The following is a 69,308-nucleotide window of genomic DNA, read 5'->3' on the forward strand; positions in this document are numbered from 1 at the left end:
TATGCCCAGATCGCGCCAAATGGAAGTCCGTGGTCTGGCAACCCAGAGGCCGACAGAGAATATTATATTCGTAGATTCATAAATATTCCCATAGTGAGAGCTGCTTCTACAGCTGACGCAGACGAAAGCATAAGCATGCCCGTGGCCTCGCCACCATGCGTAGGTGGAACAGAGAGAATTCTACATCACTACCTTGGCGCAGAGTGTGCATAAAGCATTCCCCTCTGAAAAAAAAGGTTCACAAATATTCAAAAGTTATTTGAAACCTTTTACATCAATTAAAAGAGCTATCCTCTTCTAATATATCAGGTATCTATACATCTGAATCGGATGGATTATGGATCGCAGTTGTTTTCTGAATCCACATCATAGTTATCCAATTTATGTATAAATAATTAAAAACGCATTACGCTTATAACTTAGACTTTGAAATCGAATAGAAATAAATACATGCAAATCATACTTTGATCGATCGTACGACTTACGCCTCGAAGGGCGCTTGTCCTTGCAAATTACGTGTTCAATACGTACGACCTTAATATCTTTGCAAATTTAGATCTTTGCTAAGCATTTCTACAGATGTTCGAATTGATGTCAAAAATATATCGAAAATTTTCATATTACTTATGCTTAATAATTCTATGTACTGTTACTGCAACATTCTGAGTTATAAAGTGATCTTCCTCAGTAAAGCGCCTATAGCCTAATTATTAAGGGTACGGATTTCAGATCTCATGGACGAAACTTTGAATCCCGTCATTCGACTACTGTCGTAAAACCATTCTAGCACAAGCCAAATTGTTAGTTGGAATGGTACAAGTATTTTTACTAAATTAAAAAAAATCTTCTGCTATATTAAAAAAATATAAAAGTGGGGGTATAGGATAGTTTATGGTCATGTAAATTAACAACGCGTGAAATAGATATGTCATACAATATTACCCTATGTCTAACAATAGATATATGAAACGAAATATAAACTCTATGGTTGAAGTAGTCCTATATTATATTTCCTTTGTATAAAGTTGTGTGTTAATCCAATAAGTCATTCTTATTCTTATTCTTATATTAAATATAACGTACATAAATAGCTATATTTATGTAGGTTTTTAAGATAAAATTATAGAAACATAAATCTTTTTTCTTTTTATTGAATTAATGAAAGTTGTATTTATATTTCTGTCACTAAACAAAACCTTATCGTATATTACTTAATTCATTTCTCTGTATGGAATTTTATTAGTCATTAAGCTAATTGTTCTGGACAATAAGAGTTGTATTAACATTGTATTACAATAAAGCTCTCGTATAATTCTGCAATTTATATTTCAAGATAAGTTTTCTTTACAGCGTTCCGAACACAATCAAACAATAATATTTTCGAGCCGGCTCCGAGCCGCCATCTTTTCCGCCAAATAAGGAGCATACGTCACAAAACAGTGTAATAAACGTCCAGAGATCGGCCGGTTGTAGCATGTAGGAGCACAGAATAGAATTGCATTCTTGAAATTATTACAATAACAACTTTACTACTACGGATTGGAATCGTGGAAACGATAGCGTAAGTTTTAATTTTATGCCTTTGATAGTTATTTTCTCACACACGGATATATTTTAATATGTTGTTAGGTTAGGTTAGAGAATTCAAGAACTAGGGTACAGCAATGCATTATTTGTTTACCCCGGAAAAAGGTATAAGCATAGGTGGGCACAGTTAATCAAAAAGTTAACTTCGTTAATCGTTAATTCGTTAAATAAAAATTTAACTTCGTTAATCGTTAAAGCGTTTAATTTAAGAAAATTTAACGCAAGTTAAAGTTAACAGTTAAAGTTAATTTTGGTTTATATTACGAATATAGGGCGCAAGCGGGAAATGGCCATACGAATAATCTCCGAATCATATGGAACTTAGGCTATTTTTTTACTGCGCTTACGAAATCTCGGGCGAGCGCTAATCCTATCTATAGTTTAGTTATATAATATATTCAAATAAAATTTTGACGATTGGGGTGATGTACTACTGCCTGTACGATATTAATGACATAGCATGCACTAGTTACACACACTTATATACTTCACTGACAATGATGGACAATTGACCTTTTCAGTCATTTTTTTATCGACCATCCAACTTCACGGAATTAGAGAACTAACTAAATTTAGACAACACAAGTTTTCTATTAAACAGTGAGACATACTCGTATTATGGTAATATTCAAAAGAATATCAATCTCAAATCTCAAACAAAATGCAGTAAGAAGGGACATAAAAGTAAGTATGTCTAATACATCTCAAATATAAAATGTCACCTATTTACTTCGGCCGACACCGACTGCGAAATAACAATAATTATACAATAAATGTTACAAGAAAGAAGAGAACTTTCTTTAGAGTTTTGAGGGTTTTCATGACATTATTTTGTTACTTTTCAGTGCATTTTGTTTGAGATTGTTTTTTATGTTATTGTAAAGGTCACTTGTGCCGACGACATTTCATATGTTAATTTTAGTATAACACAATTTAACATTATTTCACTAACATAATTATTTTATCTTTTTCCTCATTCTTTCTCGTTTTATCGTATACTTTTTTTTTGTAAACAAACAAATTATCTTCGCTATTGTCTTTGTGCAGCGCACGTGCATCCCCGACCATTAGAAGGGTTAGGGCCATAAATCCATCGAGTTCGTTATCGCATTCTGTGTGCGGGCTGTCCATTTGATCCTTTGTTCATATTTTTAAAATGCAAAATTATTTTTCGTTGACTATGAAGAAGCCCCAAAAAAACAAACGACGGTAATAAACACCTAAATCCCTTTTGTTTTTGAGGAATGTTTATTGCGTGCACATTTCGTCTTTCGTATTTTTAAATTTATTTTTCATTGTTTGTTTCTTATCTACGCAATGACAAAAAATCCTATTTGTACGCTTTTTCAAATGAACCATAAACGATTTTTTTTATATTTTTTGCTGTCTTTAAACTTCAATATTAAAATAAACATTTTCGTCGCCAACAAAGTTTAGTTGTAATTTAGTTACGACGTTGAAGAGTTATGCACACTTGATTATTTTGATTGCAATTCAACGCAGTGTTTATCTTTTTTACTAGATTTTTGCGTTTCACGTATAGGACAAAGTGTATAATTATTGTATTTAGAATAAAGTACTTTCGTACCTTATGTTGGTTTTATAACAAAATCATGTTCTAAAAAAAAGTGATGTTAAATAAATGAAAACCAGTTTTAATGTGAATAAAATGTAATATAGACTTTTCGAGATATTTGTGAAAATGTGAAATAATTAATAAACTTTGAAGGTGTCTAGCGCCTAAACTTCGCAATATTTGATAGAGGTAAGTTTGGTTAAATCGTCACTATTTTCTAACAAGGATTCTGCGGTACTCTTTTGATCACGTCTTTCCCGGCCGCTCGGTGTATTGTATAACCTGCATAACACTCGCACTCGCTCGTTCTCGTTCTCTCTCGTTCTCGGTCACCATTCGACTCGCCGACGGTCCCCAAACATAGCCGAACTTACGAATGTAGCCTGATGCATAATTTAAATAAAATGACAACACGTCAATAAGTGTCTATTGTAACAATTAACGGACTAAATTAACGGAAGTGAAATTTAACGGAAGTTAACAAGAGCGTTAACACTTTTTGAATTTAACTTAAAAGTTAATCCGTTAAGGAAAATGTTAACTTCGTTAATTAACGATTAACGGATTAACGAGTTAATGCCCAGCTCTGGGTATAAGTAACGGTTATTTCGCTTCTAAAAATGATATAAATATTTCTCGTGAACTTCCAAAGCGAAGTTGTGTTTCCTCATCAAAATACCATGCGTCCATTGTTAGAATATTGCTCACACGTAATTGGCTATTTCGCGCTACCGTTTAAGGCAATCTCAATTGAGTATTCATAGGCTAAAAACAGCTAATTGACAAGAGCATCGGCCGATGTGACATTGGCGCGGCGTTTAGCTTCCTTTAGGCGGGTTTCCTTGGTGAGAAGTTTGCAGATGAACGCGAACCGACACTCACGAATTGATACTGCTTTTCTTTTCTATGGCGGAGAATTAGGAGTCCTTTCGGTCTTGTCGCGAATCGTTATCAAGTAGTCGTTAAATCAATACGCGTTGCGTGGCTGCTCGTGGTTAACTGCGTTCCGCGTCCGTCCACAAAATCAGGCACCGTGAAATCCCGCCTTTAGGCGTTGTTCGCGCGGCAGCCCGGTATGGACGCACCGCCACATTGTCCAACATTAATGAAGCATGAATTGCTCGACGTACACGTCCTTTGTAAATTATAATGTCACCATCCTATAAGGTCATTCGCTAGAGATTCACTAAATAATTTATAGATTCTTTGTGACAGGATCAAGCTTATTAAGTCGTGCTATGTGTTCGTATCCATTCTAAACTTTTACATAACGATAACTTTAAAAAACGTGAACAAGATGTTAATTTATAGAACTGAATTATTAAAAAATTGAATAGTTCGTAAATTATGTTATTAAAAGTTAAAAAAGACTGAAAAATAATGTAAAGACAGCTTAATGGAGCAAAGTGATCTTTCATTACAATTTGCAATGGGTGAGGCGCGCGGCGTGCGGCGTGCACTGCGCGTTGCAAATTGATATGACTTTTAAAGTGCACTTAGCGCTGTTGACAACCTACTCAAACACAATGTAAAAATGTGGATTAAAGCTAATTAATGCTAGTTTCACACGAAGGTGCAGTGAGGCAGTGTAGTAAGATAGTGTAGTATTCCTATTGACCGAACCAAATTACTGTTCTGTCTAGTCGTGCATTCCAAGAATACCAGTACTCCACTGTCCTACTCAAGATAAGTTGTAACACCCCTATTGTGAAACTAGCATTACCCAGGAATACATTATAACAGAAAATGTAAGCTTAACACCTTTAACAGCACCTTCTTTACAACATTGTTTAATTTTGTTCATTTATATTATTAGGTACTTAGTGTAGTAAGGTAAGAAAAAACTGAATATCGAATTCGAATAAAAATATAATAGAGTCTGTGCGGAAAGAGAATAGACGTGGCGAAAAACGGAACTAACATTAAGATTTTAGTAGATTTTAGAAGTATACTACACTGTGCAAATAAAACCCAATTTGACGAAAAAAGTTCTACTTTAAAGTCGTCATGCCACAATCTGGAATTGACATCAGTAAGTTTGACAGATGTGTACAGATAAAGAAAACTTAAGCTACAATTTGTATGCCGGGGTAAGGAAACGTAATGAACGTTCGGAGGAACCTCTCATCTACAAAATGAATACTGGAACAGGGAACCCATGGAGATTTCATTATTATTATATAAAATACTAACTTCTACCCGCGACTTCGTCCGCGTGGAATAAAAAAATGCACACAGGATAAAAAAGTTTCTCTGTCCGTCTCCTAGTTCTAACCTAACCTATCCTCCCCATCAATTTTCAGGTAAATCAGTTCGACCGATCTTGAGTTATAAATAGTGTACCTAACTAACACGACTTTCTTTTATATATATAGATGAATTATCCTTTTACTGTGAAATAACGAATTTATTATTAGAATAGAACAGAATATGAGAGAAGTAGTTGTTTCTTTAATTAAATATAAATTGACTGATTTAAATCCATCGCCAAAGGTTACATATGACCCAATTATATTATATGCCAATTAGAAAAATTTCTGAACTACCAAACTAAACTTTCACTACCAAAACTACTTTTATTGAGTCTTTTAAGTGCCTCCGTCTTACGAAATTGTTTTCAATAATGTTATAATAAAGTTAATGAGGAACAATTGATATACAGCGGGTCTATACAGTTTATGTGCCGCGATGTCATCTTTGTGAAGGCTTTCCATTACCCACCTATCGGCACTTCGTTAACCCAACACATTCTATCTGCAACTCGTTTGAACATTAAGGACCATTATTCCATAATCCAAACTGAACTCCTCAGACATATCCATTCGAATGTTACTGCACCGTACAAAGGAATCTCAACTTAATAGTTGCTAGAATCCTTCAGTTGTTTAACATGTCCAAAAGCCATTATTATTTGATTTCGTATGAATCACTGCTTTAAGATCAGTGTAACACGTCCTTAATATATCGGTGTTAAGTGAGTCTGAACCTTATTGTTTAATAATAGATTTCTTCTGAAATTTTCTAGTAGCATCTTCAGTATTGTTTAAACGTGCCACCCGCAAGCGGATGGTGGTTGATAAAGAGAGACAATAATAGGTTGTTTAGTAAGAAACTATGCAAGTAAAATATTATTTTACTTGTATAGTTTCTTAATAACGAATATAACACGAAAGCCAAATTTTACTCTAGTACTCCGAGTTAATCAATAAGACCCTAAGTGCTGATTTAGTATTAAAAATCTACAATAATGGACTGCTTACATCTTACTAATATTATACGAGTAAATGCGAATGTTTAGATGGATGGATGTTTGTTTGGTATCTCCAGAACAGCTCAACGGATCTTAGAGAAATTTGGCAGGGTTGTAGAACATATTTTGGAAGAACACATAGGCTATTTAAAAAGTTATGTCTTAACACCGCGCGGACAGAGCCGCGAGCGACAGTAATTTTTATAGACTTGAAAATTAGCTTTTTAAATTCAACAGCACAGTTACATAAGTTATAGGCGACAAATCACATTATAACCCTTAGAAGACAAGCAAAAAGAAAAAATAAGCGTTAAGTATAAACACCGTGCAATTTGTTCGCAAACTGCAATAAACGTTCGTAATACATTTAAAATATGGTTATGAAATTGTTTGGATTTTATTACTTGCTTTCAGAGCGACAGCGGCTGTTAAATATCAATTTGTTATTTGTTGGGGCCAAGTTCTCTCAATGTTCACTTGCCGCTCATTTTATTGCAGAAACGGCTTTACCTTATCTGTACCGGTAACCATATGTATAATTTATTAACAAAAATATTCAGTAGGTTTATGTTAGGAAACCAAACCAGATATTACCAATATTACAAATGCGAATGTTTAGATAGATGGATGGATGGACATATGTTTGTTTGAAGGTATCTCCGGAACGGCTTAACGGATGTTGATGAAATTTGGCACAGATGTAAAACATAGTCTGGAAGAACACATAGGCTTTATTAAGATTTTTTTAATGTCGCGCGGAGGGAGTCGTCTATACATTTAATAGTATTGATATAGAAATAACACTGTTATTAAAACTTAATATCATTCTTTTATTTTGTCGATTTTTGTATACGTTTTACCATCAGTTTCTGAGACCAAAATATTTGTTTAAAACATATGGTCATCCCTCTCATTATTTTTGGTAAAACAGAGATAACTCTACGTTCGAAATGGGGATTTTGGTCTCAGAAACCCACTATTATGTCAATTTGAATGATTAGCATGCTCATTAATTCGCTATAAACACTATAAATAAAGCCTACATAGTAAAAAAATCTAACCTTTAAAAATTATATTACAAAATATGTTAGAGAGTGTTTCAAGTTGGGTCGATCAACCTACAGATTGATTCTGTACGTTCAGAAACACCCGTCTTAGACGGGTAGCAAACTATTACAGCACAGTTTGTGCTTATACTATGTGGGAAAAGCCTTTAGGTTATAAAATAATAACCGTAACATAAATAATAGTAGCATTTGAAAATAGTAAGCTGTTATTAGCGTGTTATCAACGCACGCCCTTTACCCCGAGTTCCAGAACAGGCTCGAGTCTAAGTAAGACATTAAATGAACCGAATAAGACATTAAAATGCAGTAAAATAAAAGTTTAATTTAATATTTAAACACATTTATTTTTATAAAATTACTTTAAGTGTTGATATGTTTGTATTAGTGCTGTCTGAAAAACCAAAAAATTAAAAAGAAGATGTAGTGAAATTACTCTTAAGGATGAAAATGGCTGTAGAAAATGACATAAACCGGAGAAAGTAGCCCATAAAATACATTAAAATCATTAAATCAAGGTACAAAATAACGTGAAAGCATCATCATTTCATCAACTGTAATTTTGTTTTTAAATGTCTAACAAAGGGCTTAATCATAAAAAAGAAAGACAATGTTTCAATTATACTTTAGCTTAAACATATGTCAACCCTTTTATCCCACGCTGATATGAGACATTACCACAAATCATGAATTTTGAAATATAATGCGTAGGTTTCAAAATCCGATATACTCGTAGATAAACAACATAGTAAGCAGTGTTAGCGGTATATATTTTAGGGTAAAAAAACTAAAACTTTTTTATATATACCTTGACCTCCATAATATCAATCATCAGCAGTCATAGGATTAAAACACGTGTTTAAAGTATCTAACCGTATTTTTTGGGGTAATACAGAAAATGTTTACCTCAAATCTAAAACAATAATCTGCGCAAGTAAAGGTCAAAGTTCTCCATTGTTATAACAATAAGGCAGTGTACCTAAGATAGAGATATCAGTACCGTCGCTACCGAAGCATTACAGTATAACGTAATCTAGAACATGGGGAGTGTCGACCAGTCTTCTAATGGTGTTTTTACAATTTACCCGACACTTTAAACTGTGTTTTATTACTCTCTTATTATACTAAGGTTATAAAGATAAAGTTAAATGTAATACTTAGACAAACCTTGTTTGCTTTGTTATGACTTGAATAGTAGTTACGGATAGTGTTTTTTACTATAAGATAGTGGTCGTAGAAGTATCTTTATTGATGCATATCTCTATGATTTGATATTCGGAACTGTTTTATTTGAAAATAAAGATAGGTGTAAATATTTCTTCATGTTAAGCAGTAAATTTACCTTATTTTGATCGACTTTTACTTTTTCTCGAAGTTTTTTTTTCATAAATAAATAAATCTGTACATACAAGACTATAGATATAATAACAGTATAGTATGTATATAGTAGAGTCACTAATATTATGTTAAACAAACAGATGTGCGATCGTCCGCAGCAGCGGGCAGATGCGATTGCATTTTCCATTGTCCACTACTAAGAGTATGTCGAAATATATGAAAACACTTTTTAAAGTTAATTTATTGAATTAAATTAAATACCTAACTGATAATATTTTCACTAATATTATTATTTCTTGAAGATTCGTGTAGATTCTTGTTAATTTAGCTTTTTGTTTTTGAAGAGTTTATATTAGTAGACAGAGTTCGTCTATACAATAATGTCTACCGTAGGTTGACTATCTACTTGTACAAAAGTTCTGTCAAATATCTAAAAATATCTTAATAATAAGTGGGCACTCCCAAAATACTTTCGAAAACCGATGGTAGCGACTGTATCGATATCGAGCCACGAGTCTTTAATCAGATAAAGTCTGTTTACATTTAGCCCCCGGGCAACTGTAATATAGCGACGTTGTCTGAAACCGCTCTGACCCGGATGATACCGGAGCGCCCTCTGGTAGAGCGATCCGAGCGATGCATCGAATTGAGAGATTCTTATATTATTCATACGAGCCACGCCAACTGACAGTTGCCAGCGGTGGCAGAGACTACTATATACCAATAAAGTTATCTGACCTGGTCGCCGTATGTCCAACTTAATATGACAGCTCTCTAGTGCCTCCCTGTCAATGTCAGAAAATTGTCACCCTGTTAGAAAATTGTCTCAAGAGACCTGTCGTAGTGTAGTTGCCTGGCCATAATAACTTGTTTTGTGTGTCATTTTCTATGCCTCAGTAGGTTTTATATATTTTATGACAGAACTAACCACGATAACATCACCACTCGAACCGGGCCAGATAAGTTTGTAGCACTACAACGTCATAGATTGCGATCATTAAAACCATAGAGAAGGCAAGGGGAAATCCTGTGGTTTTTTGTATTTTTACTAAAAAGTTATTTTTATGACATCAGAGTATATTCACAAAAAAACAGTTTATGTTTTTTTTATCATAATGTGGCAAACGTGCAAGCGGCCACCTAAATTTGCTGAAATAACGAAGCGAACGCAGCCCTAGACTAGAATAGATATCCGCAATTGGAGATGCCTTGCCGACCTTTAACCAACGGAGGAAGAGACACAGAAACATAATATTTCCCCTTCCTAAGCGTCTATTCCTGCGACAAATCCACTTTTTCTTATAGGAAAAGGGTGGAAAGGGGACTAAAATCAGGCTTCCGGCACGCGCACTTATTAGGCGAAGCGGGGAATCGCTTTCACTTCACGCCTATCTTCTGTGTGGTTAAGGTATTTAAACGGGCGAGAAAGCCAATTCGTGCAACAAATGTTGTAGTTACTGGCATCTACCACTGTTCAAATTTTAAATTATATACCTGGAAAATCATCTATCCGTCCTTTTTGTCTTTGAAACTTTGAATATCCTTAATTCATTAGTAGATACCACGTATTGGAACAAACAGTATGCCTACATTATACAGATAGGAGGGGATAAGACTAATTAATTGTATTTGCTTTGCCATTCTAAACGTTATTTATTGGCCATAAAGCCATAAACGTAACACAAAGCTTTGGCGCGGACCGATTACTAAGTAAACAAAGCTTTTATAACTTGTAGTATGACAATGCTTTTAAGTATTTTTCGAGGACATGTTATTGCATATTAGTTAAAAATTAGGCAAAATACAAACGTAAAATGTTTGCTGACATTTTATTTAAAATGAATAAAGATAGTGCTCAACATTTAAGCATAAAAATAGCTTATGAACCTTTAAGTCAAAGAACATATTTTTCAATCTTAAACTAGATGGCGTTAAATTCGACTTACATCGTGCTAGCGAAATGTAGGTTTGTAAATGTTAAATTATTTTCATGTAGTTATAGGATTTCTATGAAAAGAAAATATGAGCTAACCCTATTTAGATCTATGCAACTGTTTCCAATCGATAGAGAGAAGGAAGCACGAATACAGCTGGTCTAATGTTCTTTTATCACCACGAATATCTCGATTGGTCTACCGGAATACGCTCGCTGCATAATCATGAATAAATCTCAAATATTTATAATTTTAAATTTATATAACATATTTATTGTGACTGTAATTAATATAATAGCAACCATATAGTTGCGATACGGTCAGCCAGCTCTTAGAATTCGTTTTTTTTTACGAGATAGACAAACTTAATGTCCACGATATTGGTGATAGGAACCGATATTGATCATTGAAATGTTTAATAATCAATTATTCTTTAGTTAAAAGAAAAATAATCTAAGAAACTTAGTAGTCATCTGTTTAGTAATTTTGGTTGGCCATTGCAATTACTGATATAATTCAGTACCATCTCTGTGACTAGCAACCGTTGAAGATGATGTCACGATCGTGGTATGCAATCAGAAAGTTTTTACTATAGTTCTTTTAACCATTCCGATTGTCCGTTCGGATACTCGTAGCAACAATGGAACCCGTTATTGTAATCGCGACGAAATCTTTTTTTTATTCAATTAATGACACTGGCCATACGAATAGCTTATTCGGTATTCTCGGTGTACCTTATCAATAAAATTGATGACATATTAAAGGATGATAATTAACTTGATTTAGTTTTTTTATCAGGGACAAACGACCAGCATGAACACCGGGGTGAACACCGCAACACACGTGGACAACCACAACACTAAAGAAGCTGAAGATGCGTTGTCGGCCTTTGAGAAAAAGGTAAGCTCGCTTCTTCAAGGAAAAGAAAAAGTCATACTTGGTTTGAATATTATTTTACTATTACAAATATAAATACCCCATGACCGTATACAAAAAAAAAACTTAATGCTCCATTCGAACAACCTCCATGCTTGTAATGTTGTGAAATGTGAATGTTTCTATATTAATATTAGCTAAAATTCACTTAGCATTTGCCCGTGGAAAACTTTATTCTCTAGTCAATCAGAAAAATATTTTATACCCAAATATCCAAGTATCTTCAATATACACATTTACAGTTGTGGCCTTTACAGCGATTGGTGCAAACAATGTTGGGGGTCTATATCTATTAGTACACATTACACAGTACACTGTAATACACCGTACAATGGCGATGATAACCGTCTCACCCCATTACACTGCGGACCGCGTTGCACGTGACTGTACACGGGAAAGGTATTTAATATAACTTACGTAATTACATTCAAGATCCTTTTAGTTATTCTTGATAGATACATAGAAGCATTCGTTGAAATTAACTGTTGGTTTCCACTGTTGTTCTTTCTGTACATAAAAGATAACAACAAGATATTGTTTGAACGAAAAATAATATTATCTTATTGTAATATTTTATTTTCAGAAAGAATGTAAAAGATGACATTCTCGTAAGAATTTTTCAACAGTGGAAACCTGTGTTATCTTTAAAATCTCATGTTTATTTTCAAGTAGATGCAAAAATAATAAAAATTTCTTTATTTGAAGGAAAATAAAAGAAAAATAATGGCGACAGAAGTTTTCTACATTTCAAAATCTTTTAAATGATAATTACCATTATTTTTACACACTTCCACATTATTAAAAGGTTTGAATGATATGTTTAGGGCATCGTTATTACTCTACTTACAGAGTCGTAAACAAATCATATGTTTATTAAAATCGCATTAAGACGCGACCTCCGAACAGATACCAATAGTAGCAATCTTAAACTTACACACAACATACAGGATTAACACCTTAATGTCTTTCACATAAGAGCTATAATCGCTTACATGTCTATTTATTAATAGATCTTGCAATGTTAAGTTTTAACATAAGGTAACAAGTTTAATAGATATCCGAGCTATAAATCTACGTGCAACAGCAACAGTACGTCTGGTTGTCCATCCATCAAACCCTGAAAGACACCCACTGCGATTACGGGTCGTTTCGAATAATCTTAAGCTATGTATTGAATAAAATATAGCTTTGTACCGTATATTACTTTAATATTTAGTTACATCAATAACTTAGCTCCCTATGTGTGGTCCTTCCAATTTCGAAACACTGAATCATCTCGAACGTTATTTGCCTTATTTTATATTGCATGGTAAACGAGCAAGCGTCCACATGAATTCGCAATTGCAGATGCGTTGGCTACCCCCAATCGATGAAGGATTTAACGTTCCTATGCATCTCCTCCTCCATCAAATCCACCTTCCCTTCCCATCTATTCCTTATAAGAAATGAGTGGGAAAGGAAACAGGACTAAAATTAGGCCTCCGGCACCACACTCGTCACACGAAACGCGGAATTACTTCCACTTCACGCCTGTCTTCTGTGTGGTCGTGGTATTTCACTGAGCGAGCAATTCGTGCAACGGATGTTGTTGTTGCTGGCGTCTACCACTGTTAATTGGCATTTAATGATATTTCACAGACTACTGTGTAATTATATACAATACAATCACTTGACTTTTGTATAATTATAAGGGTGTTGAAAATTTCCTTAACCGCTCCGAGAAAATATTTCGGTCGAGGTCACTACGGCGGGTGCGGTAAAGAAAAGAGGAACGCGTTTTTATATTTTTGCGGTCCTTAAATAGCTTTTTGTTTCCTTCATATTACTCAAGTAAGATCGTTTTCTCTTTTACGATTGTACTCGTTAAACAGAAAATACCTATTACTTCATTGATTAAGATATTCTGAAATAACATAGACGGGTTATAATATATTTAAAATAATATGAATTAATTCCTATTTATTGAAAATATTCTGTCTGCATGCCAATAAATCAATATTATCCTATGAAATCTGACAACAATACCGTCGTGGTCCGCACCGACAAAATGCCACAATGCACTCGAATGGCTGGTCGTAATTGGCGCCGCAATATCTTTGCGATTTCCAGCAACCAGATAAGCCGATGATGTATTATTTCATCGGACAATTAGTGCGTGAGATGACGTGTGCAATTTGTACAAATGTCTATTTTGTAACACTCTTATTGCATGTATTATAAGTACCGACCTTCCTCTACTTTTTATACCGACTCCAAAAAGGGATCTAAATACGTTTGTGTTTTATTTTTACTATCCTTGTTTAACAGAATTGTTTGGAAACATAAACATTTGGTGGTCGTTACGACAAACATACCAATGTTGTCATTGCTCATTTGTAACACTAAGATAATAATCTTTTATTTACGAATCATGACACATCTATCTTATTAATATTATAAATACGAAATATAAGATGAATGGATGGATATTTGTTAGAAGGTATTTCCGGAACTGCTCAAGGGATCTCGATGAAATTTGGCATATATGTAGAACATAGTCTGGAAGAACACATAGGCTACTTATTAAGTTTTTTTTAATTCCCCGCGGACGGAATCGTGGGAGCCAGCTAGTAATATTATAAATAACTAGCTGTCGCCCGCGACTCCGTCCGCGCGCAGTTAAAAAAAACTTAATAGGAGTATGAAAAATAGATATTTGCCGATTCTCAGACCTACTGAATATGCTCACAAAATTTCATGAGAATCGGTCAAGCCGTTTCGGAGGAGTAAGGGAACAAACATTGTGACACGAGAATTTTATATATAAGATAATAGAGATAACCGTTTGTGTCAATGCAAAGGAATATGTTTTATACTATCAGAAGTATTTTATATATTTAGTTAAATTTATTATATTTAGTTAAAATTATTGAGCAGTACACTATCGGCTTATTAGTAAACTGGCTGTAAGTGGAAGATCAATTGCGTAGATTGTATACCCAGCCTACTACAGGGAGGGAAACAGTATGGTATTTGTCGACTAGTATTGTACTAGTGAAGAACTAAGCAGTTGTAGAACTGCCAATATTAAAATATATACAATCCATACGACATTAAATTGAATTAAAAACGAGGGGCATAATTTTTTTAGGTTTGTTACAAGTTATCTTTTCGGGAAAGGAGTTTTTTACCACAGACGAAAAATGTCCGATGTTTTAATTATGTTTTTATTTAATAACATTTCGATATTAAATTAATTCATAGTCAACATCAGTTTTCAAATTACAATTATTAATACACCTACACAAAAAGAAGATAAAACTTTTTTAATTGTACAAATAATCATATCAACATCTCTAAAACATTGTTACGTCTACAGCAAAATCCCTGTCGCCATAAAAGGTGTAGCGGCTGATTATTGTTGAAGCGTGAAATGTGAATACAATGCTTATCTAATCACAAGCCGGCGGGTAATTAAATAATCCAAGAGCTGCGCAGATGTCAACTGACTCACGCAACAAACGACCTCTGTACACGGACTGCTCTTCAAGTAGTGTAGAGCAGTCGAAATTTTACCAGCAGCAAACTACGGTCTGTCTACCGCGAACGTCAATTGCTTGAAGTCCGTGTATGTTAATCTTAAAGCTTGAAACAGGACCTCTGCATGATGTTATTTTGTTTTAAATTATAATGCACGTGAACGATATGAATTACAAGAGAACCATTATTGGTCGTATAACTTTTGCAAGATTGGTTAGGTAGTTGAAATAAAAAAGGGTTTAGCAACTGATGGAGACGGTTCCTTCAGGAGTTAATTAGGAGGCAGTGACCGTAGTCTAATTCTTTATTTAAAGTTTGGTTTACAAAAACTATATTATGTTTTTTTTCCAGTTGCAAGTCCCACAAGAATTAGTTAACGACCAATTAGTTTAAAATTAATTGGACTATAAAATTCAAAAACTTGCTACTTGTAAATACTAGCCATATTTTTTACTTACTTATAGTTATAGCACATGTTAAGATGAAATCTTTTGTATTGTTATATGTTTTGTCGGAATTAGCAAACTATGTGGGACTGACTGATGGATATTTGGTTGGCGCTGGACGTAAGTTTTTTGGAAAATCTAGAATCATTACAACTTAATTTTAGTACTTTAATTTTTTCTAAGTCTTCAGTTACTAGAAGGTTACAGTCTAACCGTGGGCTTCTAAGACCAAAATCTGTGTTTAAAACATATTCTTATATCTGTTTTGTCAGAGGTTTTGGTGTCAGAAGTCGACGGTAAGCCGTTAATTGACTCTTAGTTTGCTTTACCTTCATTTTTCATTCTTCGTATCTCTTTACAATTTTTTATATATCTTAGTCAATGTCCGTTTCGCTCAACTCCTGTACACCGACACCAAGTATCAAGTATTAAGAGAAGAGATGATTAAGATCAACACACGTAACCTGGTGTACCACTGCAGAGCGGACAAGAGTGACTGTGACATGGCGCTTGCTAAAATGCGGTACAAAGCCAGCAAACATTTCTATGCGCTTTCTAAAGCTGTGGTCGACTACGTGAAGAATAAACGACAAGCCCGCCCTACTGGATATGTTGGTAAGTGTGAACCAAGGTTACAGATTTATTCCTTACTAGCTTTTACCCGCGACTCCGTCCGCGCGGAATAAAAAATAGAAAACGGGGTAAAAATTATCCTGTCCGTTTCCTGGTTCTAAGCTACCTGCTCACAAATTTTCAGTCAAATCGATTCAGCCGTTCTTGAGTTATAAATAGTGTAACTAACACGACTTTCTTTTATATATATATATAGATTTATAACGAAAAGTACATAATACTGTAGACCTTAGTATTTAATTTTGATTGATTTCTTTATAAAGAAAAGAAACGGTGCTAAAACTCATTACCTGGTTAGTGATAATATTGGCATCCTTATTCCTTTTGGAAAAATAGAGATAACAATAATGAGCGATTGAAATTCACGGTTACCAGGCACCGCGACATTTTGCCAGGACAACATCTGCGTACCGGATACCGATCCGCCGATCGTGTACGGTGGCTGCTACACGCTGGTGTCATGCGGTGGCAACCAGACATGGCATTTGGATCCCGTCGTCTACAAAAAGAAGAAGAGCAGATTCTTTTAATATTACATTTGTATAACATGCCAAATCCTGAGTTTTTTATTCAACCTATCAAGAAATCTTTTTTCATGAAGTCATTAAATATAGATATAACTTCATTGTGAAGAAAAAATAACTAAAACAATCTTCTTAGTTTTTCTTGTTCATGACACACGAAGTAAAACAGTGAAAATTAAATAAAATATTTAAATTTTACTTAAGACACAATCAGGAAAACACTATGAGATCCAAATGCAGCAATCACAATCAAACTGGCAGTCGTGACGTGGCTCTACAACAAAAAGATCATCGGCCACCTGTTCCATTGTGCCTGTAACAATGCCCGCCGCGTATTGTTGCAATGAATCCAGATAACTACTGATAACTGAACGAGCTTTAAAAGATCAATCCTAAACACTTTTGTCTTATTTACCGCGTAGAAACATGCCAGCTAGTTCAGAACAATGAAAATATTAATCTATTTAGTCAGTTGCTTGCTAAACCAATATGTAAGTTCTGAAATACGAGGCAGTGTTATTGTGAACAAGTGAGTGATTTTTATTCGTACATTGTTTGAAGACAATATATGTATTCCTTTTTATTTTTTAATGGCAATAGTTGACAGTTTATATGCGTAATTAATAGGAAACTTGGGAAATCTTTCAGATGTCTTTAACACTGGAGTAAACCCATAAATATGCCAACCATTTCTAATACTTGACGCTATTCTTCTTTTAAAATGTCTGAACTGTAAATGCCTCTTCAAGGCAAACAGTGGCTCGTCAGTCACAAAATAAAATAATAATACTTGACGCTATTCTTCTTTTAAAATGTCTCATTTTTCACGCAGGATCCTAAGTCTGCATGATGACTATCAACATAAACCACGTGTTCAAACGTTTGCTCCAACATATAACAGAAAAACAAAAAAGGAAATAGTCAAGCTTACTGATGACAAGTAAATCTTATAAATACATTTGTTCCTAAGACAGCCGAAGAAGTAATTCTGTTCCTGTTCTTATCCTGTCGTTTCTTTCGTCACTCTCTTCCATCCATCACTTCCTAAGCCTCTACATTAATCAAAACAATTACATATTTAAACTTCTCCGTATTACATTTCATTCTTAGACAACTATAAAAACCTCAATTTTTTTTAGGCTCAAAAAAGTGAAGCCAGTTGGTAACGAGGTGAAGCAGAACTTCGTTCCCTTGACAGAAATACCCCCGCCCAGCGTCCACCGAGGCCATGGCCGTCGACACTTGGAGCAGGACTGTACTAAGAAACCGGAGTGGCAAGAAGTGCACGGCGGTCCTAAAATAGAAATCATTGGAGACTACTACGAAGAAGATCATGCGAAGACCGTTGCTACTGTGGTCATACCGGATCATATTGATTGTAAGTTACTTCAAAAGCTACTTTATCTGTTACATGATGGACAGAAGTCCATGTTCTTCTACCTATGATTTTATACAGAAAAGAGGTCTCTTATACATTTTTGGGTATCTTATTGCTAATGTTAAAGGATAACTTGCATTTTCACTAGAATTTTATAAAAATAACCAAACAAAATGAGTGTTTAACATATTCAGATCGATCGACAACGTAAAAGCATACAATGCTTTTTTGCTCACAAAATTTTCTTTAAATTGTTAATAGTTCTGACAACATTTTTCAGTATTTGCATATCCCACAAATTGCCATCGATCGCTTTTAAGATTCTGCATTACTTTCTGCTAACAGATAAACATTTCGAAATAACAACTCAAATACCGTACTTAACGGTTGGTTTGATTGAGGCGATCGGTTACCATCCTCGCGTGATAAAGAGTGAACATCCGAGCGAATGCGAGAAGATCTACCAGGACCATCTTGAAGAACAATATTCAGAGGAATCGGATGATTATTCTGAGGAATCCATGGAGGTTGCTCGCATGCCTCTCTTCCCCGGTGGAGCGATTCCAGATTCAGACGAAAGGAAACTGGAAAATATCTACAGCGATTTGGATTGATTTTTGTTTTAGAAGAGTGATTTTTTATTTTTTTTACTTAGTCAATACATTTAGTAAATGTTAATCGACTTTTTTTCTACTTCCTTATAAAGATAAATAAAGCCTTGAACTTTATATTATGAGGTAAAACTTACATCGCATTAAGTTTTTAACATCCGTCAGTTGAATAGCACACGCATCTCACAAACCAGGACTTCATCTAGACATCTTTTTGAAATAAATAGGTAGAAAGCAAAAAAAAACTCATACATATTTTGTTACCTCTTTTAATTATTCATATCTATTAATAATAAAGATTAAATAATGTGCAGTGTAACAAAATACCTCAAGAATTTCTAAATTAAACTGGACCAGCTTGGAGATTAAATTTGGAGGGTAGTTTGACATCTTTGTCTTTATCGTCGAAAGTTTCTTCTGTGTCGTCGTCATCGAAATCATCCATGTCCAATGGAGTTCTGAAATAAAATTATTAATATGTCAGGGTCAAGTCAAGGTAAAGAAAAGCTACATGTTGTAGGCAATAAATCTGAAATACTTACTTATTCCAGTCAATCTTATGTCGTCTCCTGAAATTAAATCATAATCATTATAGATTATTATAATAATTTGAAAGCAGAATTAAAAAAGAAACAATTAAATCTCAAATTAAAATAAAAAGCAAGGCGCTTTTACCCTTTAAGGTTCAAAAAAAATAACACCACCTGCCTTTATTTTTCAGCGCTAACCAAAAACTACAACTTAAAACTTTTTATACTTTCTACAATTTTGTCATGCTTTTATTTAAACCGTATCAATTCCTTTTTCATATACTCCACATTGATATTTCCTTTCATTTTTTTAAAGAATGCTAGTAAAGGAAGGTAAAATCGCCTTCTTTTCGGTATAAAAATTCCATCCCTCTCGTCTACTGAAAAAACTTCTAAATATTGTAATGGGTTACGAGGTCTAACCTGTTAGTAGCTATGTAGTCCTGATCCATATATTCTTCAGAAACTTCGACTGAGAGCGGTTGACCCCGATGATCTTGTAGGATGCCGAAGTATCGAGGAGCTCTGGTCACCGTAAACAGGGGACCTGATAAAGAAATAAACTATATTCATCCTTTACTTTCGCGTCCCTGCTATGTTTCTATATGTTTTATTTTACGTGCTTAAGATATTGGACGTTGTGTTGCGATTTTCCACGGCAAAAATATATATAAAAATTATATCATTTTTCTTTTTTCAAAGGGTTGGTTGGTGGTTATATGTTTTTGTAAAATTATTTTTCGTCTGTGAATTACTCTCAAGTTTACTAAAATAGACTCACTTTAGTCCATGATAGACAAAGATACACTTAAAAATGTTTATTCAAGACGTGGAAAAAAGGTTTTACGATATTAATATGAAAGTATTTATTTAAAACAAGACTTAATAAACATTGCCTACGTAAGTAAGCGTGGTACCAAATAAATCATTTCATATTTCACCTTTAAAATAGACGTTTGCGCATATTTTATAAAATATGGTGTGGCTACATAGCTTCTTAAGACAAATCACAAGTATAATTTATGTTCCGTACGCATGAACAAAATATTCGCGTGTTATCGATACACGCAGGCGCTTGCTCGCTCGGGGGTAAACACGTTGCCGCTTCTAAAATATGCGCGCTAACAAGAAGTGTTGCCATCACTTAGATAAGCTATAATAATATGTTGCCACACCTTAAATGTTCATAATTAAAACAATACGACTTTTTAAAAACTTAAAAATAACACGCAATTAAACCCAGTAATTTTCTTTTCAGTCTCAAATTTTTTGCAGAAATCCTTAACCATAGACAAATTTTACATTTGACGTTCCACTGTTTGCTTAAATTAGGTGTTTGATTGAAACGAAGTATACTTTAATTATTTCTCAACTTGGAATACTTACTGTCATCAACTGCTTGGTATCCTTTTAAAAATATACATAATATTATTATCACAATTTGAAGCTTCAGTTGTTTTTCACACATTTTAATATTATTTTCAAACACTACGATAAAAAAAAGTTCCGATTGGTAATAGATTGAATACCTTTTAGTAATCAAATTAGGTCATAATTACATAAGCTATTTCTATAAAAGTTCCTTCATAGGAATGACTTAAAACTTCCGTAGTTATTCAGCACTATAGTTACCTTTAACTTCCGTTACATTTAAAGTTTGAAAAATACTACTATTGTTTACGAAAACTCAGCTATTGTTCCTAGTCGGTGGTAAACAACAGTGCACAATCTTATTGTGTAACAAACACACACGTGAATACAAAATCACGATTCGTAAAACCTTCTGCTGTAACTAACTGCCACACCTTTCTAGGTAGTTTAGTTTTTTTTTACAAAATAACGTTTATTAAGCCTTTTACGTAGCCAAAGTACAAATTCTCGAAAGATCTAGTGTCTAATATTATTTTTTTGCTCCTATTGTAATAAATTCCTCCAGTACTTTACTTATTTTTAAGGTTTCCATTGGACTTTAAATTTTTTTGATATTGAAATTGTATCGGTGTACATTAGCTAAAGCTAGTCCATAGCTGTCATCCTTTTTGCAATATTTGCTTATATTAATAACTAGCTTTTCCACGCGAAATAAAAAAAAAACTTTACAAGTAGCCTATGTGTTCATCCAAACGTTTTACATCTGTGCTATGCAATTTCATCAAGATTCGTTGAGCCGTTCTTGAGATACCTTCTAACAAACATCCATCCATCTAAATATTCGCATTTATAATATTAGTAAGAGTAATATGTGTATGAGGGAAATTAAACTCTGCTTATATGTAATGTGATTTTCAACAAAAACGGACGCCCTGAAACCCAAGTTTACAATAACTGTCTAGAAAACATAAGCTATTTGTATATCAACCACGAAATTGCTATCGATTTCCGCTGAATTGACTTTGGCTTTCTTATAGGACAAAGGCCCATTATACAAGTTTTGGCTTAGAGTAGCGAGCGACAGCTGGTAAATAAAAGAAACAAGACATAATTTATAAAAGTTTAATATCGTCCTAATTAAATTTATTTAAATATAATTAAAACATTTTTAACACTTCATCGTTTATCATTATTTATAGAACAAGTTCCCTTCTCCGCCCCAAAGTCGTCTTCCACCGTAACCAATAAGCTCCTGTCTCATTGCGTTGTATTTCTTAAAGAATAACTTCTTCAGAATCCTCTTGCGTCGTTTATCTTCTTTTAAACAAGATTCCAGTTTGTCCATGCATACGTCTTCCCTGTAAAATTAAAAACAAATTAGTATTTTCTAAGTTAGGTAAAAGTTTAAAGCAAACATCAACTGTCACTCGCGACTCCGTCCGTGCGGAATTTAAAAAAATAGTAGCCTATGTGTCCAGATTATGTTCTACATCCATGCCAAATTTTATCGAGATCCGTTGAGCCGTTCGAAAATACCTTCTAACAAACATCCATCCATACATACAGCCATACAAACTTTATAATATTAGTAAGATTAGGTTTAGAAAAAGGACTAATTCTACCCATAACTTGCACTTCTGAAATAACTGTAGAAAATTTATTTTTGTCTCTGTTTTTCAAAGACAATGAGAGGGTTTGCTATATTTTTGTGTAGGCGTTTCGACAGTAGTATACTATTATAATTTATTCCTTTATGTATTAAAAGCTGGTCACATTCATATAATGTATTATTGTAAATATCTTATTAATTTAAAATCTTACTTATAATTTTGATCCAGTAATAATTTTATCGGTTCGGTCTTTGTATATTTATCGGGTAGTCGGGCACCTGGTGGCATTTTTGACAGCTCCTTCATTATACCCATAATTGTATTTTCCAGTTGTGCCAATTTCGGTACCATAAGTCTTTTTATTACCTGTAATAAAAAGTTAATATATAAAAATATTAATTTTAGGATGTGCAACAACAATTAATGGACAATAAATTATGTTTATTCATTAAAAATAATAATAAACTTTTACCTTTCCGCATTTGTTACCCGTTTTACAAGGAGTCCTAAATTTTCGTCCAAATTCCATAGTTGGTAAATTTTGAATCTGGGTTATAACATTAGTGAAAGTACCTATTGCTGTTTTTTCACCTGTGGAATATAAAAAAAAAGTTCAAGTTCAATGCGCACATATATTTGTGAAATAACTCTTTAATTGCTGTAAGTAGATGGACTTAGAGATCAGATTTTTTTAAATCATGAGCATACTTTTTTAAAGACTTACCCATTTTGGATTTCTTTGTTTTACCAAGTCGAGCTATGTCCGGTTTGTATTCATCAAAACTTTTACAAACAGCAAACAAAGAAATCATTGTAAATGAGAAAAATATTCTGAAATATATTTCAGGAATCATCTTTTGTACGTTTTAATTAGACCCCATCTACGGTTACAGTGGTTTTCTAAAGTTGTATATTTCTGTTCAAAGTTTACAAAACATTTGTGTTGATTGACTAATAATCGTATTTGAGAATAGTACGGTCACGTGCGTTAATGTTTATAAATTTAGTAACACAACCCGACATCATGTAACTCTTGTAAATCATTAAGCTTAAAACTCCAAATAAAGAGGCCGTAATATCGTTCTACAAAATTAAGAACTCAACAAGTCTTCAGAAATCTCCAAGGAACGCCTCACTGGATTCATCTTTATCATATCGAATGATTAATTCTTTTTTATGTATTTTTAATTATTTGCAAAGCAAATTAACAACTAAGTAATGATATGTTCATGTCACGTCTTGCTGTCGGACTTGAAGTCGTTCCTTGGTCTCCCTATGTGACCAATTAAGGATTTAAAAAAAAGCAAGCGTATCGCTTGCTTTCTTTTAAAGTCTATCTAAGTTCTCGAAGTTATGAAAACTTTGAACCGAGCTTATATTTGCTACGGGACCTTAACAAATCAATTCCTACCTAAAAGCAACGTAGTTTTCGACTACACAACGGTGATATAATAAATATTACAAACTCGTTGCACTTAAACTAACAACGACTAGATCGTGAGCCCTATTCAATATTATATCTCCCAGTAGTTATTTATTATAGCGCTAAAAATCGCCGTAAGCTATTCCAAGTCAGTGCAACTAGCTGCGAAGCATAAGCAATTCAAATAACATCTTCGACATTTACCATTTACAATCGCGTAACATGAATCATTAGAACTACCCGAGAGCACGCAACATATACTATAAACTTATACTGAATGGTATAAACAATAATGGCACATTATACGACCAGAATAACTAGCGAACACTGGCCCGCAAGTCAGATTGCAATATGGGTGTCTTTTGTTTTAGAGATAATATTTAAGTAAAGACTATTCATTTGTAACATACACGCCTTAATTTATACTTCACACCTCGCTAAATATCAAAAATGTACTAGAAAAAAAAATTACTATGAGGCTTTAGTCTACGTACTGAATAAAGATACCGAAAGTAAAAGTCATTTATTTCACTAAAAATTTAGGAGTATGAGAGCTTCAGATATATAACCATCGCGTTATACACAAGTTAAGTGGAGACATTAAATGACGTAGAGATCATTCTCCGCTTTTTATTTATGAGAAGGGAGCGACAGCAACACCGATGTAATCATCGACGCCCATCAAGTCTATGACACGGTAATAATAATACCGTGAGTGAGAGAGATACAGTTATACCCAATTCCTGCGACGTGACAAAGACAGGGATAACTATCTTCTGTCCCTTTCTGCGTACCAGGCTTTGGGGTTTGTTTGGAACAAAGGTTGTCCCCTACAAACAACCTAGGTTGTCCCTAACAAAGTTTGACATTCGTGCTATTTTTCGAAAATTGTGAGTACTTAGTGGCTGTAATTGTGCAAAAATATTTTGATATTACAGTTTTAGTGAGATCAAGTGTATAAAACATGGTATACTGCTGTAATGTTGGTTGTAAAAGCCGTAGTCAGCGAAAAGAGAAAAACATAACCTTTCAATCGTAAGTACTGAAACTACGCACCTATTCACATGTATTCATACAAAATAAGGAAGAAAATACAAACTAGTTGTTGTTTACAGTCTTTGTAATAACTAATATGTTAAAATACGGGTAAAATCAGCTAAAATAAAATAGTATTTTTCGAACATTATGCGCCCAAACGCAGATGTCATTTGTGTCAAATAATATACTGTAGATCTGGGAAACAAGCGGCCATATTAAACTTCTTTTCAAATTGGTTGGTTATTACCCAAATAGGCATGCTCACTTCTTGAAAGACCCTAAGTCGTACTGGTATTACGCAAGTTTGTGTCATTACTGGTCATTACCCTAATTTTTTTAACAGATATGGCAACACTTAATATTGAGCCTTGTTCTTTGGCTCAGATGAAGAATTATATAGATACAAGTCTATGACACGGTAATAATAATACCGTGAGTGAGAGAGATACAGTTATACACAATTCCTGTGACGTGACAAAGACAGGGATAACTATCTTCCGTCCCTTTCTGCGTACCAGGGTTTGGGCTTTGTTTGGAACAAAGGTTGTCCCCTACAAACAACCTAGGTTGTCCCTAACGAAGTTTGACATTCGTGCTATTTTTCGAAAATTGTGAGTACTTAGTGGCTGTAATTGTGCAAAAATATTTTGATATTACAGTTTTAGTAAGGTAAAGTTTATAAAACATGATATACTGCTGTATCGTCGGTTGTAAAAGCCGTAGTGAGCGAAAAGAGAAAAACATAACCTTTCACTCGTAAGTACTGAAACTACGCACTTATTCACATGTATTCATACAAAATAAGGAAGAAAATACAAACTAGTTGTTCTTTACAGTCTTTGTAATAACTAATATGTTAAAATACGGGTAAAATCAGCTAAAATAAAATAGTATTTTTCGAACATTATGCGCCCAAACGCAGATGTCATTTGTGTCAAATAATATACTGTAGATCTGGGAAACAAGCGGCCATATTAAACTTCTTTTCAAATTGGTTGGTTATTACCCGTAAAAATAATACCACCATCTTGTTGTAAAAATTACCCTGAATTTAGGGGAAATAAATTATAGTATGTATAATGTATATAAATGAAACAATTCACATTTTTTATACTATTTTCAACAGATTTCAAAAGGAGTTTTTAATTCTGGTATATGCTGTGTTTTTAAATATTTGATACTTTCTTATCCCGTTGATTTTAAAGAGTATGCTTTTTAATTTGTCCCATGTAAATTTTGTTTCTTAGAAATTACAATCAAAATAGTTTAATATTAAGTAGTTTTACATGTAGTGTTCACTGTAATGATATACAGAGTAATTTAAAATTATATGTCTATAATATTGGTATGTTTTTTGTAGCTTTTTATGAAGACTTAGGGCTTCGTGCATATCGAAGAAAAATAGGACATCGTTTGAATGCTCGTCTAATGGACCTAAGACTGAAGAGATGCCGCGCTTTGTTGAAGCAGTACGCGGGAAAAAAATATCGGGAAATTCTTTTTTTGGAGTCACTCAAGACATCCTTGATTAAGGCAGCCGCCGATATTGACATGGACCTCGTTCGTGCTGTGATAGACGACTGGCCGAGCAGATTGAAGGCCTGTATTCAAAATCACGGATGTCATTTTGAATAAACTTTAGTGTCATAAGAATCTATGTTTTGTTAAGTTCATTTTGGTATATAAATGGTCACATAATGAATAAACTTGTTTCAATTATTTTATATTAAACATGTAACAGAATTTATGACCTGACTAAGTATTACTAAAAAAATCTGTTTATGTAATCTTAGTCACATAAACAAAAATTACGCATTGTTTTTTATATTTATTACGTTTATTAATTACAATTAATTTGGGAATATATAAATTGGTCTATATTAAATTATATCGTAATTATTCATTTTCGGGACAAAATAAATAACTGGTAACCCCAATCCTTTTACATATATATAGGTATAGTCTATAGTACTCTCTATCTGTCCCTTACGGGTGAACGCGCATGCCATATCTATATAATTCTTCATCTGAGTATAGATATGGCATGCGCGTTCACCCGTAAGGGACAGATAGAGAGTACTATAGACTATACCTATATATATGTAAAAGGATTGGGGTTACTAGTTATTTGTTTTGTCCCGAAAATGAATAATTACGATATAATTTAATATAGACCAATTTATATATTCCCAATTAAATTGTAATTAATAAACGTAATAAATATAAAAAACAATGCGTAATTTTTGTTTATGTGACTAAGATTACGTAAACAGATTTTTTTAGTAATACTTAGTCAGGTCATAAATTCTGTTACATGTTTAATATAAAATAATTGAAACAAGTTTATTCATTATGTGACCATTTATATACCAAAATGAACTTAACAAAACATAGATTCTTATGACACTAAAGTTTACTCAAAATGACATCCGTGATTTTGAATACAGGCCTTCAATCTGCTCGGCCAGTCGTCTATCACAGCACGAACAAGGTCCATGTCAATATCGGCGGCTGCCGTAATCAAGGATGTCTTGAGTGACTCCAAAAAAAGAATTTCCCGATATTTTTTCCCGCGTACTGCTTCAACAAAGCGCGGCATCTCTTCAGTCTTAGGTCCATTAGACGAGCATTCAAACGATGTCCTATTTTTCTCCGATATGCACGAAGCCCTAAGTCTTCATAAAAAGCTACAAAAAACATACCAATATTATAGTCATATAATTTTAAATTACTCTGTATATCATTACAGTGAACACTACATGTAAAACTACTTAATATTAAACTATTTTGAATGTAATTTCTAAGAAACAAAATTTACATGGGACAAATTAAAAAGCATACTCTTTAAAATCAACGGGATAAGAAAGTATCAAATATTTAAAAACACAGCATATACCAGAATTAAAAACTCCTTTTGAAATCTGTTGAAAATAGTATAAAAAATGTGAATTGTTTCATTTATTTATTTCCCCTAAATTCAGGGTAATTTTTACAACAAGATGGTGGTATTATTTTTACGGGTAATAACCAACCAATTTGAAAAGAAGTTTAATATGGCCGCTTGTTTCCCAGATCTACAGTATATTATTTGACACAAATGACATCTGCGTTTGGGCGCATAATGTTCGAAAAATACTATTTTATTTTAGCTGATTTTACCCGTATTTTAACATATTAGTTATTACAAAGACTGTAAAGAACAACTAGTTTGTATTTTCTTCCTTATTTTGTATGAATACATGTGAATAGGTGCGTAGTTTCAGTACTTACGAGTGAAAGGTTATGTTTTTCTCTTTTCGCTCACTACGGCTTTTACAACCGACAATACAGCAGTATACCATGTTTTATAAACTTTACCTTACTAAAACTGTAATATCAAAATATTTTTGCACAATTACACCCACTAAGTACTCACAATTTTCGAAAAATAGCACGAATGTCAAACTTTGTTAGGGACAACCTAGGTTGTTTGTAGGGGACAACCTTTGTTCCAAACAAACCCCAAAGCCTGGTACGCAGAAAGGGACGGAAGATAGTTATCCCTGTCTTTGTCACGTCACAGGAATTGTGTATAACTGTATCTCTCTCACTCACGGTATTATTATTACCGTGTCATAGACTTGTTCTTTGGTCTTTGGTTCTTGTTCTTGAGTTTTTGTCTTTAAATGTCAAAAGCCAATGTCAGAATCTATATTTTGTTTAGTAGATTAATTTAGATAGTTAAAGTACAATTATTCTGCTTGTTGTTAGTAATATTATTTACTTTAGCTGTAATTAAAAGAAAATGTTGAAAGAATAATTTTTTGCTATTAGGTTATTTACATATAGCAAATGGAGGAGAGCGAGGGTAATACGATTTATAAACTAAATGGGCTTAAAAATGGTATTATAAAAGACAATATAACTGTACTGGACTTGAGCCACAGAAATATTACAAATTTCGACGAACATATGAAGTTACCGCCTTATTTGAAAGAATTGAATCTTTCCTATAACAAACTGGAAAATGTACCAGAAGCAGTCGTAAAACTTGAAAATGTCATAGTTCTGGATATATCCTATAATGCAATCAAATATTTCGATGATACACCAAATTTCTGTCATACTATAGAATATATAAATATAAGTAACAATAATCTTCAAGGCCCACCAGCTTGGATATGGTTTGAATTACCAAAAAAACTCTCTAAATTAAACATCAGTTCAAATGATTGCCTGACTAATAGTTTTAAATGTGGCTACTTTGAAGAATTAATACAGTTCAAAACATCTATAACAGATATTAAGATACATAACTGTAAATTAAATAATTTTCTACAGCTTCTAGGAACATTTCCAAAGGCCAAATCTGTTAAACTAGGTGACAGTAATATAAACTACATTGCAGCTAATGCTATTACCGACTTACCTTGTGAAGGTCTCAAAGAGTGCTGTGATATAGAAAAATTAGACTTAAGTTACACTCATATATTTAATATAAAACCTAATGTAGATGTTTATAAAAACTTAATAGAAATTAATCTAAGTCAAAATGAACTTAGCAGTTTTCCTGATGAGTTTTGTAACTTGGAAAACTTAGAAGTATGCATATTATCATGCAATCATATTTTATATTTACCAAATAATTTCATAAAATTAAAGAAACTACAAATTCTGTGCCTTGATAGCAATGAATTATGCATGCTCCCTGATATATGTAGCTTACCACATCTTAGAAAATTAGATTTGTATGATAACTATCTATGCGAATTGATAGATTTAAGTAGTATTGAAGAAACAGATGTAGCACAAAACTTTGTAGATGAACCAACTGATGAAGAATATTTAAATAAAAAAGAGAAATTAAGACTTCATATTGTAGGAAGATGGGATGGAAGGTAAATACTACTTTGTAGTGTTATATTTCAAACTAGCTTTTACCCGCAACTTCGTCCGCGCGGAATAAAAAAAATGCATACAAGATAAAAAAAGTTCCTATGTCCGTCTCCTAGTTCTAAGCTACCTCCCCATCAATTTTCAGCTAAATCAGTTCGACTGATCTTGAGTTATAAATAGTGTAACTAACACGACTTTCTTTTATAAATATAGATAAAAGATTGACTTTTTCTAAAAATGTCATCAAACAAATCCGTAAAGAAATTAAAGAGTATTTCTCACATGTTTTATAAATTTAATTTCAGAAAACCAGAAAATGATAAACCAGAAAGTGTTTACTCATCATCATTAGAGGATGATAATTTCTATGTTCATGATGATAATAGTAAGTAAACTAAATTTACATATAGTTTAATAGTTTTATATGTAAAAATTTAGTGCTAAGAAAAAGAACATATTGTATATTCTATAAAGAATTGATAATGAGACTATGACAATCATTTCTTAAAAATTTTATAAATGAAGTCCTAGATAATTTCAGATAGCTTGTAGTTATGTTAATTTGATGTTTTCAGTTGATGCGGAGAAACAAAACCGCCCACCAAGCTCTGTTGAAGACTGGGATTCTGATGAATATTGGGTTCCATGCTATGTTAATAAAAATGTCAAACCATTGCAATCACCTTGGTTGTATTTCGTCAAACAAAAGTTGGAGGAAGGCAACTTTTGTCCGATAGATATGCATGCTGTACCAGTAGCTGAACAAGTAAATTATGAAAAATCTATCAATCCACCAATACAATATGAATCTGATGGACAGTTCGATGATTATTCCAGCAATGATAGTTGACCTCTGGTCAATTTTAGATTTTGTAAACTTTGTTTGAATTTCAGTGCTGAAAAATTTGTACAATACCTTATTGCCTTTTTCTTTGGTACCACATAGATAATCCTTACTTCCTTACTAATATAATAAATAACTTTTTCGTTTTCACGACATAATTGCTGAACCAATTTAAATTTTGTACACAGATAGTCTAGATCTAGAGCCTATTATGAGAAAGGACAGTCTACTTTTAATGCCAAAAAGGGGTAAGGAATTGAAGCGGGGGTGGAAATTTGTATGGAAGCGTCATATAATGTTTACAGTTACACTTTAGGATTTCAATTTGATATAAATAAATATGACGTTCAAGGTATGTAAAAATTAGTAAAAGAACACATAGGCTACTTATAGTTTTTTAATACCGCATGGACAGTCACGGGCAACAGCAAGTACTGTTATAAACTCAATAAAACTGTTGTTGTTTTAAATAAAACATTGTTTAGTAAGTGAAAACTTTTTGCATTTCATTTAAAATATCATCATGAATTGTATTTCTGTTTTCTCTGGTAATCTGAAAAAAAAATTCCTTGTTATTTCTAGTAATGCTAATAAGAGTAAATGTCAATAGCCTAATTGTTATAAAATGTTTGTAAAAAAAAATATTGTCGTATTACCTTTACTGTTCCAAAATCATTCACATTCTTATTTCAAATCAATGACCTTTATAGTTATGGACAGGTCTCTGCTTGAAAAAATGGTGAAAATCTAATAGGCACAAAATACCATGGCTTTTAGCATGTCCAGGTATACAGGTAGTATTAGTGAAGATATTTCAAAGCAATAAAGTTATCAACTTACCACCCATATTTTTGATCTTCTATTATTTCTTATAGACTCAATGATTGCATCACCTCTCCTTATAGGTATAGTTGCCAAGACTATATTGTTAGATGTGGGACTAAAGATTTCTTTTATTTTTAATTTAAAGGAGTTACTAAAGAATTCCATTTTTCCTATTTCATCTATTATCAAGCATGTCTGGTTGTCTGGCACCTAAATTAATAGTATATTGTTTTAATTAAAGATTTATTAAATTGATACTGGCACACAGTTATACGTAAATATCTACCATCATTTACCTTTGTAAGACATGGCAAAGCAATTTGTTCAAATTCTTGCACAAGAACCCCATATTTGCCAACCTTACACTTTGCTGGTTCATTTAAAAGACTCTGATCTCTGGCTAATCTACCCCTCTTCCCTTCTAAAGATATTATGTCGAAGCCCTCCCTTACCCGATTATTTCTAACTTCCTCTGTGTAAAAACCAGCTACTTTTGTACCCCTAACGGAAAGTATAGATGATATTTTCTTTATTAATGTTGTTTTACCAACACCTATAACAACGTTAAATGTGTAAAAATACTTATGCAAAGACATTTACACAGTTATACAATGTATTTACGACATATAGTGAAAAGTAAATACCTAACCAGGGTCTCCGGTTAGAATAAAGAATTTTTTATCACTGTGTGCCATTATGCAATTGTCGTAACTTTTAGCTTATTGTTTACTACAAATAACTTAATACAAATATATTTATAAAATTAATTTTGTTTTGCTAAATGAAATTAAACGATTTGGTTTCAAATCGCAATAATAAACAAATGACAGCTGACCTGACAGTAAAGTGTACAGATTACCAATTGATTCAAAGAATAAAAGCCTTCCTAATTCAACCAGAAAATACATATTAATTTATCTGTGTCGCCGCCATAGTGTCCTATGCCCTTCTTCCAGCCTGACATCTTCGTATTCATACGTCAGATCAAACTGTCAACTCCTTTTCTTATCATTTATCAATTTGATCATTGTATCAAAGTTCACAACTTCTCTGGTGTAACTTTTTAGTATTTTTACACTACTATATTTTTTACATTTATCTCTCAAAGTTAAAAAATTATAGAAATGGCGTCAGTAAGTTTTGTAACTCGAGTTATTTTAAGCAAAAATGTTATTAACACCGGCCGGTTTGCTACACTCTCAAATACAGGTTTTATTAAGTTCTATAGTACAGGTAAGTTTATGACTTTTTATTAACATAATCATTTCAGGCAAAGAATTATTAAACTTAATTAAGAAAAAAGAAAAAGACATTATGAGACAGCAAAAAAAAATTAGTTCCATATTTACTATGGATTTCTATATATTTTTCTGAGAGAAATCTTAAACATGCTAGACATGCAACGTGGTTGGTTTTCCTTGTCTTTTGCTGCTGGAATATTTTGTTATGTATCTTAGCATTAATAAAATATCACACTGAACAAAAAGTTTTATTGTTTAAGTAAAGTTGATAAACTTTGCCATATTATAAAGTGTCACCTTCAAAGCAATTTGAATGCTAAATAATTGAAAGAAATATTTTTATTTTTACATAATAAGTTTTACTCGTGTTGTTTTTTTTTTTAAATACATAAAAAAACATTATCTTTATCATTAACTGTTTCATACAATTTTGCATGTGTCTAATTCATTTCTTAGGGACATAATTCATGTTTAGGCATTTAAGAGAAAAAGGAAAATAAAAACGTTTTTTTTTTTGCTTTTTGAGTTGAAATTCAAATATGTTGCCATTAACTACTTTATTTAATATAATTATGTAATAATAGAATAGAATGAATAAAGTTATCAACCTTGACTTCTTCAATCTTATCTCTTATCTCAATATTCACAAACATTTCACTCATTTCATTATCAGTAAAAATGCTGAGTTCTAACCCATTAGGGGAACGGAGAATAGTCTAATGTACAATTACTTTTTAGCCGACTTCAAAAAATAATGAGGTTATCAATTCAACTGTATTTTTTTTTTCAATGCGTGTTACCGCGAAACTCCGACCCTGGTGGTCCGATTTTGATAAAAATTATTTTAATCGAAAGGAAGTGCTTGCAGATGGGTCCTTTTTTTTTAAATATCTAGAAGACTAGTAGATTTTGAATTTATTATTAAGATTATTGAAGTTAATATTCATAATCTCCCTACCCTTATCCTATTTACATAGGGTTGATAGACCATGTTTTAGTTCTTCAGATCTTTCTATCCATCAATTCAGTTATCACCACCTTCTCAATTATATCACCTTAACGCAATTGAAGATAATAAGTATATTTTAGCCGTTTGTTACAAAGATGTTATAATTATATAACAGCTATGATGTTTATTTCTCTTGAAAATTTGACTTCCCAGTAATATTGTAACTGTGAAAGTTTAGATCAGGGATTCTCAAAGGAGTTAATATCGAACTTATAGCATTGCTAATTCTCACTCTGTCTTCTATTGACCTAAGTCAAAATGAATAATAATAATTGATCTTAAAAGTAGATAATTTGCCCATGGAGGTTTGTGGTAATGGTTAAATTTGAAAAAGGGGGACACTTGTCCAAAATAGTTTGGGGATCCTTCGTTTAGATGGATGGATGTTTGTTAGAATGTATTTCCAGAAATGCTCTATTTTTTATTCCGCGCTGAAAAAGACGCGGGCAACAGCTAGTCTGAAATAATTATGCGACATTTACATTTTCATTATAAATTCTAACATTATTAATTCAACTGAGGAAAAAAAACTCAGACATCATCTATTTAAAATTCACAAAACAAAAAAATTATATAAAGCGTTTTTATCAAAAAATAAATGAATAAGCAATTCATAACTGGAACTAAAATTGCATAAAGTTTACATAACAAGACAAAACTTTGAGTTTGAAGGTATTCAAATAATTTTCAATGTTGCCGTCAAAAGATTTATTGCTACAAGGTAAGGTTATATTAAATTTAAAAACTAACCAAGGCGCAAGCTATCCAAATATTCAGCTCAGTTATAGAATTTCATGCAATTTACTTTATAATCTAATATGTAAAATTCTCGTGTCGCAATGTTCGTTCCCGTACTCCTCCGAAACGGCTTGACCGATTCTCTTGAAATTTTGTGAGCATATTGAGTAGGTCTGAGAATCGGCCAACATCTATTTTTCATACCCCTATTAAGTTTTTTTAACTGCGCGCGGACGGAGTCGCGGGCCACAGCTAATGTTTGCAGTACAAGATAAAATACTTTAAAATGTTTTATCATGTTTGTATTAAAGTAGACTTTAATATTACTGATAGAAAAAACCCAAAGCAAATATTTAGGCTGTGTAAATAGGGCACAAGACAGTCAAATAAAAAAAATACATTTCATCAATGTACTTTTCATTTTATAATGTATACCATACTAGCTGTCGCCTTCAACTCCGTCTGCGCGGAATTAAAAAAATATAATAAATAGCCAATGTGTTCTTCCAGATTATGATCTACATCTATGTCAAATTTCATCGAGATCCATTTTGCTGTTATGGAGATTCCTTCAAAAAAACATCCATCCATCCATCCTAACATTCGCATTTATAATAATAGGATTTAATTCATACAAAACACGTTTTAGTAAAGTAGCATAAATTTTTATATCTCATATAGTTATTTTTTTTAATCAAATGTAATCATTATTACGTAACTTGTATAAAATATAAAACACTTTATCTTATCACATTATTTTATACTGCAGCACCACAATATGAAAACATCAAGGTGGATGTGGTGGGTACCAAGAAGAATGTAGGTCTTATCCAATTGAACAGACCTAAAGCATTGAACGCACTATGTAAACCGCTATTCGTTGAACTGGGAAAAGCTGTCAATGATTTTGATGCCGACCAGAGTATCGCTGCTATAATTATTACTGGTTTGTATTGAATTTATTACATTATTTAACATTTGTATTATGTATAAAATATACATGTATATTGTACAATGTATACTGTTTTGAATATACCATTCAAATTAAAGGTTTAATATAAATATGTCCTTCATCTCATATTAAAAAGTGCTTTAGCATGGAAACTAAGCAAGTTATGACTGAAATATAAATATTATTAATTAAAGGTAATGAAAAAGCATTTGCTGCGGGTGCGGATATTAAAGAGATGCAGAATAACACATACAGCTCCAACACTAAGGATGGCTTCCTTAAGCAGTGGGAGGACATCTCAAACTGCGGCAAGCCTGTCATCGCTGCTGTTAATGGATTCGCTGTTAGTGTACACTATGTTATCACTAATATTCTACTTAGGATTCGAAAGATCGAATATTACAATTTGAATATAGAATCAGATAATATTTTTTTTTTTCTGAACGAGATATTCGTAGAATATAAACATATAGAAGTTTATTTATCATTTTAAATCTATATAAATGTATTTAATTAGTGTATAGGAACATATTTAATTTTTTAAGTTACAAAAGCATCGGTGGCTCAGGGGTTAAGCACTTGACATTCAATCTGCAGGTTCTGGGTTTGAATCCCGCCATGTACCAATGTGTTTTTCGACTCTCGATTTACATATATTCATTTATCCGACGTTCTATTTGTTTGTGTGTCAAACAATCCCCACTGGGCCAGCATAGTTGACTATGGTCTAGCCACCCCTAACTTTGAGTAGACTCCGAGCCTCTCAGTGGGGATGTAGTGTGAACCAATTATGAATTTACAAGGTTAATTTAAATCCTTTACAAATGTAACAAAAAATAGGTATCGCAATAAGTAACATTAATTCCTTTATTGAAGACTTGACTTGATCTTAAACTTACAACCAATTGAAATTATAAAATTTTATGTAAAATCTCAGCTAGGCGGCGGTTGCGAGCTCGCTATGTTATGCGACATAATCTACGCTGGCGAGAAAGCCAAGTTCGGTCAGCCGGAGATCAACATCGGTACAATCCCCGGAGCGGGAGGCACTCAGCGCCTGCCGCGTTACGTCGGCAAGTCCAAGGCCATGGAGATCGTACTCACTGGCAACTTCATCGACGCGCACGAAGCAGAGAAGATGGGTAAGAATAAACAGTAACCATTAAATTTCATTGCTGTAACACTTTTATTAAAAAAAATATTGTCTCTGATTTTTCAAAGAGAATGAGTTAAATGATTTAATACAAGTCTTTCAAAGGTATAAAGTAAAATGTGCATTATGTAGATTAAAAAACTATGTTATGAATAGAGAAAGTGATGGAAATGACTTTTGAATAAGCTGGCAGTAAACCTTGTTTCTTTTTCCAAACTGACTGAAGGGATATACTACATACGAGTATATTTATAAGTAACTAGCATTTACCCGCGACTCCGTCCGCGCGGAATAAAAAAAATGCACACAAGATAAAAAAAAAAGTTCCTATGTCCGTCTCCTAGTTCTAAGCTACCTCCCCATCAATTTTCAGCTAAATCAGTTCGACCGATCTTGAGTTATAAATAGTGTAACACGACTTTCTTTTATATATATATATATATACATATAGACAAGTGGGTAATGTACGACGCGACGCCAGTACTTTAAATCTTAGGGATGTTCATCTCTGTATTGAATGATTACAGTATTATAATAAATGTAGTATTTATATTTCTTAAAATTATAGTGCATGAATAAATAAATTCAACAAAAAGTCTACTAGTTCTATGTAATAATTTTCAGGTCTGGTCAGCAAAGTTTTCCCAGTTGACAAACTGCTAGAGGAAACTATCAAACTTGCGGAGAGAATCGGCACACACTCTCCGCTCATCGTCAAGTTGGCCAAGCAGGCTGTCAATCAAGCATATGAGACCACTCTCAAGTCTGGTCTAGTCTTTGAGAAGTCTATATTCTATGGTACTTTCGCTACGGTACGTCAAATACAGATTAAAAAAGTTAAATTTCCCATATTAAATTAAAAATATAACTGCCTTCCGTAAAACCTACTAATGGGTTTGTTATAGGTGTTTACTAAAATTATGTTTTTAATTTAAGTAAATTATTAAGGTAAAAAAGGTATTTTATGAAGTTTCTATTGTCTTTAGTATGTTTAAATGTTTCATTATTTTCTATTGTTCTGCAGGCGGACCGCAAAGAAGGCATGACTGCATTTATCGACAAGAGATCACCTAACTTCAAGAACGAATAAAAAATACATTTTATACATTAAAAATGTTTAATAAGACAGCTAAGGGAAAGTGTTATTTGTTAATAATTTTTATACACATTTTATAATGGTGTCAAACTGCCAATATACATTCTATTTTTAAACTAATTGTTTTTTTTTATCACGCCCCATTTAAACCCGACTTAAAAAATGCAATTATTTGAAAAAACTGATACTGATCCTGCTAACTTACACACATATAATACAATACTTTAAGTAAAACAAGAGACTCGTGAAACAAAACGTTTTTCCTGTTGACAATCGACATTGACAAGTTGTTGACAAGCATCAACTGCGAAACGAAACACGAATACGAGAGGAGATAAATAAATGTCAACTACTTGAATCATTTCATAGAAAATAATTCGAGGGTAGCGAAATACGATAACTTAAAAAATTAACTAGATAAAAGAAATAAACTGTGTAAATATAAAAAATACATTGTGAAAAATTGTTGATATAATCATCCGCAAAACATAAAGGTGTTAGTTATATTTCATTTATTTTTACGTTCAAAGAACTAATCGGGTTTTGAGACGTTGTGTATTGAATACTTGTAAAGAATGTGCATTATAGATAAGTTATATTGAGTAAACATTAAAACTATTGTGTATAAATTGAGAAATAAGAGTTTAAAACGTTATCCATGTTTTGGGATCATGTATATCGTAATAAACACATCATGCAGGAGTTTGAAGACTTAGAAGTACATAAAACGAGTGTTCCTGTGTTTTTGGCGCTTTTCTATCTCGAAATGCTGTATATTTTAATCATGACATTGTCCATTCTATGTCAATTGAATAGAAACTCGTCTTTATAATTTTTTTTTAGCATTACAAACCAGTGACGTAAGTAACGTAAGTATTTAATAACGCGGTGTATTTTATGCAAGTATTGCTAAACAAAACTAAACTGTTTTTTTATAATAAGGAATGAATATGCTACCCACAGTCATCACTTAGAGATGATTTTGTTGAAGAAAACTATGCTTAATAGGCTCCTTAAGCGACCATTAAATAACTCTGATTGTTTCCAATTCTTTTTACTAATCACTAAACGGAGTAATTATTTAAAAACCACACCAATACTAATATTTAAAGCATAACTTCATTATTTTTTATTTTTCGTTTGAATAATGTAATTACAGTATTAAATATTGATCAATATTGTTTTAGATATTAAAAGAGCTTTGAAATGACTGATATAAAGAAACCTTTGAAAGAACGACTATATCTTGATAGAAAGGGACAGAGGGAGGTGTATGTAAACTCTTATCATCTCGCTCAGCATCAGATCGAAGGCATTAGATTTTTGTACCGACAATATATAAAGGTAACATACATAAGTATATAAGCTTTAAATAAATTTGCTGTCTAAAGTACCATAGAATCATATAATATACTAGCTGTCGCCCGCGACTCCGTCCGCGCGCAGTTAAAAAAAAAATGAAAAATAGATGTTGGCCGATTCTCAGACCTACTGAATATGCTCACAAAATTTCATGAGAATCGGTCAAGCCGTTTCGGAGGAGTATGGGAACGAAAACTGTGACACGAGAATTTTATATATTAGATTTATTGACCAGAATAAATTTGATTTAACCCAGAAGAAATTGTCTTGTATGAAAGATATACTTTTGTTAAATAATATAGTTACAAGACAGTTTTGGAAGAAAGAATACACTTAAATTATTTCGTTTTTTTTTTTCTAAAATCAACTGTTTTTTTTAATTACTTGCAGAAAAAGCCTGGTGTTATACTAAACAATCCAGAAGGTTATGGTAAATCAATACAAGTTGCTTTATTCCTGGATGCAGTACGAGAATTAATCATAAATCCAGTGTTAATATTGTGTGAAGATGATAATAAAGTAAACAATTGGAAAAAAACTATAATAAAATGGACAAAATATACTGAAGGTATGTCAAAATATAATATTAACTGTAATTTATCTCAAAAGTAATCAAAAATTACGGATTTTATTTTGGCTATATTCTGCTACATGTCTCTCTTCGTTCATATAAATTCAGCTACCTTTCATACCATACAGATAGTTGGGCTTCATAGTTTTTTAATTATTTCCAAACTAACAGCAAATATGTGCACTAGAAACTGACATGTATGGGTAAATGTATGTGGAAGAAGCGAGAGATGTTTATCAGGACCATGCCTAATGGAGGTCTCTGTCTACCCCATTGGATTATGTGTGTGGTTGTGTAGTTGTAATAGTGAACAAACTTAATTATGAATCAAATTATTTCTAATACAATAATGTAGTTCACCTTGTAGAATAGTAACAAGGTCTCTAATAAGAAATATAATTAAGTACAGCCCATGGTTTATTTAGCATATAATTTATCATCAACAAAATCTTGATTTCTCAGAAAGAACCAAGCCTATCTATCTCTGTCTACATCAGAGATTTTTCTTCTCATAGACCCCATTCACAATTTTACTTATTTTAATGAAACCCTGTGGATATACTTTTCTTCAACTTATAAAAATCGAATTTATTTCTTGCTATTGTACCCAATAGATGGGTCTTTCTGATCAATCTATTTCAAGTTGGGTCAGTATACCAGTTTTTTCGAGTATTGGTTGCTCAGGGGTTAAGCACTTGACTTGCAATCTACAGGTCCTGGGTTCAAATCCCACCATGTACCAATGTGTTTTTCGAGATCCGATTTACATATGTACATTTATCCGACGTCCTTACGTTGAAGAAAAACATCGTGATGCAACCTGCACATATATGAGAAGAAATTCAAAGATATGTGTGAAGTCAACCAGCACTGGGCTAGCGTGGTAGACTATGGCCTGGTCACCCCTAAATTAGGGTAGGCTCCTTGCTCCTCGGTGAGGATATATAATGTGCTGATGATGATGAACCAGATTTTTAAGAATTTATTGAACTGTACGAGGTGAAATAAAAATCTAATGTCATAATGACAAAATAGGTGGCAGGAAATGTTCTAAAAAAAATTCATATTAAATTAAAAAACAACAAATTTAACAGCAATACCTTATTCTAATAGTAATGAAACATTAGGTGGATTACTTAAATATCTTTTTTTTCCTTTTTAAATAGATTTGTGATATATTTTTTCAGAGGATATAGTGGTGGACTCTAGCAATGTGTATGTTAAAAAATCAATATTTCTTAAGAAAGGCACATACTTGGAGGCACCTTACTCTCGTCGTGATTGGAGTGTAGTGGTAGTGAAGAGTGACTTTATACTAAAGCAACTTTTGAAAACACCTATCAAAGACACATTTAAGATCTGGTTAACTACAATAGACATGAGAGTATGTATAAATTTAAATTATTTTTAATAATATTTTGGTTAATAAATTTACTTATTGGTTTCTGAAACCAAAATACCGGTATAAAACATTAAACTCTGTCAAAGATTAATGAGATGCATGACAATTTGTTTTATACAGGGACTTTGGTCTCGGAAACAATTAGATAAATAAAAATCTGTAGAATAAATTATTTTTCGTGTATTGGTGTGCATTAGTGGTATTTGAATATTTATTAAAAGATATTATTAAATCAATAAAATAAAAATCTATTTTCGACTAAAAAAAAAATTCACTTCAATGTTTTTTGCCACTTTTTTTTTAATTCTTTTATAATTAAAACATTTATTTTTCATATTATAATATTACATAGATTAAATCTATTTCAGAAAGATCTAGAAATGTTCAATTCAATCTATTGTTGGTTGTATTCTGAGAAAAAGTTTGATATCAACAAATATGTTGATTCAATATCTGATGTCGAAGGACTGCCACTGGTACGAGCTAAACTAATGAATTCATTTCTAGAAGACATTGTTATTATGAAGAATGATTTTAAACCTACAAACATACCAGAGGTATACAAGCATATGATCATACAATTTTTTTTAACACATTCAGTGTGACTGCAACTTCAATTTAATACTCAAAAATTGTAGTAGCGTTGAATGTGTTAAATTCTTTATAAAATTGATTCCTACTTGTGTGACAATAATCTAAATTATATTTCAGTTGATAGAAGAGAAAACATCACCTAATATTAAAGTTTCGAGAAAAAATAAAGACGCTACCGGCACAAAAATAAAACGTTCTAAAAAGGCAAAAGAATCAGATACTGCCACTGACGGAAATAATGGTCTTGATACTTTTTATACTTTTAATGGTCTTGAGACTTTTAATACGAATCATGTACATAATGATCCTAATGCAGACTCACTTAATGCCACAAATTCTAAACAAGACTGTAAAATAAATGATAATATGGATTATGAAACGAATAACATTGATGAAGACGGAAATTTAGATGTTGAACATTTTATAAAAGAAAAAGAACCAGTTGAATGTGAGGAATATGACTTTCTGAACGAAAGTAATTCAACAGATACAGAAAATCTAAGCTTTACTAATGCACTTAATGATGTTGTTGAAAATGAGAATGAGGTGAACGATTTGCATTCAGAAAGCATTCTTGATGATGAAGTAATAATGTGTTGTGATGAACAAACTAATACAAATGTCGAAAATATAGATAAAATAGAAAGTCATGATTTATCTACATCGCTGTCATCAAAAATAAAAGGCACAGTTAAGGATAAAAAGTGTACAGATCTCAAAACGGCAGACATTTTGAAGAGAAATAATAAAAAAGATATAATTCAAGCCATCACAGAAATGGAAGAGCAAGCTATGAAAAAGTTTAAAAATACAATTCTTGACGAATTATTCTAGAAAGTGCCTGACGGGAAAAGACGTTATGTGTTTTTCTTTAAAATTTTGAATCTTAATGCAGGTTAAAAGGATAAGTGCTAATTGACAAACATTCCTCTTTAGAGGATCATCAGTCTTTAGTTAATTGTTTAAAATTATGATTTCTTCATTCATTCACTTATGACATTTCATTCCTTTGTCACACAATATTGACATTTTTGTCATATAGTCAAACAAGGATATCTGACCTGAAGACGCTGCTATCGAAGTTAACTGTCAGAAAATATGAAAAACTTATGTGGCTATAGAAAATGGCATAAAAAAAAAACATGACGTGACAGTTACAGTATCTTATGTCCCTTTTTTAAAAGTACAGGAGGGCGCTAGTGAATTATCATAGTTTAGTTGGGATTTTGCCTACCGGTTCAGATATCCTTCTTGGTCTATATTTAATATATAGTTCGTTCTTTATAAGTTTATAACTGACGCGAAATAAAGATATTCATATTACTTTGACAGTTAATACGTTGATGGGGTGAAAAACTGCCTTTTGCTTACTATAGATGTCGGCATGATCAAGTTACTATAGCACGAAATTACCACAGATAAACAAAAATTAAAGTACTCTGTGGGCAGTAGTCATAGTAACGACTTCTAGAAATTTCACTCAAAAAAATCAAAAATAAGAATTTTTTCAGATAGTTGATAAATTATGACAAAAAATTGAAAAAGGAATACATTTTTTTTTCTAAACTAGATTGACGTATAAAAATTTTGACAGATGACAGCCCACTCTTGTTGCTAGTGTCACGTAGAGTTTCTTTTTTTCTTCCCATTGCCTTGTTTTTCTTAACATTGTCACTGATTTAACTTAATATTGTTATATCAGATATTTCAATAAAGATTAAGTATTTCGTGTTCGTGGTTTTGTATAAGTGTATAGGGACATTTTTGTTATGGATAAAAATATTACTTTTTCTTATATTATGAGTAAGCGGGTACCTAATTTCGCCGAAATGGCGAAACGACCGCTGCCCATAGATATCCGCAATAGTAGATTGACCTTAAATCAAGGTAAATCTATTCCTAGACTTATTAAAATGAAAAGAAAGCTAGAATTTGCCAACATTAACATATTTATTTTTGCAACATGTATAATTTAGTAATACATCTTTGTATACATTTTTTTTCCATGATCATGAATACATCCAATAAAATGACTATTGGAAGAAAGAAGACTATATATTATGATTTTGTTACTATTTTCAAATAAATTTTAAAACTGCTTTATATATTTTTTATTTACAACAATTACGTAATTAAGCCGCTACGGTAATTGGAATAAGAAATAAGTGAAAAAATAAAATAAATGAAAAATAAAACAAACTAAAAATTAATAACATTTATATCACATCGCAAGGCTCTAACAAAGTCAAAATATATTTAACAAAGATTTCGAAGTACATAGAATTTAAGTACACGTTCAATTTTAAATATATTAGTGTAAAAAAAAAGTTCTGTCAAAAAAAATCCATTGTTTTCAATAGAAATTTCAAAAGCTTTATTTTTTAATAAAAAAATAAAGCTATAAATTTATTATTAAAAAATAAAGCTTTTGAAAGCTTTATTTTTTAATAAAAAAATAAAGCTTTTGAAATGTCATCACGATTACTTAATACAAAAAATATTTTTGTTGTCTTCAATGAAAAAAAATAGACAATCATACATTTCTCTGTACTTTATATTTGATTTTAAATCTCTTACTTTTAGTAAAGAGCACTTTATTCTTAACTAGCTTTTACCTGCGACTCCGTCCGCGCGGAATAAAAAATAGAAAACGGGGTAAAAATTATCCTATGTCCGTTTCCTGGTTCTAAGCTACCTGCTCACCAATTTTCAGTCAAATCGATTCAGCCGTTCTTGAGTTATAAATAGTGTAACTAACACAACTTTCTTTTATATATATATAACGGCCGGGGTGGCTCGCTATCAGAATTATTATTGATTGAGATCACTTGTGGGCGGCTATGGGTAATATCGGATTCAAGGAATACACTGCTTATCACTTCTCAACTCGTTATAATTGATTCACAGGCTCATGTACAACGAACAATGCTTTAGTTACGATCCAGATTTCCAGAATGACTAATGTCAGACGCGCATCGTACAAGAAGTCTCTTCGAACACAGCTCGTGTTCTAATTTCGATTTATTAAAGTTGATTTCTTCTTCTGATTGCGACACGGCCGTCCTGCGAACACCCGTCCTCGGGTGATGTTAGATTGCAAACACCGGTCTCAGTGTGCTCTTAGCATGTGAACATTAACTCAAGGAAATATTTTGTTACGCTCGGCCACTCCTGGCCCAACTTCTGTTATCTAACGGGACACCGCCGTAAAAATCAACTTAAATACTCTACAACTTTAGTTACTCCCAATCTCCCAGAAACCCACCGAGTAAGATCTCTAACGCCACGGCCTCTCGACCGAATTTCACTCAACGGCTTCTCTAGCCGAATCTTTCACCACGGCTCTCCCGCCGAATCTCTCTCCACGGCTCTCCGGCCGACCAAACACGTGTGTTACCGTGATATCACACCACCGATCTGTACAAATGGATAGGCTATTTGCTTGGAAATGATAGCTTTTGCTTAGTTCTGCCCTAAAAGCGCATGTTCACGTTTATTATTTCTATTATTAGTTTGAATCATCACCACCGCTACCAACCAAAAATACAGTCAACGCCAAAATAGCGAAAATCAAAAATCAAATACACAAAACACCACGTCTTTCAGCCTGTACATTTATAGAGGTCAGTGCATCACACACACTGCGGTCCTCCAGACCTCGATCTCTGCCCGTCACCCTGTGACGTGGCAGTTCCACATCCGGTCCTCGAGACCTCTGCCCGTCACCCTGTGATGTGACAGCTCCACACCATGGTCCTTGAGACCCCTGCCTGTCACCCTGTGACATGACAGTCACACAAACCGGTCCTCCTGACCCCGACCTCCGCCAGAGTAGAACGCGCACCGCTCACCCACGGACTACTTGAGCTGCCCCAAGAGATACCGATTTCCACAGGGCTACGGTTACGACGTAATAACTACTGGTACGGTCGAACACAATACGGCCGATAGAGATCTTTACCCGAGTTTCTGTTACAAATTAGCTTTACTAAATATCACCAAATTCATTATCAACTCGACTTATCTTGCACCAAGCTTTGCAATCCTGCAAACGTCGCTGGTATCCACCAACCGCTGCCACGCAGACGCTGCTGCAGTGGCTTAAACCCACCAGTCTCGGCCATACTGACATTAGCACGTCCCCGTGCTATCCTCATAACAGACTTCCTTCATATTGTACATCTGCAAAAACAAAACGAAACCGCAGAGATTACTGTGTCACACCGCTCGTCTTATTCTGACATCATACGTATCATTACGATTTACGAATAGTTAATAATCATATCAATTAACTGTAAGAATGTTTGACCTTAAGGACATTAATAACTCCAATACAAAATTCTCTCCGTTACTAACTCATGGCAACATGGCTCAAACAATCAAACCATCTGCACCAAATGTCATTTCGTACGATAACGTCGACAACATCATTTCAAAGATTTACTTCTTAAATTTAGTAGAAGTCAAACTTCCTTATTCCCAATTTACAGATTTTAAAGTTTTGACGTTAAGTAAAGGAAAAATAACCAGTAAAGAAACAACAATAACATTCGTAATGAAAACATCCTGTCATTACGTGCCATATTTTCATTCAGTTAGTAGCAAACTCTAAGTCCTTTTTTTTTTCTTAGCAAGCATAGCTCCTAGGCACCAGATTCAAATTCTCGTAAGCGTATTTATGATTACGTTAAAACCCAAAGATTTAATATCAATGCCAACCCGTTTTTATCGATTTTACTGAATTGTACTCGTTAATTCTAACATCTTTGCGACACCCACATTAAGTCCTAGACACAAAACCGTTTCAACTAGTTAATGTCAACAAACCATTTATTTACTTGCACTATTACAACTTAAGACCGAAGGCCCAATCCGCTACGGGAAAGCCATAAACAAGAAAATGAATTTAATTGAACTTAAGACCGAGAAGAGTTTACTATCTGTCAAATCTAATCACGTCTAAACACATTTTCGCTTTTAAGAAACAGCTACAAGATTTAATTCATTTCTGTTTAAATAATTTTCATTAAAACTGTCAGGGTCATGTCAGTTGACATTCAAAGAACTCGCTATATTTTTAAAATTTTGACAATCAGTTTCATTTTTCTGAATCGTCAATCATTGAGAACAACATCCTTTAATTACAAAATTGACATTATTGATTAATGACAAATAAAAACCCCGAAATGTAAAATAACCGACTCACTAAATAACTCCGAACATAACTGCATTGCACAAATAACCGAAATACTAATTGAACTATTATTTTGGTGCCACACATTAAACCAATAGTTTTAAATTATCAACTTTACTAGAATACGTTACGACTAGTGCCCAATAGCATAACAGCTAAAACACACAAAATAGTACAGAAACGAACTCACCGGATGATTAAGTGAAGACACCACCTGTAGGATGATTATGAACTGTTGATATGAAAGAACACACATTCACGCAGAATGCATTCAAAGCATTCAATAGGTTGCACGACCCAACTACTTTTGGGAGACCTCTAGACCCCTTGCGTCATCTTGCTCTTAAAGCCATCATTCTTTCTTTTCAATTTCAATTCGTTTCATTCTGATCTAGAATATCGTTTCTTAATTGTTGATGATCATTTTGGACTTCCGTATTAACCCGCATTGAATTATTTTGTCCTTAAGATTGGTTGAGGTGGATTTCGGCTATCCGGTTTTATTCACCTCTGCTCCAAATAGTGATTCAATGCCCATGCCGAACCAATGTCTAAAGTGGCTTGTTATTATTAATGTAGCAATACATTTTTACGTAATCATTCTGCAATATCAACTTCATATTTTTTTCAATTATTTTCTTTTGACGTTTGGTTTCTAGAAGCATAATGTCATGGATCCACGCATGCGCGTTGAATTTTTCTTTCTTTCCTCGTAATTTATCCATTTATATAGGATTCCCAAATTACGTTAGCGGCTCACTTGTATCGGTATGCGTATACCTCGTACTGCTACGTAGCGACTCATGCATACTTCGTTTACGTATTTAGTTGCTGAAACCTCTAGATCGTACACAAAATCAAATAATATTCTCATAATCTTCCACATCAATGTTTCTTACTTACGTTCTACCAAATTAATTGCGTAGTCGGAATAATTTTCTTTAATGACGAACGGAACGTCATGTTATTTCTTTTCTTTTCTCAATGTCATATTTCACGGAGAATTTTACAAATACCAACTGAAAAAAATTGCGCTCATCTCCATTTTCTCAATTACGACTTGAACCGATATGAATCCCACTTCTGATAACGGCCGGGGTGGCTCGCTATCAGAATTATTATTGATTGAGATCACTTGTGGGCGGCTATGGGTAATATCGGATTCAAGGAATACACTGCTTATCACTTCTCAACTCGTTATAATTGATTCACAGGCTCATGTACAACGAACAATGCTTTAGTTACGATCCAGATTTCCAGAATGACTAATGTCAGACGCGCATCGTACAAGAAGTCTCTTCGAACACAGCTCGTGTTCTAATTTCGATTTATTAAAGTTGATTTCTTCTTCTGATTGCGACATATAGATATCGTTAAATTGTACTAGTAATCTTTATCATCTCCCATTTTCTTACAAAGCTCTTATTAGACCGGACATTTTGACCGGAATTTTACTGGAAGGCAACTGATGTATACCGAAGTAATTTGGGCTTCTTTTCAATCCGCGATAACGAAGTCGCGGGCAACCACTAGTTCAAGTATAAATATATATTTATATATACTACATTATATTTTGTACTCTCTAAATCAAGTATTAATTTACAACCATCTAACAAGCATTAATTTCAATTTTAAAATTCATAAATACACTTAGAATTATAGGAATAGAGCACCTTGTCTTGCCTTATGTCACTTTAAAAAGTTTCGTCGTTTGAGCAAGGCGATCGCTTCTAGCCGCCATCTTGTTTTCGGCTGACCATAGTGTAAATGCTAGGGATGCAAATGTAAGTACTCCGCGACGAACACTCGGAAGATTTTATTTAAATTGTCTATGGTGTTGAAATCTAACGCCGACATATCGTCATCAGCTGTGTGCCACACGTGCGGGAACGGGTTGGGGATAACATGGACTACGTTTACGTCTGGAAAAAAGAAAATATTACGTTTCATAATAATTTCGTGTTTTAAGGATACTTTTTTAACAATTTAATGTAATACGTTCCTTTCGGACCTACACTACAACAAAATTCTTTCCGATTTCAACGTAATTGAAGTTCAATATTGTTTTCATTTCATACAGAATTTGTGAGTAAGGGGAATGTTGACCTTTCAAAACGAATTGTTTTATTCCCAAAAGAAAACAAAAGCAAAATTCATATAGTTTTCTATTGACTTTGTAATAGTAAATTTATTACTATTTCTAAGTCTAGAATAGAAGTGGTTATAGTCAATCGACAAACTTTCAATATCTATAGGTCTCTACTAGACGTAACTGGATTCTATTTTTGGGAATTCCGATATTTAGATCGACATTTTTGCCAAAAAATTAACGATAAGCCGCAACTTAGCCGCATTAGTTATGCCAGTTAGTTTAGTTATAAATAAACAAATGAAAACTTTATTTTCTGCATTGATAAAAAAAGTGCAAATCATTTATAAAAATGTCCTTATCGCGATTATCAATAACATGGTAGATTTAAGTTGAAAATCGCAATTGATTGATTTTCTGTCGTTACAGTAATCACGAGTTACATCACGTTCACTTTAAAATTTAAAAATCAATCTGTATTAACTCTTAATTTTTTTTTTGTAAAAATGTTTGCTAATAGACAGTAGTAAAAATAATATAAGTGCACACATATGACAGTTAATTAAAAAAACTGACTTTATTGGGGAGACGAAGCGGGAATTTTGGAATATACTCGAGCAATGCAGTTAAACATATGGGAGAACGTTGCACCCAATCCAGTACCCCCACTACACATAGAACTCTCTCTATATATATATATATAGCCACACTCTATACCCCTATAATACTTTGGAGAAAAATACGAATCAAATAACACCTCACTGGTCAAAATTGTTTCAGTTTTTAAGAATATAGGAGGTCACAATGGAGTCGATGTACATACAAGCCCGCATACAAAAACATACGAAAAATATTACCTACTTGAGTCAGTCGGGTAATTAACAATTCATCTAATAAATTATCCTACAAAAACAAAGGTAAACTCACTTCTCCTCAAGAACGGTACATGATCATCATCAATGAAGGCACCGGAGCTCCTCAATCTGAAGTAGGTCTGTTCCTCTTTGCCCACAGAGTATGCGCTCAACTGACCCAGCTCTGCCAGTCGCTGCTCAGCGCTGGCCAGTCGCACGTACCACTTCTCTGTCGCCTGGAAGTAGCTGTAGAACACCGGATCCGGACAGCCAAGCAGGTCCAGGAGAACTAGAACATCCTGATACATACCGAGATTCTTTAAAAGTTGGTCATTTTTACCATAGAAGGACAATATGTGTAATATCACCAGTAAAAGTTGATACACACCGCGGGTCTTGTTAAATTGGTGACATTTATAAAAGGGGAACAATATGTGTAATTTCACCAGTACATCATGACACACCAGAGGTCTTATTACGAAATGTTACATTCAACCTTGCAACATGCTGCAAAAGGTTTCGCCGATTATAAATATGTTCACGGTGAAATGAACATCATTATTGCATTTAATGACAGCTGACTATTGTCGATGGTAGGTACTTCCCATATAGATGTAGTCTATGGAATAAAATAATTAGTTTATTTCTGTTGTAATACTATGCGAGTACAAAATTACTTCTATTCATTTGATTATTACTGCCACCCTCTAATATGCGTGTTTAGGTAGAAATAAGACATTATTGAAGGATGACGAGTTGAGGTCTACGTTAAAACAATGGTGTATATAAAAGAGCTAGCTGTCGCTCACGGCACAGTCCGCGAGGAATTAAAAAAAATCTTAAAAAATATCCTATGTGTTCTTCTAGACTATGTTATACATCTATGCCAAATTTAATCAAGAACCGTTAAGCCGTTCCAAGGATACCTTCAAACAAACATCCATAGATCTAAACATTCGCATTTATAATATTAGTAAGAAGTAAGAAAGAATAAGTTTTCCATCATAACTTTAAATTGGCTTTGATAATTAGTAATTACAATTCAAATCGTTGTTTTAATCTTTTCCGTATTTATATACAACTAGCTGTCGCCCGCGACTCCGTCCGCGCGCAGTTAAAAAATGGGGGGGGGGGGTTATGAAAAATAGATGTTGGCCGATTCTCAGACCTACTGAATATGTTCACAAAATTTCATGAGAATCGGTCAAGCCGTTTCGGAGGAGTACGGTGACGAAAACTGTGACACGAGAATTTTATATATTAGATTTATGGTGCGTTTTATGCGTACTGAACGATACTTGATTTTCGGATGTTTGTTATGCAAAGCGTGAGACGATATGAGTCGGCTTGCAACTACTGCCTGCTAAAGTAATGCTATCTGCCATATTAATAAGGAGTCTAACCTTGTATTTTTTTACAATGGAACTAACTCTGATCTGACATTAAATTTTGATGTGGTCTTAAGATATTATAGTTTCTTGATAGTCTGTTCATCTTAAGGTGAATATATGTACACTAGAGCATTTTCTCAAGCATTTCTATTTAATAGCTTCGCTGGCTCCCGGACTAATAGTCCGGGAGCCAGCGACAGATTTTCATAACCAAGTCCCTCCCAATAGAAACTTCGTAAAATGCATAAGGGACTTATACTATGAATACTGGCGACCGTCAGCTGCGACTCCGTGGGTGGGGTGGGCAGTGGCAGCCTTCCACGCATGGAGAAAAAAAATTTTTTTTCAGTCATTTCCTCTCATTTGAAAATTTATCAGAGTATAGTTCATGTAGTAGAGCGGCTCGTTGTTTTGTTATAAGTAAATGCTCTAGTCTATACCCAACTTTACTCTTGATGGGACCCACATATTTATTTTGTCTCAAATTATCAAACACTACTAATATAATAGTATGCAATTTAATAAATCTGCCTAAAACATTTAAAATTATTCTTCTTATATGTATGTCTTACATCGGATAAGGTCAGGTCGTGTCGCCTTTATCGAATACGGATAACGAAAATAAAGCGGCTAATCAACGAGTTCTATAAAGGAAAAAAAAACTAGTTTATTTTACCGAGGGTTTCTGAGATCAAAATATCCGTTTAAAACATATTGTTATCACTGTTTTGTCAAAGATGATGACAGAGATGACGATATGTTTTATACAGAGATATTAGTGTCAGAAACCTACGGTTAATCGCGTTTAATTATGCTGATTTGTAACGTTATAATGTGTTTTTAAAAAGCTGGTTTACATGGAAATGTAAATGTTGCTTTGTCTGTGGATCGCGTTATTGTTGGTTGGTTCACTTGAAGAGAAGAAGTGATTAAGAGAATATTTATTTAAAAATATCATTACGTCACACAAAAGTGGTTGACAAATCCGTATGAAAAAAACGAGAAGTCTATCAATCAATAATACTACTTGAGATATAAAAATAATTTAGATGTTTACTAACGATACACTACGCCAAGGCGAATGGGAAAAGGAGCAAAAACTGAGGTCATTCAAATCCCGAGCGGACTTTCCGCGCGCAAAGCGAGCTGGAACTAATGACTCCTACTAAGTTCAAAGTCCGCATCATTTTGTACCAATTGTTGACAATTCAACCTGTAAAAGCGACTTGAAGATATTTTTTTTAATTAGAAAGAGAAATACAAAAAGAACTCACCATCCTCTGCAAATGATTGGCGCCATCTTTGAAAGGTGTGACCTGCCACTGCTGCGCGAGGTGTCGGGCGCCGTAGAGCGAGTCACGCGGCCCCCACTGTCGGAAAGCCTCCTCACCGTCGAAAAACAGCAGCATCAGGCTGAGGCGATTGGTCTTCAGTGCCTCCAGCTGCTTCGACATCACTTTGGCCAGGTTGATCATCATCGCGCACGGCACCGCAGAGTCCGTTGCACCTAATAATAGCAATTTTTTTATACTTCTATGAAAACATTAATCATAGCGCCATCTATCGATTTTAAACCCGCATCCTACATATTTGCAATGAATGAAGGCTAACGCAATCTGCTCCACGTCTTGCCCACCCTGTACGGAACCGCTCCGCCTCGCAATCACCGCCTCCTCAACGCCACCGATTGAGCGGGATAAAGATTAAATTCCGACACATCATACTCACTGGATGGACGGTTCGCGATCCGCAAGGGATCAGCGAGGCCACCACTCGCCTTTAATCAGACCATCCACCCAGGCAAGCGAGAAAGACATACGTCGTCAACATGGCAACGAGTGGATGCTGCGGAGATCGCGAGGCGGGAGCTGTGCCGGGTGTGCGACGAGTTGATGAGTCGGCGTTAACCCTTATGCTCCATTTACAACCAATGGTTGATCTAGTTTAAAAAAAATATCTACTAGCAATTACTATAAATAAGTATGACGTAAGCGTCAAGCGTCCCGACGACAAGGCACCATGTTTTAATTATTCATTAATTAAGGAAAATTATATACAAAGGGACGTTGGTGAAACACCTACACTAATTTGACATCGTAGGCGTTAACCTTATTTTCGGCTAACTTACACCTACTTAACTAGTCTGACTGAACATTAAACAGTATATTTTTATTTATTACGATATAGGTGCAATTGTTAATTACATAATTTTAAAGTAATCTTACTATTTTACTTCAATGTGAAAGTTTAGATGGGTAAATGGATCTCGCAGAAATTAGGCATATATGTAGAGCATAGTCTGGGAGAACACATAGGCTACTAATATTTTTCTTTAATTGCTCACGGACGGAATTGCGGGCGACAGCTAGTTTTATCACGTTTTTCTTTTCAATTCGACTGTATTTTTTTTTATCGAATGCGTACAGTTTAATACCGGTTACGATTGAAATGCGACGTTATGGTCTCTGATACAATCGCGTAACATAAAACGTCACATCACGATTGCATTCACTTATACCTATACAAGCATAGTAAATGTACACAAATCTTACTCTTGTCAATTATCAAGAAGTGTTTTTGACAGTTTGACCTTTATCTCAATAGACTGTTGTAGCTTGGATATACATACCTATAGAAACTTTACTAGCTGCAATATTTTTTATTTAAAAATCTCACAATGTGTGTCAGGGTTTAACTCCCAAACTATTAAATTGTTCTTGGTGAATTTTCCAACTATGTAGTGTAACTCAAAATTCAATGAGGGAGCGATCATGGACTTCCATTTGGCGCAGTCCTGCCACACTACTCACGCTTCATCCACATTCATACATTTATGCATGCATGCATGTTAAGGTTTTGCTAGTATATTATAAAAAAAAATAACTTACCAACAAACACATGTTCTCTTGTGTATTTACTCTCATAGTGACAAGCCAGGACTAAGTACCTCTCCGCTTCAGGATTTAATTTGGCAATAATATTCCTAAAATTCAACATCCCAAAAACAGGTGTCTTATCTGGGAAAATATCCTCGGTTACCTCCCAGCCTAAATCTTTCATCTGTTTGACAATAAAGTTGCCAACTTTCTCATGATTAGGTGTTCCAACCACTCTTGGTATGAGTATTTCATTTAATATTTCTTTAAAATGTGTTTGATCTGACATTTTTGCTATATTTTTAATATCATCATCTGTTAAATCACTCGCTTCGTGGAAGTTCTGTAACATTTATTATGTATTACCAGACATATCTTTATTGATACTTTTTCAGGAGCAATAAAAAATTAGCTTATTTACTTTTGACATCCATACCATGATTTATTCTAAATACAGTTAAGAATTCATATTCAGTAATGTCATAGCCTTGTTGTACAGCCTTTCTAACATGATTTCCTTGTGGACTCATATTTATTTCCTATTTAAATTATGCATTTATTACCCATGTAATCACTAGCTATTTATATTCATTAAATATATGAAAGTAAAAAAAAAATAATAGAAAGTTTTTTTGTAACACACAGTGTCTACTTAATGATAACTTAAAATATTTGGCAAGTTTCACCTTTTACTTGACCTTAAACATAAGCTTGTGTGGTATGAAGTAAAAAATAAGCAACTCTGACAAAGTTTAACACAAAAATTGGAATAAATAAAATTTGGATACACTTACTTTTTCTTCATAAAATTTAACAGTCGCCTTCTTCGTATTTACAAACACTAAACTTAATAAAAAAGTTAGAACATATGTAAATATCTTAACCATTTTTTTAATCTTTTACTCAACTTTTTTATAAATAAATGAACACAGTTTAATTACAAAACATATGTTAGAGAACCACGCACTATCACATTCGTATGTTTTTTAATCACGATAGATTCAGATTCATTCATTATCTACTATACGTATACCTCACACCCTCTTGACCCGCTCCCCTCGTTTGATGACGGAGGAGGAGAACTGGAACAGGAAATCTGACGTTTATTAACAATGTTGCCATACTAGGTTACATAATATCCTAAAATTCTGTGAAAACGCCACGTATTTTAAAAATTAGTTATTTAAAATAGTATTCCTTAAGACTCTCTGTAAGATAGACGTATATAAACATTATAAAACATAATTTTAGATTTTTAATGAATTCAAAGGAAATCAACTGTCTAATTATGCCGAATCTCCCTACATTTATGAAAATTTTAGCATTGCAAAAAAGAGTTGTCAAAGATTATAGACGTTACACTTGTAGAAATTCCACTGTTTATTTGGTTTTTAATGCTTCCGTAAGCCGTGCGATTTTATTATTAGAAAACGCTTTAAAACATTATAATTTCTTTTTAAAATAATAGGTATTTATTGGGATGACTACCACACAAAGGAATAGGACTGATTTCAGGAGTTAAATAGCAAGTCCGTCATTCTTTATTAGTAGTTCGACTTTGTATATTTATGCAGAATGTTAATCTTTGACGTATTTTCATGCGACGTCCGTAATATAACGTGAAATTAATAATGACCGTTCATAGGAAAACTTCATATACACGACTGAAATTTAAATGCATAAGGTTGAAATTTCTGTAACGCGCCTCTTAATATCAAACAGCAGTTAACTTGAGATATCTTTGTGCTTATTCCTTACGCATGAAAAATTACGTGGGCGCAATCCACTTTCGTCAACAAACTCCCTTTCTAATATCCCAAGTAATGTTTAAGTAGATATGGGTACCTTATTTTTACAAACAGAATTATTATCTTAAAAATCGTGATACATATTTGTATCTGTATTTTATTCCTTAGAGTCATAGACTGCTGAAGTATACAGTAACAGTTTTAGCTCTACTAAGCGCCCTACCATTTGCCTTTGGAGGGGTTAACATAGTTGAGACTATTTAATTTGTAGATATGTGACGCCCCTTTCTCACCAGATCCAGCGCCCTGCGACGCATCACCGCGCCCTACACCAACGCCAGCACTATAAATAGTATACCCACTTCTTTACTTGAATAGCTGCCACGCTTACTTCTTGTGTTGATGTTACGAGGGGAGGTCCAAAAGTTCGCGGAATGGAGGGGATGGAGTGGGGATAGGGTAGCTCGCTTAGTGTCATACTAATTGGGCACTCATAATTAGTATATATATAACATTTCAACCCTATAGTGCCATTCGTTTACGAGTACTCGCCTGCTGAACAAGTCAATCCGGAAGCAAACTGCAACTATGGAGAAAATTGAACATCGCGCTGTGATAAAATTCCTTACCAAGCAAGGAAAAAACGTTCAAACCATTTTAAATGAAATGGAAGCCGTTTATGGAGATCAGTGCCCTGGTAAAACAATGGTTTATAAGTGGCATGGTCTTTTTAAACATGGTCGAGATTCAATTGAAGACGACTCTCGCTCTGGGCGGCCAGCTGACGCCACCACATCAGACATCGTCGAAAAAGTCGAAAAACTTGTACTCGAAGACACACGTTTGAAGAAGAAACAATTATCTGCATTTGTTGGAGTATCAGATACAACTATTTTGCGTATCCTGCACGACCACCTGGGCATGACAAAAGTCAGTGCAAGATGGGTGCCGAGAATGCTCACGCCGCTTCAAAAACAGCAGCGCGTCGACGCGTCTAAGCACTTTTTGGAGTTGTGTGGAGACGAGCCCGTGCAGATTTTGGAGCGGATTGTTACTGGAGATGAAACATGGGTTCATCACTTTGAACCTGAGTCCAAACAGGAGTCCATGCAATGGCACAAAAAGGGTACACCACCTCCCAAAAAATTCAAGGTGTCAGAATCGGCGGGAAAGTTGATGGCCACTGTTTTTTGGGATTGTAAGGGAATATTACTCATTGATTATAAAGAAAAAGGTACCACTATAACCGGAGAATACTACGCACTCATATTAGAAAAGTTAAAGGAGTCAATTAAAGAAAAACGTCGAGGAAAATTGGCCAAGGGTGTGTTGCTTTTGCAAGACAACGCGCCGGTTCACAAGAGCCGAGTTGCCATGGCTGCTCTGCACACACATGGGTTCGAACCACTTGTTCACCCACCCTACAGTCCAGACCTGGCTCCTAGCGATTTTTATTTATTTCCAAATTTAAAAAAAGAGCTAAGGGGAAGGAAATTTTCCGACGATAATGAAGTGAAGGAGGCAATTTCGGCCCATTTTGAGGCCAAAGACAAAAAATATTTTTTCGATGGTTTAGAAAAATTAATTCATAGATCGAATAAATGTATTAGACTTAAGGGTGATTATATTGAAAAGGAAAAATAAATTTATTGTTATATTTCATTGACAACCCTTTCATTCCGCGAACTTTTGGACCTCCCCTCGTATATCCTCCGACAATCCGAGGAAGAAAACTAATCGAATGTAAGCCCAGTCATCAAAACTCTATTTATGACAACTCATGTCATAAATAGATTTTCCCACTTTTGCTCTTTTAAAACATATTTTTTTCTTTGGATCACGTGCTTGTCCAATAAGTTGTAGAAAAAATGAATCAATACATATAATTTAACAATACGGGTTCTATCGGGTTTCCCGGGTCGCTTTACCAGCCTTGGGAATCCCTGGAAGAGAAGCGACGCACTAAGTCACGTACGCAATTTCTATTTATCTTATTTCCTAGTATTTATTTATCATGTGTTTTTGCTAAGTTCTGAGATTATTACCGAGCTTTGTTAGAATTCTTTAAAGTAATTTAATTGTAGATATTGGTAAATAGTATCAGAGAGCATTTTGTGTGATGTACAAAATATTGCAATTGTAGTTGTTCAGGTTTTTTTTATCGCGAGATAATTTGTCAATTATCGGAGTATTACTTTATGGTATTTTAAGTAAGCTCTTTAAGAAAATAAATAATTTCTTAACTCGTTTTCTTCCCTTGGAAACTGTCAACCATGAGACGACTTAAGCCCGCTACACACCTTCGATTTTAGGTGTACAGTTAAAATGAAGTTGTGTAGGCAAAAATAAGAACGGTACAGTTGAAGTGACAGTTCGCCTGGCATTATCTGTATAGTTAGATTCCAGTTAAAACTGATGAGCGGGCCGTATATCTAATATATAAAATTCTCGTGTCACAGTTTTCGTTCTCGTACTCCTCCGAAACGGCTTGACCGATTCTCATGAAATTTTGTGAGCATATTCAGTAGGTCTGAGAATCGGCCTACATCTATTTTTCATTTTTTTTTTAACTGCGCGCGGACGGAGTCGCGGCCGACAACTAGTATTGTATAATATTTAATTTAACAATAAGTTTCAAGTGCTAATTTGAGATCGAACGTCATTAATCGGAACAAACTAAAATTATCTCATTAAGTTAGTAATTATTTTTGTTAAATTCGATTGCAGAATTCGAAGTATTCAATCCAGTTTGCGTAATAAGTTGTTATTTGCTTGTCATTTTCCTGCTTTAATTATCATCTGCGAGATTGGGTTTTTGCGTATTTGTTTATCAAACAAATTAGTAGTACTTTATTGATACTCAAAGAAAATACATAAACAACATACTCATAGTTGTTTATCTTAATATTACTAATTATAAATGCAAAAGTTTAGATGAATGTTTGTTAAAAGGTAACTCCAAAACAGCTAAAGGGATAGATGTAGAAGAAAATCTGGAAGAATACATACGTTATTAATTAAGTTTTTTCTTTATTTTCGCGCGGACAGAGTCACGGACGACAGCTACTATATCCATAAAACTTTACCATTTGTTTAGTCCAGAATATATAATTATGTACGTAGAACTAGGATCCTCCCAAGTAGGGTTGGCGACAGGCAGGCGGTCGACCGTAAAAATTTAAGCCAACATTTTAAGGTTTATAAAACCTTGTGTGGCGACCCCACATGAGTGGAAAAAGGCCAGGGAGATATTGTACGTATACTACATGATATGAAATATTGAAAAAAATAAAATAACCGATATTTGGGGGGAGAGAGCACCATAGGTAAATAAATAGAGCCATTGACTAAATCATCTCTTAGCTTTAATCATTAATTTGTTCACTTTCTCACTTCGTTATTACAATTTACAACAATTATTACATCTTACAAAACTTATTTACACAGACTTTCTCCATATATGCCTTTTCATGTTATGTACTTAATTACTTACACATTAACTATTTACATGTTGTCCTGTTTGCAAATTCAAATAAAAATGTTTGCAAACAATAGCGCTCATATTGATATTCGGTATAAACAAACACTTTTGTCTATTGTCTCCATTCAAATAATGAAAAAACAAATCCTCAGAATTCATAGACTGTACCAAAACCGCAAAATGGCTCTAAAAACTTACAAATATCTTGCTCAACTCACTTAAAACTTTTCCTCAATCAGTCAGATCTATTTTAAACTTGTTGGATATCCTTGTTCTCTTCCTGCCTTTGGTGGGCCTCTTGTTGTTGTGTCCGATGCTTCGCCGCAGCCGGTACTGTAAGATGTGGAGTTGTGTGTCACCCGACACTCGCACTCGGATGTCCTTTTTTGGGTAGATGCGGCTCGTGAAGACGACGTCCCCCTCGCCGCAGAACAACTCGACGGAGCTGCTGTCGATAAAGATCCGCCAGTGTATGTAGCCGTTGGGCGCCCACTCCGCGATGCGCAGCCCGTCCGGACCACCGCGATCTAAGCTCACGTGCGCATGGTCCGCGTGGTACCCAATCGACAACCTGCCGTCTATCCCCCACTCAAAAACAAGCCCGACATACGAAACTATCGCACTCGAATTCACTATTAATTCGAAAGATTTCGTCCCAGCGATGAACATTTCTCCGGGTCCGTACCACGCATCCTCTAGGATCTCCGCACGCAGCTCCACCATTTCCCGCACCGGCGTCATGATGAGTCGGCTTGAATCCGATAGACGTAATTCTCTTACAATCGTCAACATGCTAGCCCATCCGTCCTTGGACTCGATAAACTCGCTTCCCCACATCCCGAGCCACGCCACCAGCAGTCTTCTGCCGTCTGTTGAGAGCATGGTCTTCGCCGCATAAAAATCGTGTCCGTAATCGAGCTCGGTGAAAGTCGACGTTGTTATTTCCAAATCTTCAAATTGGCCGAGCACATAGTCGAAATTACCAACGACGTAACCCGTTTGGTAAGGATTTCTGAATCTGTATCCTTCGCCTTTGATGCCCTGCACTGAAAATATCAAAATATGTTGTCCGTCCATCAAAAACATATCGGGATTTTCCCACATGCTTCCCATGTCCCCCATGGACTCCGCTATCGTGCCGTCCAGCTTCCAGTTAAACATGTCACCAGATGTGTACAGTATTAATTTCCCGTTTCCTTCTCTCGAGGTCGTCCCGATCATCATGTACCAAGTGTTACGAAATTTCCAAACTCTAGGATTTCTGAATTCGCCCACTCCATGCGGAGCTTCTCTTATGATGGGGTTGTATATATATTTTTGGAATACGACCCCGTCGCCGCTCAACGCCAGGTTTTGCGTCTGAAATGTTTCGTTGTCTGCTACGACGGTTCCGGTGTAGAATAAAGTGAGATAATCGTTGTGAACTAGAGCTGTCCCGGATTGGCAGCCGTGCATTTCATAATACTCCCTCGGCACGATCGCCGGGGGGAAGTGTGTCCAGTCCACGAGGTTAATGCTGACAGCGTGCCCCCAATGAATGTGACCCCAGTGTCCGTTGTACGGATGGAACTGGAAGAACATGTGATATTGCTTTTTAAAGAAAGCAAAACCGGTTGGATCACTGACCCATCCGTTGGGAGATGATATATGGTATATAGGTCTATACTTCTTCTTTCCAGCATGTTTATTTCTCTTGATATATGCTTCCACGTGCGCCAAGCCGTTCGCGACCTCCGGAACGACAACGGCCAGCCACAGAAGCGGCACGCAGAGTTCCATCAGGGCTGGAGTTCGCGCGGGTACTAACCATCATACTTGTGACGAAATGTTTTGAAAAACAACGTAGACAATAGACTGCATCATCAGTCGGACACAATGTTACACTTTGCGGAGACCAAAAATAAACAACTACACAATTAAGATTGTGTAAATCAATAATCAGACATTTTAATTGCACACAACGCAACGGACTTCGAGCTTCAAGCTCCAGTAGGCTTCGAGCCCACTAAGTGGTGACGAATAGTGGGCTGATGATGATGATGGTAATGAAAAAAATACACTTCATATGATTATTTTTTTAGAACCACGAAAAAATCTTACTAGTATTATAAATGCGAATGTTTAGATGGATGGATGTTTATTAGAAGGTATGCATGGATCTCGACGAAATTTGGTATAAATAACATATTCTGGGAGTACATATAGACTACTAATTAATTTTTTTTTTCATTCCGCGCGAACGGAGTCTCAATTGACAGCTAGTTAGATTAATAAAAGTCTTGTACATTATTAAATTATTAAACTTTATTTCATAAAATCTTAAAACTATAAAAAAATAAATGTCATTGATGTCTCAAAATTTACTTAAAAAGAACAAGTTTTTATAACTGATATCAAAATATATCACAGCATGTTTTAACATTTGGTAATTTTTCAACAGAAAATTTTCTAGTTAACGAATAAAATCTGATTTTGTTAGACCAACAAACATAACGTAGACAAAACATGATAATATATCTTAAAATCTAAAATATGTATATGTCTTTTACTATTTAATATACATAAATAATTCGAGAAATTTAAGATAACATATTGTAAAATTTATAAGAAGATTATTACAAACTTTAAAATTATCTGACTCGAAGGACCATTAGCTAGCGACCATTTGAGCTATTAAAACTTAACTACTAACATAATTGTTTTTTTTTTAATTAATTGATTTACTAAGCTCTCTATTCATTTTGTATATAAGCTAGATATCATTTGACAATTATATAAAGAACTAATAGCAGCAGAATAGCTCAAAAGAATAAAATTAATTTAGTCTACCTTTATTGTATATTTTAGAACAAAATAATAAAAACGTCTCTTAAAAATTATATAATTAATATATCCAAAACCATTTACTTATATTTAATAAACAATAACTCAACTCCAGTCCAACATGACATTTTTTATCTTTTTCATTCTTGAAAAATAAACTTAGAACAATATATGGTGTTTCGACATCGAACCTCAGGCAATGGAAGACATTTTTTAGTATTCTAAGATTATGTATTGATAATTGTGTATATAGGCCTTTATATAGCAGCCATAATTAATAACTATATCTTTGTAAAAAGCACCATATTATATTTGAATCAAAATAAATTTTATATCTAAGCTTTAAAAGTATATAGCATAATTATGATTGTGTAAATTGAAAAACTAAATAAAAAATAAATATGTAATTTTAATACGAAATGTCTTATTGCTTCTCTTATATATCTATTATTTCTTTAGTGAGTTTTTTGGAGTATTATGATAACTGTTATATACTATTTTTTTTACAAGTTAAATACTTTATCATATATATACTTTTTAATATTTTCGAGGCGACAGATGTAATCATTTTAAGACCTAATTAGATACAAAAAATCGCGAAAATTAACCAGCACAATCATCATCCCTACCTAGGGGCTAGGAGCCCTCCCTAAATTAGGAGTGACCAGCTCAAAGATTCACAAAAATGTTTTAAAAAATATTTTTATATAATATCTGGTGACAATATGATTTTCAAATTTTATTTATCTGTTTTCAATAATCAATGTTATACATTAAAATAAATAAATATCATATCTCGTATAAATCTTTCAAAAATTCTCACATCACAATGGAGGGAAAACGATACGAGAAATCATGCTCGAAACGAAAACTGAAATTTCGCGGGAAAACCATCAAAAAACAACATGTCTTATAGAATAAAAGTGTAATGGCCGCCATGTATGACATTTGACGTTTGTATGTTTGCAACATTTCGGCTTTCATTTGGAACAGACTATATATGTGACAGTTATTTTTTTTAATTTATTAAGGCATTGGATATCGGTGTCCTTTAGCCTGTATTGAAATTACAAATGTGAACATCGAAATAATTATTTTGTTTTATTATTAGTGTGTGTATATGTGAGGGTGGAGTGTAAGTCGGCCCACAGTGTGGCGATGCGAGAGTGTGCGATGCCGTGTGTACGTAGCGGCTCCTGAAGTGACTCCAGCGCTGCGAGTGCATACGCTCGAGCCACGCGACTCTCCTTCATTATGTACCACAAATGTATCAAATATACAACTTAATTGTATACCACAAAGGTAATTTAACCATTCAGTTTTCTATAAGTATTTGAGACAGAACTAGTTTAGAACGAGATAGAGAAATATTTTTTTGAAACTCGCCAATCTATCTAGATTAGTTGGTTTTCAACTATTTCACATTTATAAATAGTGATTATTTAATAAAAAATCAAAGCTTTTTTAGTTTGTTTGAACTTAAGCTAAATAAAGTATGAATAGTAAATGTATTTTATTATAAAACTGATTGAAGGGATAGAGAAAAGAGAAAAAGGGAGAAGGATAGTTACCTCTAAACAGCAGACGAGGGCGAAGCGGTGCCTCTTGCGCAGCAGACTGGCGGCGGCGGAGTGCGCCTGCGCAGCCGCAGCGGCCGCGCGCTCGCCGTGCAGCCCGCGGGTCAGCCGCCCGCATAGATCTCTGACAAAAGCACATAAATAAATATATTATGAAAAGAAGCGAAATAGACATATAAAATGAGGTTTCGCTTGCTCAATCGTTCACAGCCCAGCGTTGTTGCGTTATCACCGTATACATCGCGGCGAGACATTTATTAAATTAACAAGGAATGTTATCCTTAAACTTTAAAAAAAATCTTAAATAGGGACAATTTATTACTTTTTTTTAAAATTTAATATGAAAAGAATTAAAAATAACAAACTTGTACGCTCCGAGGGCATCTAAAGCTAGCAGTATTTTAGCGCCGGCGCCGTATTCATAGTCCACCTCCTCTATGGACGATTCGCCCATTGTTGTAGCCAGGCTGATGGAAAAATTAAAAAAAAAAAACAATTTTAGTTGCGCATTTTAAAAATAGAACTAGCTGCATGCGCTGAATTAAAAAAAAAACTTAGTAGTCTATGTGTTCTTCCAGACTATGATCTACATCTATGCCAAATTTCATTAAGATCCGTTTAGCCGTTCTGAAAATACCTTCTAACAAACATCCATCTATCCATCCAAACATTCCCATTTATAATATTAGTAAAATAAGAATAACTTTGGGATATTTTAAAATAGAACTAGGCAGGCTACTAGTGTAACTTACTCAGCAGCAGTCTTGATGGCTTGTCTGACAGCGAGCCAGGCGGGGGGCTCGGCCGCGGGCGCTGCGGCGAGCGCGCTCAGCGCAGCCCCCACCTCCCTGATGTCTGCCCGCTCAGCCTCACACCGACCACCCACTGACAACAACTATCTCATTTTACCTGATAACTTTATGAAATTAAACTTTGTCTTTCTTTAATATTAATCATATCAAACCTCTTTCGAATATTTTATATAATCTGTTAAGTCCAAGTTGCACGAGACGTAGCTGCTCCTGCTCTGATACGAAAGCTGCCTGCATTTCATCTATTGAAATTTGGCTCTGTAAAGAACAAAACAAAGTTTCTTAAATAAAAAAAAGGAACTCGCACATCGCTTTATTTAAGAAGAACAAACTTACTGTGGATTCATCTTGAGTACCGGCCAGTACGAATTCATCGTGCTTCGGCTTATCCAAACGTGAAGAAGATTCACAGAGGAAGGTGCGTAAATCCGCGTCGTGAGCAAGCACCGGGTGACGCGCCACGAGGGTCAGCCATCGCTGCAGCGCTGCACGGCGCCGCTGCAGGAACACTGGGCTACCGCCGCCGACCACCACGCGTTTAGGTGGCAAACGACTTACAGCGCTGGTACATTTAAATTATATAATGTCTGGTTTACATTATGCCAGTACAGTAAGACAGTAGCGCTGGCATGGACTCACTGGCCCCAGTTTATATTATACTAGTTGTATGCTTGCCAGTTTATCTGTACTGGCATATTGTAAACCATAATTGACAATTCATAACTCTTTAAACAAGAAATATAGTGGCCAGCATTCTTAGTGAATAATACTGACCACTAAGAACTATTTTTTTTCTATCCCTGAAATGAGTACACTATAAAAATTAACACTGGCTGTTATGTAGACACCTTTCATTGCTAATTGCTACAATATCTAAATAGACATAGTTTTAAGATTAAGTAAAACTACACAAATTCTCGTATCACTTAAAATTATGATCAACACTTATTTCCATCAACACTTAATTAAACAAAAAATATAATTTTTTTGTAAGTTCATTATCATTATATACTCTACAATGTAATGAACGGGATATTTTTTATTTATCAACAATTAATTGAAACAAGGTCACTTCAGTTCACAATTATAGTGATAATAAAATACATTATACAAATGTTTATTTATACCATTGAACAACAAAACAAACTGATTGTTTACTCAATTATTATATTTAGCTTAACACTATCAAACATTTTTAAATATAGTGGCAAACCGGATGATACGAGATTGTTATATTACATTTCACATATACATTACGTTTATACCCTAAGATATGTAATTTTTGTAATTTTTTTTAAATTGAAAAAGTGAGCGTTTGACCACAATCCCACCCGATGAGGAGATGATTTGGTCTAAAGATAGTATGCGCTAGCTTTGTAAATGCCTATTCACTCTACTCTTGTAGGCCCCATCTTACTTGGACGGAAATACTGACGCCGGCAAATTATTCCAATCTTTTGCAGTACGCACAAGGAATGATGATTTAAATGAATTTAAATGATTCAAATTCAGAAATAACTATGCATGTTATTCATCAAACAACTAACCAGAGAGTGGAATAAAAATCTGTAATCACTGCCCACCCTTATAGTAACAGACATAAATGGCAATGGATTTATCATACTCCTATATAATTTGTTGAGACATAATAAATACAGTTATCTTAATAAATAGAGAAATATACCTTATTTACATACCGATATGGATATTTAGCACAAAAAACATCACACAGTTGAACAAACTCATTATATCTGCGGGTCACTGTTGTTCCGTGTCTTCTAGAGCTTACGTAATATTCACAATGCTTTAATATCAATCCTTTACGTTCTGGTACTAATTCTACACTGATCACATCTGTTGCCTCAAGATCTTCAAATGTTACTATTTCTAAATTAGTCATATTTACAAGTTGTAACTGAAAACAAAATTAAACATGATATAAAAAATTAGATAATGTAATATGCTTATTTCATATGCCTGATAAGAAAATGTATAATGCAAAAGTGGGTGGATATGTGCAAAAATATATAGTCACAATAACCAATAGAATTATTTTTTAACTGTTGTGTATTAAAAACTTTTTTCTAAACACAAAATAATTAGAAAAATAATATAGGTGGATTAGAATAAAGTAAGTTTAAAAGAAAAAAAGAAAAAATTACTTTTATCTTTCAATTCGAGAGGTAGAGATTCTAATGATGGGAAGAAAAGAATTGAGTAAAACTTTGCATCACCACACAGTGTTAGATCTGGTGTTAATTATTTAAAATATAAGTTCTTTATGAAATACTAGCTTTTACCCGCGACTCCGTCCGCGCGGAATAAAAAAATAGAAAACGGGGTAAAAATTATCCTATGTCCGTTTCCTGGTTCTAAGCTACCTGCCCACCAATTTTCAGTCAAATCAATTCAGCCGTTCTTGAGTTATAAATAGTGTAACTAACACAACTTTCTTTTATATATATAGAAGATTAATTTGTTCTCAGATAATGTGCAAAACAGTCTACTTTTCATATTAAATGTTTTAGCCTATTTAAAAGTTTTTTTTTATTGTGAAAAAGAAACAACTTGGGTTGCTCATTACTTGTATTAATGAAAATCTTTTGAGATAAAAGATTGATTTTTTAAAAAGAATAATAAAATTATTTTTATAGGACATAGTTAGCTTTCTTAATATACATTTAATTTAAAAATTATGTTGATACAACTACGAAAAATTTTAATTAAAAACTTACGTGTTAAAAAGTGTTTATTTTGTCAAACTTTAATTGGTCGAAACTAAGTCAAAATTAAGTTAGAACTAAGTAAAACATTTGCAACTTTCAAGTCGTAATAAGAATCAATTTCCAAACTTTCTTTGGGTTTAGTTTCGAAAACGGTGCAGCTGAAAAAGAACTCTGTTTTATTATTTGCAATTTAACTTTTATAATTAAAATAAACCTTTAAAAATATTTCGTAAATAAAATTCCGCCAGCGCGGAAAAGTTCAGTCACGTTCAGAAATTAGTAACTTTACTCGGTTCGGAAATTCATACATTTTATTCATCAATTAAAAAAATTAAGATTATTTACTTGTTATTTTGTAAAAGTCCTTGTTTTATTAATTCTACTCGTGATATGTAAAATGCCCCAGTTTCTATTAATTCACCGTGCCAGTCTTGTCTCCGTGGTCTTCTAACGCTGTCAAAATTTTTCGGAATTAGCTTTCCATTCACGAAGTTCCATCGTAGTTTAAAGCTTCTAAAATACACTTTTTATCATTTACAATTCATTAAGTTTAATTAATATTGTATATTAATATTAATAATTAATGTAAAAAATTAAAAGTGCCAAATACCTTGTCGCTGCAAACACACAATCATAAGGTTTTGGATAATGCAGTTTTCTGATAGCATCTTTAAGATTTAAGTACGAAATAAAAGGAGAAGTCGCTTGAATCAAAACTACTACTTTAGCTTTTGGTGTGGAGGCAATAAACTCCTCCACGCCCCAAATTGATGGAGCAAAATGTGAAGCTGTTATAAAACTTCGTCGAAAAGGTGAAGCTCCATCTAAAAATAATTTACGTTTTATTAAAAATACACATAAATTAGGGTTTCTTTTTTCACATGAAAGAACACGCAAAAAAAATAACTAACATTTCAAAGCTTCCAAAGCGATCAATGGATGGTCAGTAGATACAGTTATGTTCGATAATCCTGCTTTTCTTGCCGTTAAAATAGATCGTGCGATAAGACTTAAACCACCTACTCTCTGTAGATTTTTAAGTCGTATACCTTTTGACCCTCCTCTGGCTAATATAAGGGGAACGATTTCGTAATCACATGAAGCCGTATACCTGAAACAATATTCTAACGGTCATTGCTTAGGGATTTTTCTATAAAAATATTAATTCTTATACGTACAAAATTAAGACAAAAGTAAAGACTCGCATTTTTTTCTTTTACTTTCTTACACTGATCCTATGTAACGTACGATAAAAGTAATCTATTTACTAACTTGCTCAATAAGCGGCATCCGTTGTTACTAACTCGTTTCAAGTGAAAGAAGTAGGTCAATAATAAAATAAATATTCAATCAGCACCCCAGTTTTATGTACTTTTGCTCGAATGCTATTGTTTTTATCATAAAAAATATTAGAAATATACAGACATAAAACTCTTCCCCATAAAATCTCAAAGTTAAAATGTGAGAAAACAATGATGTAATTAGAAGCTATATGAATTTATAATAATCTTTACTGATCTATACTTTACTTTTAAAGATATCCAGATAAAGGATTAGTATTATTTTCTACGCGAAGTTATATTCCTGATCAGAATAAAAAATACTTTTGCGATCCGCTTCTTCCCTAATTCCCTAATCCCTACTCTATTCTTTTGCATGTCGTATCTCGTCTTTATCTTCTTCTAGCACAACTGTCAACGTCAATTTAATTGTCAAGTTTTCAAAACGAAGTAATAACTTTATTAAAGAAAATGATTTAAGGTTTAATGAAAAGAAAAAAATCATAGTATTGTATAAATACTACAAAATAAAAGGGGCGAAATTGTCAAATACGAAGAAAGTTACATAAAGCGATTCAGTATAACATTCTGCAGATTAAATAGATTAGTTTTTTTTGTAAACAAGCAAGAATATATTTTGCAGTTCCTGAAACTGCAATCGTAATATGAAAAGTGTAATAGAAATTGAACGAGAAATAAAAAGTATTGAAAAGGAGCTTAATAAAGTTGATAGTGAGATAGCTAAATGGAAAAACCGGCAGCGCGAGTTGCAAGAAAAGAAAACGTTATTGAAAAAAACAATAAATAAGATTAAATCTGAATCATTAGCAAGTGTCGATTGGGCTGGAACTACTTACGAATGGTCAGAAGATGTTAACCGGGTTCTCCGTGATACTTTTAAACTAAATTCTTTTCGACCTAAACAGTTGAGTGCTATTAACTCAACTCTATCAGGACAACATGCCTTAGTTGTGATGCCGACAGGAGCTGGCAAAAGTTTATGTTACCAATTACCAGCCCTGATAAA

The 69,308-nt window shown here is 33.6% G+C and overlaps 13 protein-coding genes across 13 annotated transcripts in view; 6 read left to right on the forward strand and 7 right to left on the reverse strand.

Annotated features, from left to right (window-relative positions):
• The first annotated feature begins 15,658 nt into the window (after positions 1-15,658).
• Positions 15,659-16,813, forward strand: LOC123721335. The gene is made up of 3 exons (XM_045679868.1): positions 15,659-15,770; positions 16,029-16,265; positions 16,659-16,813. Exons 1-3 carry the CDS (start codon positions 15,686-15,688, stop codon positions 16,811-16,813), a joined length of 477 nt encoding a protein of 158 aa, XP_045535824.1. The 5' UTR covers positions 15,659-15,685.
• Positions 16,814-17,253: 440 nt separating this feature from the next.
• LOC106718199 lies at positions 17,254-18,799 on the forward strand. The gene is made up of 4 exons (XM_045679825.1): positions 17,254-17,336; positions 17,640-17,747; positions 17,947-18,185; positions 18,531-18,799. Exons 1-4 carry the CDS (start codon positions 17,254-17,256, stop codon positions 18,797-18,799), a joined length of 699 nt encoding a protein of 232 aa, XP_045535781.1.
• Positions 18,800-19,139: 340 nt separating this feature from the next.
• On the reverse strand, positions 19,140-20,815 carry LOC106718187. The gene is made up of 4 exons (XM_014512200.2): positions 20,713-20,815; positions 19,750-19,873; positions 19,339-19,365; positions 19,140-19,254 (listed from the first exon to the last, which is right to left on the reverse strand). Exons 1-4 carry the CDS (start codon positions 20,792-20,794, stop codon positions 19,140-19,142), a joined length of 348 nt encoding a protein of 115 aa, XP_014367686.2. The 5' UTR covers positions 20,795-20,815.
• A 1,067-nt stretch (positions 20,816-21,882) lies between these two features.
• On the reverse strand, positions 21,883-23,628 carry LOC106718180. Its single transcript, XM_014512193.2, has 4 exons — positions 23,032-23,628; positions 22,780-22,898; positions 22,519-22,673; positions 21,883-22,055 (listed from the first exon to the last, which is right to left on the reverse strand). The coding sequence occupies exons 1-4, from the start codon at positions 23,159-23,161 to the stop codon at positions 21,887-21,889; spliced, it is 573 nt and encodes a 190-aa protein (XP_014367679.1). The 5' UTR covers positions 23,162-23,628; the 3' UTR covers positions 21,883-21,886.
• A 4,815-nt stretch (positions 23,629-28,443) lies between these two features.
• On the forward strand, positions 28,444-30,667 carry LOC106718033 (leucine-rich repeat protein soc-2). The gene is made up of 3 exons (XM_045679735.1): positions 28,444-29,645; positions 29,949-30,028; positions 30,219-30,667. The coding sequence occupies exons 1-3, from the start codon at positions 28,600-28,602 to the stop codon at positions 30,491-30,493; spliced, it is 1,401 nt and encodes a 466-aa protein (XP_045535691.1). The 5' UTR covers positions 28,444-28,599; the 3' UTR covers positions 30,494-30,667.
• A 301-nt stretch (positions 30,668-30,968) lies between these two features.
• On the reverse strand, positions 30,969-32,237 carry LOC106718228 (cancer-related nucleoside-triphosphatase). The gene is made up of 4 exons (XM_014512259.2): positions 31,962-32,237; positions 31,609-31,865; positions 31,328-31,522; positions 30,969-31,040 (listed from the first exon to the last, which is right to left on the reverse strand). The coding sequence occupies exons 1-4, from the start codon at positions 32,005-32,007 to the stop codon at positions 30,969-30,971; spliced, it is 570 nt and encodes a 189-aa protein (XP_014367745.2). The 5' UTR covers positions 32,008-32,237.
• Positions 32,238-32,336: 99 nt separating this feature from the next.
• Positions 32,337-37,617, forward strand: LOC106718227 (probable enoyl-CoA hydratase, mitochondrial). Its single transcript, XM_014512257.2, has 6 exons — positions 32,337-32,545; positions 35,070-35,246; positions 35,447-35,595; positions 36,190-36,394; positions 37,030-37,217; positions 37,430-37,617. Exons 1-6 carry the CDS (start codon positions 32,437-32,439, stop codon positions 37,493-37,495), a joined length of 894 nt encoding a protein of 297 aa, XP_014367743.2. The 5' UTR covers positions 32,337-32,436; the 3' UTR covers positions 37,496-37,617.
• Positions 37,618-38,005: 388 nt separating this feature from the next.
• Positions 38,006-42,828, forward strand: LOC106718034. Its single transcript, XM_045679826.1, has 6 exons — positions 38,006-38,370; positions 38,689-38,845; positions 39,254-39,431; positions 40,622-40,818; positions 41,205-41,435; positions 41,548-42,828. Exons 2-6 carry the CDS (start codon positions 38,708-38,710, stop codon positions 42,262-42,264), a joined length of 1,461 nt encoding a protein of 486 aa, XP_045535782.1. The 5' UTR covers positions 38,006-38,370; positions 38,689-38,707; the 3' UTR covers positions 42,265-42,828.
• Positions 42,829-48,303: 5,475 nt separating this feature from the next.
• LOC106718247 (glutaminyl-peptide cyclotransferase) lies at positions 48,304-54,891 on the reverse strand. Its single transcript, XM_014512293.2, has 5 exons — positions 54,629-54,891; positions 53,847-54,177; positions 52,233-52,465; positions 49,641-49,866; positions 48,304-48,546 (listed from the first exon to the last, which is right to left on the reverse strand). Exons 1-5 carry the CDS (start codon positions 54,719-54,721, stop codon positions 48,395-48,397), a joined length of 1,035 nt encoding a protein of 344 aa, XP_014367779.2. The 5' UTR covers positions 54,722-54,891; the 3' UTR covers positions 48,304-48,394.
• A 4,398-nt stretch (positions 54,892-59,289) lies between these two features.
• LOC106718148 (raffinose invertase) lies at positions 59,290-60,964 on the reverse strand. The gene has a single exon (XM_014512160.2). The coding sequence runs from the start codon at positions 60,840-60,842 to the stop codon at positions 59,295-59,297; it is 1,548 nt and encodes a 515-aa protein (XP_014367646.2). The 5' UTR covers positions 60,843-60,964; the 3' UTR covers positions 59,290-59,294.
• A 1,660-nt stretch (positions 60,965-62,624) lies between these two features.
• Positions 62,625-66,201, reverse strand: LOC106718035 (sorting nexin-8-like). Its single transcript, XM_045679752.1, has 7 exons — positions 65,973-66,201; positions 64,612-64,837; positions 64,428-64,533; positions 64,216-64,348; positions 63,829-63,930; positions 63,458-63,587; positions 62,625-63,133 (listed from the first exon to the last, which is right to left on the reverse strand). Exons 1-7 carry the CDS (start codon positions 66,173-66,175, stop codon positions 62,978-62,980), a joined length of 1,056 nt encoding a protein of 351 aa, XP_045535708.1. The 5' UTR covers positions 66,176-66,201; the 3' UTR covers positions 62,625-62,977.
• Positions 66,202-67,013: 812 nt separating this feature from the next.
• LOC106718036 (N-acylneuraminate cytidylyltransferase A) lies at positions 67,014-68,443 on the reverse strand. The gene is made up of 6 exons (XM_045679827.1): positions 68,427-68,443; positions 68,274-68,300; positions 67,913-68,112; positions 67,612-67,825; positions 67,347-67,514; positions 67,014-67,159 (listed from the first exon to the last, which is right to left on the reverse strand). Exons 1-6 carry the CDS (start codon positions 68,441-68,443, stop codon positions 67,054-67,056), a joined length of 732 nt encoding a protein of 243 aa, XP_045535783.1. The 3' UTR covers positions 67,014-67,053.
• A 333-nt stretch (positions 68,444-68,776) lies between these two features.
• Positions 68,777-69,308, forward strand: part of LOC106718090 (ATP-dependent DNA helicase Q1) — a 2,284-nt gene continuing 1,752 nt past the window's right edge. Inside the window, exon 1 of the mRNA XM_014512093.2 lies at positions 68,777-69,308. This exon is cut by the window's right edge and continues 1,752 nt beyond it. Within this exon, the coding sequence (XP_014367579.2) occupies positions 68,947-69,308 (362 nt within the window). The 5' untranslated portion in view covers positions 68,777-68,946.

Source organism: Papilio machaon, chromosome 10 (genome assembly GCF_912999745.1).
Source record: "Papilio machaon chromosome 10, ilPapMach1.1, whole genome shotgun sequence".
In the NCBI taxonomy this organism is placed as follows: Eukaryota; Metazoa; Arthropoda; class Insecta; order Lepidoptera; family Papilionidae; genus Papilio; species Papilio machaon.

Coding starts and splice junctions, on each gene's coding strand:
- LOC123721335 (XM_045679868.1), top strand. CDS start 15,686: ATGAAATCTTTTGTATTGTTATATGTTTTGTCGGAATTAGCAAACTAT. Junction 15,771..16,028: donor ATATTTGGTTGGCGCTGGAC/GTAAGTTTTTTG, acceptor TATATATCTTAG/TCAATGTCCGTTTCGCTCAA. Junction 16,266..16,658: donor CCGCCCTACTGGATATGTTG/GTAAGTGTGAAC, acceptor CACGGTTACCAG/GCACCGCGACATTTTGCCAG.
- LOC106718199 (XM_045679825.1), top strand. CDS start 17,254: ATGAAAATATTAATCTATTTAGTCAGTTGCTTGCTAAACCAATATGTA. Junction 17,337..17,639: donor GGCAGTGTTATTGTGAACAA/GTGAGTGATTTT, acceptor TTTTTCACGCAG/GATCCTAAGTCTGCATGATG. Junction 17,748..17,946: donor GTCAAGCTTACTGATGACAA/GTAAATCTTATA, acceptor AATTTTTTTTAG/GCTCAAAAAAGTGAAGCCAG.
- LOC106718187 (XM_014512200.2), bottom strand. CDS start 20,794: ATGTGTGAAAAACAACTGAAGCTTCAAATTGTGATAATAATATTATGT. Junction 19,874..20,712: donor ATACCAAGCAGTTGATGACA/GTAAGTATTCCA, acceptor TTTCTTTATCAG/GTCCCCTGTTTACGGTGACC. Junction 19,255..19,338: donor CATAAGATTGACTGGAATAA/GTAAGTATTTCA, acceptor ATTTTATTTCAG/AACTCCATTGGACATGGATG.
- LOC106718180 (XM_014512193.2), bottom strand. CDS start 23,161: ATGATTCCTGAAATATATTTCAGAATATTTTTCTCATTTACAATGATT. Junction 22,674..22,779: donor CGGGTAACAAATGCGGAAAG/GTAAAAGTTTAT, acceptor TTTTTATTACAG/GTAATAAAAAGACTTATGGT. Junction 22,056..22,518: donor TTACTGGATCAAAATTATAA/GTAAGATTTTAA, acceptor TTAATTTTACAG/GGAAGACGTATGCATGGACA.
- LOC106718033 (XM_045679735.1), top strand. CDS start 28,600: ATGGAGGAGAGCGAGGGTAATACGATTTATAAACTAAATGGGCTTAAA. Junction 29,646..29,948: donor GTAGGAAGATGGGATGGAAG/GTAAATACTACT, acceptor ATTTAATTTCAG/AAAACCAGAAAATGATAAAC. Junction 30,029..30,218: donor CTATGTTCATGATGATAATA/GTAAGTAAACTA, acceptor TGATGTTTTCAG/TTGATGCGGAGAAACAAAAC.
- LOC106718228 (XM_014512259.2), bottom strand. CDS start 32,007: ATGGCACACAGTGATAAAAAATTCTTTATTCTAACCGGAGACCCTG. Junction 31,866..31,961: donor TATTCTAACCGGAGACCCTG/GTTAGGTATTTA, acceptor ACGTTGTTATAG/GTGTTGGTAAAACAACATTA. Junction 31,041..31,327: donor GAAGATCAAAAATATGGGTG/GTAAGTTGATAA, acceptor TTTTTTTTTCAG/ATTACCAGAGAAAACAGAAA.
- LOC106718227 (XM_014512257.2), top strand. CDS start 32,437: ATGGCGTCAGTAAGTTTTGTAACTCGAGTTATTTTAAGCAAAAATGTT. Junction 35,596..36,189: donor CTGCTGTTAATGGATTCGCT/GTTAGTGTACAC, acceptor GTAAAATCTCAG/CTAGGCGGCGGTTGCGAGCT. Junction 37,218..37,429: donor TCTATGGTACTTTCGCTACG/GTACGTCAAATA, acceptor ATTGTTCTGCAG/GCGGACCGCAAAGAAGGCAT.
- LOC106718034 (XM_045679826.1), top strand. CDS start 38,708: ATGACTGATATAAAGAAACCTTTGAAAGAACGACTATATCTTGATAGA. Junction 39,432..40,621: donor ATGGACAAAATATACTGAAG/GTATGTCAAAAT, acceptor ATATTTTTTCAG/AGGATATAGTGGTGGACTCT. Junction 41,436..41,547: donor AATTTTTTTTAACACATTCA/GTGTGACTGCAA, acceptor ATTATATTTCAG/TTGATAGAAGAGAAAACATC.
- LOC106718247 (XM_014512293.2), bottom strand. CDS start 54,721: ATGGTTAAGATATTTACATATGTTCTAACTTTTTTATTAAGTTTAGTG. Junction 52,466..53,846: donor AAGAGAACATGTGTTTGTTG/GTAAGTTATTTT, acceptor TGCTATTATTAG/GTGCAACGGACTCTGCGGTG. Junction 49,867..52,232: donor CCAATCATTTGCAGAGGATG/GTGAGTTCTTTT, acceptor GGTATGTATCAG/GATGTTCTAGTTCTCCTGGA.
- LOC106718148 (XM_014512160.2), bottom strand. CDS start 60,842: ATGGAACTCTGCGTGCCGCTTCTGTGGCTGGCCGTTGTCGTTCCGGAG.
- LOC106718035 (XM_045679752.1), bottom strand. CDS start 66,175: ATGACTAATTTAGAAATAGTAACATTTGAAGATCTTGAGGCAACAGAT. Junction 63,931..64,215: donor GCCATCAAGACTGCTGCTGA/GTAAGTTACACT, acceptor TTTTTCCATCAG/CCTGGCTACAACAATGGGCG. Junction 63,588..63,828: donor GATGCCCTCGGAGCGTACAA/GTTTGTTATTTT, acceptor TGCTTTTGTCAG/AGATCTATGCGGGCGGCTGA.
- LOC106718036 (XM_045679827.1), bottom strand. Junction 68,113..68,273: donor GGATGCCGCTTATTGAGCAA/GTTAGTAAATAG, acceptor ATATTGTTTCAG/GTATACGGCTTCATGTGATT. Junction 67,515..67,611: donor TGTGTGTTTGCAGCGACAAG/GTATTTGGCACT, acceptor AGTGTATTTTAG/AAGCTTTAAACTACGATGGA.